Source organism: Psittacula echo (assembly GCF_963264785.1).
Source record: "Psittacula echo genome assembly, chromosome: 9".
Taxonomy (NCBI): domain Eukaryota; kingdom Metazoa; phylum Chordata; class Aves; order Psittaciformes; family Psittacidae; genus Psittacula; species Psittacula echo.
In genome coordinates this window covers 13,992,864-14,046,346 of record NC_137745.1, presented here as the reverse complement: position 1 = coordinate 14,046,346, position 53,483 = coordinate 13,992,864, and the positions used below count along the sequence as shown (strand labels likewise).

The following is a 53,483-nucleotide window of genomic DNA, read 5'->3' as shown; positions in this document are numbered from 1 at the left end:
TTAAAAAAATCTATCCAATTAGCAAATCAAACTTTAAAGGATTCCATTTTTAAATACCTAGTAACAGCATCCGAGGGGTGGTTGTACCAATATGAACATCATTGTCTAATAACAGGCTTCTGCTGTTATGTGCTGTGTGTGATGCCCTTGACAGCTTCAGGGATGGGGAGAGCAGGAGGTTGTGAGGGGAGAAGACATGGGGTCACCCCTGTGCCTGTGGGTTGGGGGCATGAGCTTTGCCCTGGGGGCTACTCCTGGGCCTCAATCCAGACAAGGGTCATTGGCTCAAGTGCCTGCAGGAGGCAGTTCTGCCCCGTCCTCACTGTTTTCTCTTTCTATCACCAATCTTGCAATGTTTATCTCAGAAAAGCTTGCAGGAGAACTTTGGCTTGCTTTGGGTTTCAGGCTAATTTAATTTAAGTGCAAACACTTGTGTTTGCAGTGCAGAGTTTGAGGAGAGGAAGCAAACAGACCCTACAAAGTTCAGAAATGTGCAAGCAAATAGAAAGACACCAACATTCATATTTAAACACAAATCAAACAGCCCTCCTCTCCTCCCCTGTGATTTTTTACATAGTTCTCATGCTTTTGGGGGCCTTACCCAGGTGTTTTGCATGAGTGGTATGGGCAGCCCTCAACACTGCTGTGTCCAATTGTCCAATGCAGCAATGGCTGCAGCTTGGTGCTCTCTGTTAGAGTGCCAGCTAGGTTTGTAGGTTATCACAGCAAAATCCAAATGGGAGAAACAGCTCAAGGAGATGGGAAACTTTTAAGACTTACAGTGCCATGCATCAGCTTAAATGGGGATTGTGAGGGGTGGGAGGAAAGAGAAAACAACTGGGAAAGGACATTTAGCAGCTGACAAGTTTCAATCAAGTGAGCTGAAAATTAACTTGTAAAGGAAGTGTTTTCTAATGCTATTTCTAAAATGAACAAACCGACCCTGTTCCTGCTAATCTGAGAGGGAGAGAGGAGCTTTCCGGATTTTGTTGTGGGGGAGAGACACAGGCAGCAGCTGCTGTCCTGGCACAGAGTGATGCTCCTCAGTGCCACCCTGCACAGAGCGATGTGCTCCTCCATCAGCCCCAGCACTGCTCTGCAGCAAAGGGAGTGCAGGCACTAACAGCCTCCTTACTAAGCCATGCTGAAACACTTGGGGTTTTAGTGGCTAATTCTGGACTGGCTCTTTACCTTATGCATGCCCATACAAGCATGTCCCAGAAGAGAAAAAAACACGACTCAAATTGTTCCTAACAAAACTTTGTTCAGTTGTGAAAATCCACAAGGATGTTACTTCTTTTTTTTGGCAAACCTTCACTTCAGAGCTTTGAGAGCACAAAGGAGGTGAGAGCAGGTTTCCCTAGACAGCACTGCAGGATGCACCTGCAAAGTTGCTCGTTCCCATATGTACTGTGTACTTGCAGATAGATATATATGCATTTTCTATAGCCAGGCTTAGCAGAGCAGGCCACGGGGGCACATTAATCAAGCAGCCTCCCTGCCTGGCAGTGACAGATTGCTTTCAGCAGATGCATCTAATGCAGTTTTAGCCTGGCTTCACTTGGGTTAAACAAGTCCCTGACCTGCGTAAGGCTGATAAATGACTGGATGAGCTGATCCTGCAGCCCATCAGGCTGGGTGGCCTGTGCAGCACTGGGCAACAAGCTTCAGTGCTGGGGTTCCTTGGAAATAGCTGCAGGACCTGAGGAACCATCACTATGGTCATGCAGAGCTCACACTGTCCGCATGCAGGAGCTTCACTGTAGTCTCTGCAACCACAAGCAGGGCTTGGCTTTGTCTTGTGTGAAGAACTAAGCCTGGGTGAGAGCTGAGCCCTTTCAGCTTGAAGCTGGGCAACAAATCAGCAGGGAGGCCTGAACTGCTGCACATCAGCATAGAAATGGGTGTGATTTGGTGCATACACAGAAGGTAAATTGTAGAGAAGGACAACAGCAGAGAGCACATAAAGAGCTGGAGATGGCTTCCATAAGGCAGGCAGTTAGAGCTGGCTGATGAGGAGGGAGGTGCATGGGTGCTGCAGGCTCAAAGGCTGGGATGAGCAGAATCAGCATCCAGGCTGAATCCCTGTGGGAGTATCAAAATGCAGCTGGCAGCCACTCTGCAGGTATGATCGTGTCCTCTGTGGAGGGCTGGACCTGAGGCTGTTGGAGGGTACCTTGCTGTTTGAGAAGGCCACACAACACCATCAGGGCGAAGAGGGAAGGAAGGAGGGTGTTTTATTTCTGAGCCACCAACAGGGAGGGAGCAGACAGTTTGCATGAGCTTTACAAGCAATCCAAATAGCCTAAATAATCATCAGGCTGGATTCCTTTTGGACTGAGCAGTTGCTAGTGGTTGTTCAGAAACAAATACAAACCCCTCTTCACTCTCATTGAGTCATTCTTGAAGCACAAGATAAAGTTTATCCTCTCTGCATCTGCTGCCAGGGCAAAGGCAAGGGGCATTCACCACGGGAGTGCTTGAGTGCTCTGGATTCTGCTAAATGCTCAAGCCTGCCTGCGTTCCCATGCTTGGAAATGCTGTGGCCACGCGTGTCTTACCTGGGCATGGGGGGGCCAGGAGGGATAGTGGGAGCAGCCAGAGGGGGGCCATCAGCCCTTCCTGTACCCACTTGCTGGGCTGCAATCCCTGTGCTAAACTGTTACCCAGACAAGGCAGGACGAGCATCCCTGGATGAAGGCACACGTGGGAACAAGGGAGTGACGCCAGAAGCCGGTGCCGCCTCCCTCTGTGACAGCTTTGGGGTGGGAGTCCTGCCATTCCTGGCGTGTTTTTAATAGAACTTCAACTATATTTAGATAAAAAAATAAATACATTCTTGGCCTGGACACATGTTTCAATGCCTGATGAATGAGCAGGACCTCTTCCACAGGAAACTATAAAATTCCTAGGGTGATGGCTGGCCTCTGCCAGGGCAAAGGGAAGCAGAGCTCTGTCCTCCTGCTCTGCCTGCCAGCCTGTGCTCCAGTGTCTGCACTAGCAGAGCACCCTGGTCATTGCTTTATTAATAACTGCACTACTAAGTTTATTATTAATGCTGCATGGGAACAAGGAAAGAAACTTGATGATGTTCAAATCCTTATCCTGTGTTTTAAAGAAAGCGAAGCTTTGTGAGGCACTGCTGTGTGAAAGCAGAGGCACCGTGACCTGGCTTGACTGTCAGAGATGCTCTCTGGGGACAGCACATGAGCATGGCCATTTTCATAGAATCATAGAGTGGTTTGGGTTGGAAGGGAAGTTTTCTGCCATCTCCTTCTCTCATGTTCCCCAGCACCATAACTAGGGATGCTTGGAGGCCTTGCCTAGCTCTTTAATTTTTCTTTATGGACTTGCTGCCTATGGAGTCATCCAGCATCCTCCTGAGCACCTTCACCCTGTGTGCCTCTGCAGCTGCCTGTGGTTACAGATGCCACAAAGGCAGGCTGCAGCTTAAGCACAACTGTGGGTTTGCTTAAATTGGCTGTTACTTTAGTTGCTGCAGCATGTGTCTGGTTAACTTGTTAGTGGATGCCCTGTCTGTGACTGAAAGAGCAAACTCTGCAGGTGAGCCTAAATTTTCCCACTGCGCCCCTCCAAAGCCCCTGAGTCTTTAAGGGTTTATAAAACAAGTTCAGTCCTTTGACAAAACAGCCCCCAAGTGCAATTTCATGCGATAAACATGATAAATTGTTCACAGTGGCTGTGCTTTCAGTTCGTGCTCTCCTGTTCTTGGAGTCAGGGAAGTGCAGCATCGCCGAAGACAGGAGGAGAATGGATTCCTGCTGGGTTTGGTTGGGCTCCCTGTGCTGGCCCACTCCCTGCAGTCCTCTTCCACAGCTCTGTCCTCCTCCAGGGTCCTGAGCTCACTGTGATAACCCAAACACCTCCTCCAGACCAGGAGGGATGCACAGAAGCCACCTCTAGGGCCACCAGTGCCTGCTCCATTCTCAGGAGCTGCAGGCTGCAGTGTGGGACCGAGGGGAGGGAAGGAGCTTCCCCCCTTCCTCAACTCAGTTTAGCCTCCACCATGTGTTTTTGCTTCTAGCACCTATAAAATACTGTTTCCTCCATCTGCTAGAGCAGGTTCATCCCTTTACATCGAGAAGACGAAGGCATACTGAAGAACCTCTTCCAAAACCAGTATCTGCCCAGGGAAAAAAGAAATTCTCACAGCATTGATCTGTCCATCTATGTTAGCACTGAGATTCTTCACAGACTGACCTCCTGACACAGCCTGCCTTTGTGGAGAAAACTGCTCTGAATCAGACTGCTTTTTCCTCTCATCTTTCCAGGTCCTGGCGGGTTTATTTCCAGCGTTTGAGGCTGTGCGGGGCTGTCCTGCTCTCAACATGGTAATTTCATATCTGTGTTTTGCGCTTGCTAATCACCAGTCAAACTCCCATTTTAGGGCATATTTTCACTGAATTGCTGCCTTATTTGGCCTTTTCCTCTCTGTGATTCCGGTGACATCACCCACCAAGCAGTCAATTCAAATCACTATCACCCTGCGAGTCCCTGTGCTGCAGAGAAAGGAGCCACGTGTCCGGGGGGGTTGTAGGGGCCACAGGGCCAGTGTTCCTTCCTGTCAGGGACCTGGGGACAGCGGGGCCATGAGCCTGAAATGCAGCCTGAGCAGTGCTGGGATCTGTGTTTGAAGGGAGCTTTAAACCTTCCTCTGCAGCACAGACACCGGGATGCACTGGGGCTTTATTTCAAGTGTGCCTCATTCTGCCCAGCAAAAAACTACCCCCAGCCACCCGCTGAGTCCTCTCTTACACATATCTCCATCATGCACGGTATGTTACAGAGCACACAGGGAGACGTGGGTACCACCTAAGTGCCCAGGTGCCCGCAGCAGTGCCTGGTGATGGTGAGGCAGTTCCCACTTTGCTGGCTGCAGCGAGCCGGGATTTTTCCATGTCAGTAGTTTTCCTCTCCCTACCCGCCCTGTAGCTCTGGCCGATCTGGCAGTGATATTTACTGGTGATGAGACCAAGTAAATTGGTGGCAGCTCTGCAGTAAATTAGACGTGCTATTTCCTCTGCTACAAGCCAGACATCTTTTGCCCTTAGAATAACAATAAACCAGCTTCACAGCTTATGTGAAGGTTTCGTTCTAAGCCCTGCTCCCCCCAAACTCCACTATTCACTGAACAACCCAACAAAGATCACACACTGGAGTTTTCTTTCTCTATCCGTCTCACAAAGCATCAGAGCCCGTGATCACTCAGCAGCTGGTTCTTGCCTGGCAGCTCTGGCCGGAAGAAGAGCACCAGTCCTGATGAATGTGAGATGACAAGACCAGTGTCTTCACTGTCAGTTATTTACCCCAGGGTAAGAGGCATTTTCCTGCTGGGACAGGCTAAGGAACTGCTTCCCAAAGTACTTCCATCATACATTTGCAGACACTGGGGCTGCCCTCCATGCCAGTGCTCCAAGCTCTATGGCCTGGCAGACCTGACACCATGCCAGGGTGGTTGTGCGCCCAGCACACAGGGGATGGCGTGGGAGAATGCCATGGTTTAAGTTAGCTTTATTTCCCTGGGATACCTTGGGACAACCAGCTTTATTTCCCTAATCTGGAACTTTCTTATTGCCATGTCAGAAATTCACAGCCCAGCTCTATAAATCTCCCGTTGGCTGAAGCAGTGCTATAAAAAAGTCCTGTGCCAAGAGCTAATTAGAAATAAAAAGGAGATTAATTTTAAAAAACCTGAGATGAAGTGGGATATTTCTGGGTTAGGGATATTTCCTGATTGCATAAACCCAAACAAAACAAAACTTGCATATTAATGACTCCTAAGAGATAAACCAATTTATTTTGCTACATTTAAGAATTAATCTGAGTCATTTTATTACAAGAAGGGGTTTTGCCAGCTCGTGCTGCCAATGTTTCTGACAATAAAATGTCTGAGGCCTGTTTAGTGTGGGATGTTCATCGCCACTGGCTGGGACTGGGCAGGCAGGACCATGGTCATTCAGTGACAATCCTTCATGGATGCTCCCTCACCACTGCCTTGGGTAACCCTGTATTTAGTGCCATGTACCTTGTGGGTGATGAAACAGCTCAGGAAGGCATCCCAGGAGGAAAGGGAGCAGGATAACCTTGGTGTAGTTTTCAGGTGGGGATGCAAGAGCTGATGGAGGTCCCAGTGGGGGGATGCTCCTCCTGGTGCCCCTCCAAGTCCCTGTCAACAGAGCACAAACAGGACTCCTCAGGGACACAACAAAGAATATAAAGCACATTTTCCAGTGTAAGCTGCTCTGTTATAATGAGGACCTAGAGAGTGGAAAAGCATTAAGAAACCTCCATATTTGAGGCAATATTCATGAAGCAGCAGCTAGAATTGTGGTAATCCCTTTGGTAACCCCATGGATGTTGGCGCCCTTTTGACTTGTTGCATCTATTTTTAACATGGAACAGCTCAGATGATGAAGACATCAGCTAGCCATGCTCACTCTGCTTTATGACAAACATGGGAAGGAAAAAAGCCCTTAAAGCTAATTCAAGGGTCAGATACTCAGTTTCTACCCATGCAGTAAGCAGGCACATGCAGGGCAGAGTAGCACCAGTGTCATATCAGCTACTGCAAACTGCTCATGCCATGGTTTCCCTGCCAGGGATCAGAGCAGGGTACTGAACACGGGGCTCTGCTTAGGAAACAAATAAACAGAGCCCCATGGCTGTGCAGTTCAAGACCTTGTAGCACAATCTGAGTGGGAGGTTTGCAGTTCCTGGGGACCGCTGGTGATTTGATGCTGGCAGGTCTATTTGGCTGGGAGGGCAGAAGCATCCTCTGCAGAGACCCCAAGGATTTCTTCACCATGCCTGCAAAATCAGAGGAAAGCATCAGCAAGACCATTTATATGGTATAAAGAAAACACTAATTAGACACATTCTGTAACCCACTGAAATGCAGCATTATTGGGCCTTTGGTTTTTTCCCTTTCTTTTCCTGCGTTACTCCGTTCCCCCATATAGGTGACATGTTTATGTGCCTGAGCTGCAGCTGGGAGCTTGTAGTCTAATCACCGTCAAAGCACAGCCTAGCAGAGAAGAGATTTTATCTTTTGCTCTCTGCTATTTTTGCTCCTTCAGGGCTGCCCTTGCAATAGAAAAGTAATTAGTAATTGGGCAGCAGCTCAGAAGAGGTTTTGTGCTCCTCTGCGCAGCTCCTCACTTTCCCAGCCAAGCAAGTGTTTCTAACTCTTTATTTTGTATAGTTCTTGGGTTCGAAATGACTGCGAATTAGTTACAAGGCTCACTATCATAAAAGAGTATGTTTTTAAGGACAAGAAAATACATTAATTGGTTCAGGCACTAAGAACATATGAAATAAATTGAAATTCATTTTGGGATTAAGGAGGAAAATCTAGGCAGGTTCCAAGACAAATTTGAGCAAATATGATAGCTGCAGTTCATTGAAGTGTTTCAATTGTGTATTTTTTCTCAAACGTTTGTAATGTGTTTTCCTGGAATTGGGATCTTTCACAGAGAGCTGTGATTTGGGCTCACACATCTCACTTTATATTTGATACTTCAAAAGTAACTGGAATTTTGTATCCAGCTGCAGTTAAAAGCTGTGCCAGGATACGTCGATTACTGTCAGTGTTGTATTTTCACAGGGGTTTTCTGCTCCTTCTCTCCCTTTCCAGTCCTCCACTGGCTCTTTCCCAGCTGAACAACCCGGTGGCAGTGCTGATGGGATGCAGCCTGTGGCTCCTGGGAGAGGGGATGCTGCGGGGCTGGGGCACACTGTGTGCTGCTTCTGCCAGGCTGGGGCAGCTCTTGGGGTGCACAAGTGTTTGAACTGCTCAGACCACCACGTCTTTGATCCTGCAACCATGGCTCCAGTTTCTTTGCTTCTGTTTGTTTTGAATTCATAGGAAAATAATAGCACCCAGATGTCCTGAGCGTAGAGAGCAGCACTCACCCTGCAGCGGGTGCCAGGAGCATTGCTGTAGCTGTTTCATTGGCCCTCTATTCCCACCTCATCTCCTACCCCAGAGCTGGATAATTTCAATGATGTTTCACTGCACCTTTCAGACGTGGCTTGTGCACTGGCTGTTACCTGGGAAAGATTTATGAGATGTATGAAATAATAATAAAGATTTCTATTTTATTCTAAGCCACTTGCAGGAAAAGAGCTCCGCTCTGCATTAGAACAAATAGAACAAAGGAAACACTGGGATCGCGGGCATCCTCAGAGGGACACTGTGTAACAGCACTCTCGCAGAGATAGTGCACAATGAAGAACCTGGCTCTGGAGCAGGCCTTGGCAGGCTGAAAATTCTGGTTCATGCAGCAAATCATAGAAAAAAAAAATAATAATCATCACTATTACTGGCATTTTCTATGCAGACATTAAAAACAGTGGCAAAAAATGAGAAAGCTGAAATCCAGCTGGAAGCTGCCCGAAGCCCTGGAACTTCTGTTAATGTCGGTGCAGTCACAGGCTTGTTACTTATGGAGAGTGTAAGAGCAGCAACTGCACACTGTTCTGATTGAACCAGACTTGGAGTGTAAGTTGCATGAAATAGTGACATCTGAGGAAACGTGGTGCAACCTGTACCCCACTGATGGTAGCCATGAACTCAGCAGCAATGAGTGGGGCACCACAGCCTCCAAAAGCTCCACTGTGGCCAAACACAGCCCCCTGCATGATGTCCTTTCCCACCGCTGTCCCCACCACTCTTTCTGGGCTTTTTGTGGTAACCACTCAATGCACCTCTCTTCATCCTAGTTCTTACCATGCCGATACTGGCTGCCTGTCATCCATGAGGGGATGGCTGGCCTCCGCATGTATACTTAGAATTATCTTTGCATGCAAATACAGATGTGAGCTATGAGGCAAGGGCAAGGCTTAAATTAATCAGTGTTTCAGTAGCACAAAAGAAAGCAGAAGCATTGCTGCATTGGCTTGCAGGAAAAGGCGTTGATGTGCAAACATCAAGCACAACCCTGAGCTTCCAGTGAAAGGCAGGAGGAGATGAGAGGACACTGATTAGATCTTCCAGCATCACCTGCAACAGGGAGAAACAGTGTGAAAGCAGACCAGTCCCTTCTGTCTTCTTATTCCCCTGTGAGGTCCACAGGTGACCTGGCACCACTGTTGTTAAAGCCCACCTGCAGAGTTTGGGGCAGTGGGGACACCAAAGGTGCTGGTGGTGCTGGAAGTTTCTGGGATTCGGGCAGAAGCCCCCAGAAAAGCTATTTGCAGCTGTTTGGTGTGTATTTTTGCTAGCAGCAGCCAAAACAGGCAGCAGACTGAGTGCTATGAGGGGCTGGTATTCTTGCACAGATGCTGCATGCTCCGCTTTCTGCCGGCTGGGAACGGGCTGCGTGAGCAAGCTGCAGGCTCCGTAGGGGCTGTGGTTAGTGTTTAATACCAAGAGGCTGGTTGCCTGAGGCCATAGACAGCCCTTTGAAAATGTATTTTGTCAGAGGCCCAAAGCGATGCAATGGCTTCCTGTTACAACCAAATGCATCTGGTTTGGGTTTTCGGATTTATCCCTTGATCCCTGCCATCAGGGGCTGGTGCTTTGCCAACCCATTGTTTCTCAGTTGGAAACAGATGGTATGGGCTAAAAATCTGACTGCGGTCAAAACCAGCCCAAAGTATTCCATGTCAGCCTGCCGGCCAGATGCAGTTTTACAGATCAGCCCCTGTGCCACATGAGGGCTCTGTCCCCTGCGTGGTGGCGGGTCCGTGGGCCTGGGGATACAGCACACAGCAGACATGCTCAGGACCCATCCGCAGCCCTGGTCTGAGCTCGCGTTCCTGGGGCGGGCAGGCATACCCCATGTTTGAAATCCATAAACCCATCCATGTCCATGCTAGAATTGATTTGCCAGACCTTGATTCGCCTCTGCCTAGAGTTTTTCTGCAAACTAAGTGAAATCAAGAATGAAAGGTGATCCGAGAAGTTAACTCTGATGGAAAGCTTATTCCTTCTTGGAAAAGTATAAATAGATTCTCACTTTCATGGCAGCCTTTCTAAGTCAAATTTTTGGTAACTAAGAACCATAAAGAACAGCCGTGTCAGGGAAGACACATTTATCTTCACACAACATTGGTTGTATGACTATCAAAATTGGTCAAAACTTAGCATTAGAGTTTTGCAGGAGGTACTGTTGTTTTAAGATGTGTCCTGATTTAAAAGAAAAACAAACAAACAGCTTTTTTCCCAGGTATTTGTAGGAAAACCCTTGAACAATCCTGGCTTGCTTTAGTGAAAGATCCTGGAGATCCTGGGGCAAATTTTCCGGTGCTGTAAATAGATGCTTTTCCCTGAATCCTCTGATCTTTGCCATGAAGAGCGCTGTCTACAGTCTCCATCTCTCCAGCACTTGTGCTTGCAGCAGCCCTGACTCTTCCTCCAGGCTGTTATTCAGCCTCCAAAACCTGATGCCAAAATTCTTCTCTCCAGGCAGAGTGGGCCAGGTTTTCCCTGCTGCTACTCAACCGGCTGCAGTGAGTTTCCATGGGGGAGTGTGACCTGATGAGTTTAATCACAGGGTACTTTCATGCTCTTCTGAAGCATAGATGGAAGTCACATGAGGGACTATGGACTGGGACATGACAACCAGAAATCCAAACGCCATGCCCAGCTGAAGTGTCTCAAGCCAGACCAAGAAAAGAAGAATAATATAAAAGGAAAGAAAGGTTTCCTCTTGAAGATCTAAGAGCAGGCTGCAGCCTCAGATAGATCAGTTACTTGAAACTGCCCACAGGGTGTGAAAGAGAAAAGGACAGGATTTCTAGAAAAAGTAAAGACAAAACAAAATTGGGCCAAGGATGCCATCAGCTGCGCCCTGCTCCTTGACACTGGCCTTATTTTCATAGGTGCCAAAGGGTGTTCCTCTTGAAGAGCAGCTTTACTTCCTACCCTAAGTCAATGTCTGTGTCACGGTATTATGGGCTGGGTGTTTCAGACACCAACCAGCAGTGTAGGGCAGTGTCTGTATGGGAACGCTGCAGACAGCTGAGTGCTAACTCAATCCCAGCCAGCCCCAGCACATTGGAGAACAGGAGAGAGTGGTATGGTGCGAGCTGGTGCCGTTTGCATGTCCCTGGCTGACGTGTGGGTCCACGTGGCATTTATTGTGGTTAGTGGAAAGTATGTACCATATGTTGAACTTTTATGGTTTAAATATCGTGCCTGTCATGTAAATTCTTGTGTATCCTAAACAAAGCAGAAGATGCAGTTTCTTTGCTGGTTGCTTTCAACTGTAAACACTGGGATTTGATTTGTCTAACTTTTGTCCTTTTTGGGAAAAAAAAGTCTTAAAGGATAGGACATTTGTAACTTTTTCAGTCTGTTTGTACTAAAAAAATATCACAGGGCTCTTCTTTTGGCTGGTGTGCCTCAGTGAGCACATCTCTGGCATGTTAAGGAGGGCAATGTGAGTGCCGGGCAGCACAGCTGGAGCTAGGGCAGCTTCCAGAACCACCAGGAACTCCTTGAGGTGGCCTCTCCTCAGGGGTTTATTTCCTGTGGTGTGGGTTATTCCCTCTTTATTGTGGTGCTTTTGGGATTTGATGAGTTTTATCAAGTGCTGGCTTTTCCCCAGGTCAATTCGTGCCACAGCAGCAAGATAGCAAGGAGTGATGGAGAAGTCTTGGTGTCCCTTTCCTTTAACCTAACATGATGTATTGAAACAAAGCCTCACCCCAGAGCTGTGCACATGGCAGCGACCCAGGGCAGTGGTTTGGTCAGGTAGCACCCAGGGTAGGGCTCTGCCACAGCCCCAGGCACAAGCTTATCTGCTCTTGGAGCTGGAGGACACCCATGTGGCAGTGGTTTTAGATGAGCTGCAATGGAAGCTCTCAGAAAGAGATATGGTCTCATAAAGGCATCTGGGCTTTTCTTCCTTGCTTGCTTCCAGTCTTCTCCTTTGTACAGTTTATGGCCAAGCACTGCTTTTAAAGAGGTGTCGTAGAGATCTAACATCTGGTGACGGAAGGTGGCGTTCTGGATGCTGATATGTCACGGTAACACCTCCACATCCTTTGGGCAGTGCTAATATTTGGACAGTGTTAAAATACAGCCGGCGTTTCTTAGTTTAGATTAATGCCCTGGCTGCGCCCCAGCCCTTGCCAACCTGCGAGACACTTCCTGGATTTCCTCCCAGTCCTCCAACAGCACAGGGCTTAGGGCTTGACATTGGCACTTGGTATTTAAACAAAACACACATTAATATCTGTGGAAGTAATGCCTGAGTAATAGCTCAGGAACAGACACGATTAAGGGCTGTGGAGAAAAACAATTACACTGATCAGCCAAAATATTAGGAAAGCAACTCTGCAAATACCGTTTTTTCCTCTCTCAAAAATAGAGAAGGAGCCTGAGGTGGGTGGGAGCTGTGCTCTGAATATTCATGGGGTATTACGGGCCCTCTGGCAGCGTTCGTTTGCACAGAGGATAAGGAGGGCCACCAACTGTTAACCTTTGCAATTTAGTCTTTCGTTTCCCCCATTAGTACACTAGGGAAGAAGCTCAGAGTGGCAGTCATGGCGTATTAGCCCTCATAATGGCCGTGTGAAACCAGGCTGAACTCCCCTGTTTGCCTGGGTCCGAGCCTGGGGCAGGGAAGAGGATTTTCTCATAGCCCAAGAGCACTGGCAACTCCATAGGGGCAGGGGGAAGCACGAACCTGGGCTGTGGGACTGTTGGACACTGGCAGGCAGTGTTCCCATGGGATGAATTCTCTGACCTTTCCTCCTGAGAGAGTCGGAGGTGACCACAACAGCTCTGCTTGCTGACCAGCCTTGAGGGTCCTGCTTGTGTCATGTTTGTTTTGAGTTTATCATCTAGTCATGGTTAAAATCTGTCATTTAAAAATCAGATGCAAAGAGCTGCTGACTGACCCCGCAGGCACTCAGGGGGATGTGCATGCTTTTGCCTTTACTCTGTCACAGGCAGGCAAATAAACTTTGGTAAAAAACTTGGAGCTGTTTTGGATCAGGTAGACTACTCAGGAAGGCTTATTTTTCTCACCAGGCTCTTGTATTCCAGCACACCCAGGCTCTCCTGCAAGTCTCCCCACTTTCGGGCAAGTCTTTCTTTGTCCATTATTTGCAGGTTCTTCTTTGGGTCCGGTGACCAGTGAGTGCCATGTGCTATGTGATAGATGCCAGCACTATATAGGATGGTGCTACCGAAAGCAAGCAATTCCTCCCCAAAGCAAAACTTCGAGATGCAACGTCATTTTGCTTCAAAGACAGAAAACTGAGTCACCAAGTAGTGCAGATCTGGATTTACTCATGATGTGTAAAGTGGGAATGTGGGAAGGTATTAATTTTCTGGAAGATCTAAAATATAACCAGGTATGTAGAAAGAGAACAGTCTCTTGTAGCTCACTATGAACCTACTCCGACATGCAATGGGGATGACTGAAGGCTGTCACTGATTTGCATACCCAAATGCATGTTCCCCCCTCTCTGATACTCCTGGTCTCCTTGGCAGGCACTGGCAGCAGCCAGGAAGGAGTCAGGAAGTGCCTACGCTGCCCCATAGCCACCCGCTGCAAGGCTGCAGGTCCTGTCCCCTTCCTGAGCTGCCTCCACCCTCACCCGTGCTCACTGCTGGCATTCACCCGAGAGGTGCGGTTTGGCACCACGGGGCATGGAAACACCCATGGAAAAAGCAGCCCGGGAACAGCACGGCTCTGTCTGTCCCATGGCCCAGCTCTCACAACACCCATCTGTTTGCCGGCCTCTGCGTTGGGAGGAAGCACTGGTGAATTAAAGGCTGAGGAACAAAATGTTTCATTTTGGTTTGTGGCATGCGCACGTGTTCAAGGGCAGCAGGAAGCATGTCGAGGGCTTGGTTTGGCTTCCTCCCTGCCAAGAAAAGGAAGATGTAACTCCAGCATCCTGCCCATTTAAGGCCACGCAGACACCTTGCATGGTTTGAGACAAATTGGCTCTTGCAAAGTTCCTGACCACAGCCCAGCTCTGTGAGGAAAACACAACCCAAAAATGCAGTCCCCGTGCTACCCACTGCTGGGATGCTGCCCATCGCTGGGCTGGGAGATATGTGGAGGAAGAGCGTTCCAATGTTGCTGGGGGTCACACAGCCAGGATGGGGCCGTGCACAGTCCTTTTCATGCACTGATACACTGGAGAGCAGCCCGGACGTGATGGCTGGGTCTGCATTATGGGAAACCACCTCACCTCCTGTGCAGGGGAGCAAAGGCTCCATGCCCTTGAGATGCTGTGGAGGTGATGTCCCTGGGTGTGGGGCAGCCATGTGGCATGTGCCTGGCTAAGACTGAACAAACCCTGCTTGTCATCACTGGGTTTGCAAGCCTGGTTGATAGGAATGCAATGCTTGCTGGAGCAATTATCATTTTTCCACCCTAACCTGCCCCTTCTTGTTTTTCCTTGAGTTTCTCATCACATGGTTTAAAACTTCTTTTATGAGCATGAGAGCCATGGTAGTGTACCTGTACAGGGATGAGCACAACAGACTCGGCAATAAACTTGGATAAGTACGCGTTAGTCATCGAGAAGCCCAGGAACACAAAGGAACTTCATTAAAGCACAGCTCTAGTGCAGACGCAAGGAAACCACTGTACTCACACTGTTTACAAACTGGCGGATGGTGTTTGCAGAGGGATCCCCTTGAATCAACCACTCCTTTTTCTTGTCTGTTGTCCATCCCTCCTCTCCCCTAGCACAGCAGCACTACTGAAGCTGCTTGGCATGACTCCACTCTTTTCCAGCCACAGGAAGGTCCATCCCAACATTAGACACAGTCAATCTATCAAGAGTAGTTAATTAAAGGCAACATGTTATTAATTTGGAGATTCCCAGATTATGTGATTGTTCAGTCCCTGTAAAGTTAACAGAAAGGAAGAATTGCTGCAACAAGTTTTCCTTGGATGTGAAAGATTACCTTTATTTTCTGAGTAAATTCAAAGCTGTAAAACCAGAAGGCTGGTGCCTTCCAATTGAATGGCTTTCGAGTCCCATTTCACTGAAAGGGTTGTTTTTCAAGCCTTGTCAATCTAAGGAAATTTATTTAGGCAGTCTCAAGGGAATGTCTTGGCCAAGTATTAATAGGTCTCTTTTATAAAAGGGACCTTTATTCATTGGTCTTTAAGTTGGCCTGTGTCTCATTCGGCTTTTAAAGTTCATGTGCAGAGAAAATGTCTCTCTTTGACAGTTTCCATGCTTCAGCGCTGTCGCGGGACTCTGAAGGAATTTGCTAAGCTCATAATGAAACATCTGGGTCAACAATAATACAGCTGTGCACAGCGCCTTCTCACCCCAGCAGTGAGGTGCTGTAGCCCTTGCCACCACAGGCATCTCAACTAATGGGGCTTAGTGTAGCCTGGAAGTGGGCACTATGCTGGGTGATTCACAGATGCAAACCGTGCTTTCTTACCCCAGACCTGATGTATCTTGCCAGCTAAGGTGCATCAGGACAGAAACTGCTCATGGAAAACCCCTTTTCCCCCTCTGGATGGTAGATAAAGCTAAAGAATGAGCAGTTGGAACTCCAGAGGACCGAGCATGCCTGTTGCATTTGGGACCCGCAGACCTGGACTCCCCATGCGGATGTTTTGCCCTGTGCCACCTCACAGCCACCTTCCCACAGCTTTCACCAGCACAGGCTACTTGTTTTGAACCTAGCAGCGAGGGATGGGCAGGGGGTACCCAGGTGATTCAATGGGACAATTTCTAGCAAAGGCTGTAGAAAAGCAATGGGAAAATTATCCTTGTCAAGCAAGTGGACCAATGAAACATGTCAGCATGGCCACAGCTCAGCCTCACATCAGCAACCACAGTCGGCTGTGCTGTACTTCCTTGCTCAGTGGGGTTCCCTGTCTGCAAGACACTTTGAGCTGACACACAGAAGTTGCTTAAACAAGTACAAGTGGTTATCTGAACACTATTCAGCATGATTTGCTCAGAAGGCACTTTGCACCCTTGTTCCCTTCAGTTTTCCTTTATTAGCGATACAACACAGTATGTGGATATGCAAAGTCATAGATCAGGTATTCCAGCAGATGTGCAAGGCAGGATGGGATAAGTACCATCTGATGAGCACTGTGCCATGGGGCTGCTGGAGATCCTTGCCTGCATCAACTCTTGAAATAGGGCAACACCACATAAAAACCTCATTGTGGAGACGTTTACTTATTTGGTAATTTGGCTGAAGAAGTCTAGTTAAAATGTAAATAAAAGCTCAAATGAGATTTATGTAGGCATAATTAACCTCACTTTTTATAGAATAACACAACCATATGAACTTTATTTAGCTTGGTCCTAAAGCAGCAGCTGTTGCAAGCCTGTGGAAGAGCGTTTCCACTGAAACACAGCAGCACTTCATGAGAACTTGTTTTTTCACCTCTTAGTTTTTCTCTCTGAGGCTTTTAAGCAAGTTTTATTGTAGTGTTTATATAGCCACCTCAGTCTGCCTGTGGTTTATGTTTTTCTCACCTGAAACCACTGAATTTTGAGTTTTATCAACAGGCATCTGAAATTACATTCTTTTAAGAATAGACTGAACCAGTAAAAGTGTTTAAAAGTTTCTGTTTAAGTCAGTTGTCTTCCACCCAAGTATCAGATTCTTACTGAATTATACTCAAGATCAACAACTTTTCTATAGCTGTTACTATCAAGGTAAATAACAATCACAGTGATTCCAACAAGTCAGCACCAAGTCTGTTCATTGGAGAAGTATCCAAGCAAACAAGTTTCTTTCTTGAAGTACATTGTGAAGGAGAACATTGCTTAGCTTTTCTTGCCTGGAATGATCTAAAACACAGCCCAGTCACTGTCACTCTAAACTTCCAACTGTTGGGCCAGAGCACAGCAGCCTCTTCCAAGTGGAGAGGAAGAGTTGTGCAGCTCAGAACTGCACTCACACCCAAAGCTGTGCACTGCAGGAAGAGATTAGAAAAGCATATTTCTTCCTCTCTTTTAAGGGTTTTCCTACCTTTTCTGCACAGTCTTAGAAGCCTGGGGTATACAGAGTTGGCCCCAGGCCCGCACGCTGTCTGTGCCCCGAAGCACCCAGTTCTCACCCTGTCACCACTCACTCCTGACAACAGAGCTTCCCTTTCACCAGTTTAGGGCTCGTAACTAAATCACAACACCCAGGTGCTTTCCATAACCCCTTGAGGGGAACTTGTTAAATGCCTTTCTTTTGGCCCTGCCTAGGGAAGCCTATATAAAGCAGTGGTAGGAACAAGCCTTGCTGCAATATACTGACTGGTTCCTTAGTGCTGGTGGTTTGGGTGACATCAAGCCTTGAAGGTAAGATGCTGTCCTCCTGTCTCAGGAATAGCTAATTTTCTCTTACCCATCTAAGCTGAAAAATTTTATTTCAAGTTTTATTGTCTTAGTCCAGATACTGCAAATACAAACCAGGATCCAGCATTTGCTTAAGCAAAGGGCTCCCTTCCTTTGAGCCCTTGCTGAGGTGGATAAAGGTATCACTCCATTGACTGCTCACTTCTTGTCTTTCTCCCCACCTTAGCAGTGAAGGCTCCAGGACGGTGCACAGGGACCCCCCTGAATGGGGTCCAGGTCGTCCTCTGGTGCTAGGGAATGCATAGTCCAGCAAGGAAGGTAGATGCTGTGGGAAACCTGTGAGAGCTAAGGTGACCTGAAGGAGATGCCATACTTTAACAGCCACTGCCTTTACACTGCTGAAATCCTCCCAAATCACAAACAGACAGTCCCTTCTTCTTCCTCAAATATTTCTTAGAAAAAAAGAACCGCAAATGGGACAGCACTGCAAATATTTGCAGATTCAGATCAGTTCAGCTTTGAAAAGCTTCAGCTTGCAAATCTTCAGCTGAAATGAGGTTTCCACCCAGTCAGTGGTTGTTTTCTCTCTGCTGGTGGGTTCTACCCTTCCTTCCACCCACCCTGTGCTTCTGGCTGGGTCTGCAGTTGCAGGGAGCAAGAGAAGGACCCCCTGTGCTCAGCACAGCCTCTTGTACCCCAGATAGGTCCTGAGGCTCATCCCTTGGCTGCCAGCATGTGTCAGACTGTGAGTTCTGGGCCAGGGCTCTGACACAGCCACTGCTCCCTGCCAGAGCTGCTACACACCAATACTCATTTCTCCTGCACTAAAGAGTTTGTTTTCAAAGCGCTTCCCCTCTCAGACCACTGCAAGGAAATATTGGGAGTAATCGCACTCACTAAGCCTGTTAAATGATCAACCTCAAATAAGAAACAGCACTGGGCAATGAGTTAATTTTATCCCAACGGGAACAAGCATCCACATGTTTTGAAAAGTCAATCAGGAAGATTCCCCAGGAACCTGGCAGCCAGCTCCTTGACAGTAAAAGCACACCTGTGCAGGCAGGGCTGCCTCCTAGGCTGTGACTTCATGCTGACTGCATCCCTCCGTACACCCCTGGCCCCTGTGCTGCTGTTACAATCTCTTTCTTTGGCTCTGTCACAGCCTTTTTTACCAACAGTGTCTCAGCCACAGGGATAGCAGCATGCTCTGCCCTGTGATATGCAGCAGCATCCCAGACCTTGCTCCCTAACCTCACTGCAGCTCCCAAGCTGCTGCCCTGAGACTGGGAAGGGAAGCAAAGCAAGACTTGGGAGACTTTCATATCCAGGAACAGTTTAAGTTTCAGGAGCATGTTCATGTATTGTCAGTCTTATTTAGGAGAACAATTATACAGAACATTTGAGTTTAAATTGGAGCTAAATGTTCATGTAGGAAGCACAAGGTCTTTGCAGTCACCATCTTCAGCCATTGACAGGAGGAAATAAATATGTTTGCTCTTTGCAGATTCACAGGTTAAAATACTGGTATCAGTTACCAAAATACGTGACTCTAATTTGACCATTGGACAATTTATCCTTATGCTTTCATGAAAGTATTCGATGGATATTAAAAACCCCCCATGTGAGATGCTCAGCTCAACAACAGTTCAGCTTTTATGAACTGCTGTGACTGGCACACGCCAGTGCTTCGTAGCATCTTTTGTGCCATGCAGCAGCATTTGAAGTGAGCAGCATCCATGTCTGGACACAGCTGTGGCACAAAATGCTTTTCAGTCACACAACACAGTCCTTGCCTTTAGTCTATCCTATTGTACATAGTAACCCTGTGAAACTGCTCTGGTTTTATTAATTTTCAGGACAGACCCCCATATGCTCACTGACGGCTCTGTATTAGCCAGGCCAGCAAGCCTCTGTAAATGTAACTATCTTGAATACCAGACCTCATGACCTACAGAAAGCAGCTGCAGCAGCTTCCTTCGCTCTAGATGATAACCTATAGCAAAACACAGTGTAATGTCTTCACTTGGCACGAATATCTTCTCATGGTTATACTGAGTTTCAATTTTAATTTAAGAATCACATACATGCTGGGGATGGACTCTTCATCAGGGACTGCAGTGACAGGACAAGGGGTAACGGGTTCAAACTTAAACAGGGGAAGTTTAGATTGGATCTAAGGAAGAAATTCTTTACCGTAAGGGTGGTGAGGCACTGGAATGGGTTGCCCAGGGAGGTTGTGAATGCTCCATCCCTGGCGGTGTTCAAGGCCAGGTTGGACGAGGCCTTGGGTGACATGGTTTAGTGTGGGGTGTCCCTGCCCATGGCAGGGAGGTTGGAACTGGATGATCTTAAGGTCCTTTCCAACCCTAACTATTCTATGATTCTATGATTTTGAGCTATTAGATGCATTAATTTCAAGCTTTCACTTGTAACACTTGAGAGGTCCAGGATTTTGTTAAGCTGTGTAATTGCAGTGATTTTTCTAGCAGACAATGTTTTACAAGCTGCAGAAATACCTGAAAAGTTTGAGTAGATGCCAGCAGTCCAAAAAGCCTGAAGCAAGCATGTGTACGCTGAAACAGGGACTTCAGACAATATTTACAGTTTATAGATCACAAAATCAAAACCCAAAGCTTTGGGTTTTGATGCCCCTAATGGCATCTTCTTTCCAAGTAGCCAAATAAAGGTATTAGTGATCAAGGATTGTGTTCATGGAGATAGACTGTGCAAGAACTTGATGCTACTGTGTGCAGACTACAGTCACAGCGCAGCAAGATAAACCTAACCAAGGTAATATAATTGAGATCAATACTTGTACGTAAGGGGGACTTGACCTCTCTCATTCAGAGACCATCCCACTGCAGGCAGGGTGGTGGAATGACCCAGCCCTGCCCTCACAACCCCAGACCGATGCCTCCTGCCCTGCTGCTGCACTCGGCTGCCAGCGCTCCCCACAGACTCCCATTCTCTCCCCATGCCTCTGCTCTGACTTTTACCCAAGCTCCCACCACGCACATTCTTCTTCAGCAGAGAAAACAAGAGCCACCTCTTCTCCACCTCCTCCCTTTGAGCCTCTATTGTAACTCTGGCTGCAGCAGAAGGGGCTCATTCTATCACAAGCCCTGCAAGGACTATGCAGCCAGCCGAGGCAAAACCAACAACGACCACCCAGGGAGAAGACGGCAGCATGCTGCGATGGCAGCAGTTTAGGTAATAGTCTCTCACATTGACAAACTTGATGTTTTGTTGATTTTATTTTTTCCATTTAATTTCCTTGCAGACACCTGTGCAATGGCCACGAACCTACCTTGTAGGTGATCACCTTAAGAGGTAACCAGCTGTGTTGTAAATGGACACTGACTTTCATCAGGGAATGCTGTTCAGATGTTAATGCCTGGCCTTTCATTGGTGATTCACGCTATTCCTATCACTGCTCACACTGAGTGTATGCACTTTTGGCTGCTTTAACGTCACAGGGTTTAGAAAGTGTCTTTAAAAAGACATTTACAAAGATGTAAAAACTTTTCCTTTGGAAAGAAAAAAAATGAAGAAGAAGCAATAAAGCTACTAAGCACTGGGCTTTATTTTTCATTCCCACTTTACTTACAACCAAGGAGCCTGTACCCAAGGCTGATCCAAGGGAGCTTTATTATTCCTAGCTTTGCTGTATACATCCTCTCTTGACTTGAAGCATCCAACCCTGACACTCAGCACATCCATCCACTAACCCGAGATGGACAAAGGACCCCAAGAGCATAGGCATCGTGACACACTGCAACACATATCTGTCACCCCACAGCTACTGCTGTGGCTGCCACCTCAGGATGTTTCTATTCCATTTCATTTACTCCCTTTAAATACCTCAGCATTTCCAGGAATATCAACCACGCAGCAGCATAGGGCTGAGCGAGGCTTAAGCAGCACTGTGCCCTACATGCAGATATGTCTTTATACCCCCAACACACATGGCAGAGAGGCACAACCTGGCCCACAGCTCAAATGCTCCAACCCTGCAGCAAGGACAGTTCCCTCCAACTCTCATTTGCAAGTTATTTTATCATAAGCAAGCAAACATCCACAGCATGGAGCATGCTTTAAAGGGAAACCAGCATCTTCTGCAGCAGAAAGAAAACCCAGGGACTGCGAGCTCCTTGCACATTCACCTCTGCAAAAAATATTCCAGTTCTCCGGCAAATAATGTGCATTTAATACAGGAAAAAAGACTGAGCACGCAGACATCTGCCAGCCTGGGCTAGCTGATATTTTCAGTGACTACCAGAAGCATTGCTTGATGTAGGGAACAAAGACTAATGGCAGAGACTCAGTGCCAGATCCTGGGATAGTGTCACCCCTATCAGATCCAGGAGGTCACAGGGACCTTCCCTAGGGATGGGAGAGCTGCAGGACAAGGAGCAGGGCAGAGCCCAGGGCAAAGGTGTTGCCAGGCCCAAGGGGAAGGTACAGTTCCCGGGTGTTTGGAGGGGGTCCACTGACATTACAGGAAAATCCTGGCACTGCAGCATTTCGGGCGCAACCCCCAGACAGCTTAGGCTGAAAAGCTGCTTTCTATAAAATTCCTGGTCAAACCCAGCCAAAATAAAGGCCTGCACTTTAAATGCTTAACAATGTTCAGCACTGCAGTAGAACACAATGCTGCTCTGTGGAAACACACTTGCCTGCAGTAGCAGGCAGCTGGGGGCAGGCAAGAGGCTAGGGAGCCTGGTTTTGCATTCCCATTTCAGGACTAAAGCTCGCAAGCAATGAGCAGTCAGTGTTCTGGGGCAAAGCTGCACCCTTCCCATCTCTCCAGGGTTAAACCAGTCTCCCTGTGTGCCAACTTGTTATTTATGCGTTATTGTACACTAAGGAGGAGAAAGCTACAGCTACATGTTGCTGCAATTTTATATCATTTGCTTTCAGAAAGTAATCACCCGGGTTAATCAAATTCTTCAAACCCATGGCTTTAGTACAGCTGTCAGCAGCCTGTTAAACTTCCAGTATGGATTTCCAAAAATATGAATAGCCCTTGGTTTTGACCACGGCCATAGGTTTAGTATGCCAAAAGTCCCTCTTGACATGTGTTATTTCCAAAAGCCTATTGCAAGATTATAGTTATAAGAAGCTTGGAAAGACTTTATAAAAAGAACAGCACAACACAGATCCTCCTTTCAGTCACTCCTAGCCAGATACACCATGTACCTCTCATTCACAGGCATGAGTTTCTTTTGCTTCCTCCCAAAGGAAATAATCTCCTGCAAGCTGTATTGGATGCAAAGGGGCACTTAGTTGCTTGCAAGTGAATAGCCAGGCTCTTAATTGTATTTTAACCTTCCCCTTCTCATGTACTTGTCAAATAACCCCAGTTCTGGGACCTCAGGGACCCCACTTTGCCCCAGGCTGCTCCCTGCTCAGAGGTGTTTGCTTTTGCTGCAGGTCGTGCACAGGAGGCTGGTGTTGTCCAGAGTGAAGGGTTTGCCACTCAGCAGCGTCTCGCACTCCAGGCAAGCAAAGTGCTTCTTGTGCCAGGCCATGCCTTCTGCCTGCTGGTAGTCTTCCGAGAAGATGATCTACAGGACAGACAGACAACTGCTTATTTCCACTGTCTCACCAAGCTGGAGCAGGGCAGGAACAGAGAGAGCCCACCCCATGCATCCCAACAAATAGTCAGCCATGGAGGCCAGGATTTGGGAAGGGGTAATTAAAAGACATAGGACCTCCTGAGCAACGAGTCATGGGCTGCAATTAAGCACTATAAACCCATCAGGTGTTAAATACAACTAGAGCTGGGTTGTTGCTCTGAGACAGATACAGCATCACCAGCTGAAACTATCATTAATATCATGCTGTTTTGCCCCATTTTCTTTAGATACCTTCAGCTCCCCAGAGCTGCAGCCTGGTGACCAGCACCAGAAGGATGCCGCTCCCAGAGGGCATCTCAGGAGGCACAGGTAGGCAGGCAAGTTATGAAGCCCTGAATTAACCCACACCAAGACCCCAACAGGGTCAGGGAGCAGCCAGACCCTACCTCATCGCAGCCAGCGCAGCGCGGCCGGAGGCTCTCGCAGTAGTGGCGCCCGCACCAGGCAGCCCCGCTCTTCCAGAAGTAGATGAGGTCGACGAGGGGCTCGGAGCACCGGCAGCACACGAAGCACGCCGGGTGCCACTGCCGTGAGTAGCCTGCCCTGTCGGCGTACACCACCGGGCAGTCCTCAGGCACTGCCTGCTTGCAGGTCTCGCAGTGCTGCAACAGAGACAGTGGAGTGAGCATGGACCACGTAGCTGGTTAAGAGCACAGTTAGCAAAGCACATCTCTAAGCACACTCTCTAAGTGCATCCTCAATGCTTCCTGCTTCTACATAGCCTGGAGGAGCTGCGGCGCCACTGTTCAACATCCCATAGCACCAAGGAGGACAGTGGAAATAAAACATTTAATTCCAGGACTGCTAAGGTGTGCGACTTTGGTTGATTTCATTTGAGCTCTTGTTCTGTGAAGGGAATCTTGACGGCACCAAAGCCCAGCTTCACAGCTGCATCACCAACCTGAAATGAGGCTGTAGAAACAGTGCAGCGAGGTGGAAGAGCAAGGAAACGCTAAACTGAACAGAAAGCAATGGTTGCAGCTCAAGAAAAGTGCTGGGAAAACATCTCAATTGTGTTGTAGGACTCAGACAACACAAAACATCACAGGGCACCCAGAGCCAACAGAACAGATACCTCTCAGCCTATCACACTTCACATCCTGTGCAAACATTTGGATCAGTGCTATGCATGGACAGAGTATCAAGATGTAAAATGGTTAGAAGTCATTATAAATATATATTGGCTAGTCTTCCCCTGGAATACTGTTTACTTTTGTCCACAGCCACATCCAGGCAGGTAGGAATAGCACTGCCCACCATCAGCTAAGTGTCTGGCTTTTAGGACCCTCCTCCCAAGATAAAACCAAAATCACCAAAATGCCAAGGTTCCCAGAGTTAGAACATCCTCTAGTGCCGAACTGCAGCACGGCAAAGATGTTATTTTGCATAGAGATTAGAGACTTGGTTCTTTTCTCACTATGTTTTAATATATACATCTATGCATAAGACAGATGTCACTTTCAGCACAGTGCTTTCAATTTATAACAGCCCAATTATTAGACTTGGCTAATCTGAAGATTAATTAACATTTATGCACATTGCACACAAGGCCAACTGGGCTTACTCTTTATCTGTGCCTGCAGAGTGATCCTGCGATTAGCTTAGAGCAAGCTTTAGAGCTCTCCTCTCGGAGGCTGACAACTGATGAGCTGTTATTTAAATTCCCATTTAAGTCTGGATAGTCCAGGTCAGGATAACAACTTGGAGTCTGTGCTTTGTCACTCCCTAAACAAAACACTCTTAAGTAGCGGCTGGAGTCTCTTCCAGCAGAGCCCTTGGCTGCAAGGCCAGACTTCTACTAGCAGTCTGCTGGAGGTTTTATAAAACCAAGATGCAGCGTGAAGCAGCTTATGTGTCACATGTGTTGTGGCTTCAGCTGCTGTGCCCAACCAGACTGTTTGCATGGCCTTGTCCTCCCTCCAGCATGCTCCAGGCAGCACAGGGTTGGGAGTTTCCTTGCATTCAGATGATGGATTTGCCCACAAATACTCTGATTTAAGCCAACAAGCTTCTAAAAGGTGGGTAGAAGAGACACAAAACCAAAATTCCACACCAGAAGGTAAATAACACTTCCTGAGCTGAAGGAGAACATCAGGAATGGGGCAGGAAGAGTAGAGGGGGACATTGCGCAGGGCAGCTGTGGTCCACAACCTGAGGAACACCACCCTGATGCCACAACAGACTGAGAAACTCACCCCCCTTTGAGCCTCCCTGATACAACCCCAGTAAAGCAGCAGCAGAAGCAGCCTCTCTGGGGCACAGAGGCAGTGGGGCTTCTCTGTCAAACCAAAGGCAAGTTTCCCACCACATCCACCCTTTGCTAGTTCACGGCCTGACTGCCAGAGACCATTCTTTGCATCTGGGGAGTTTTCTTAAACTCATTTTGCCCTTTACACAGCAGAAGGCTACAGGCCTATCTGCACCCACCAAGTGGCTTTTCTCTGTTTTGTTACTATTATTTGTAGCACGCCTCGCTATTGCCTCCTCCTTGGTTCAGTCTGGATTTTCATTAGCTGCCCCGCAGCCCTTGCAGCGGTTCCACCACGCTGACGGGCATCTCCTATTTTACCAGGAAATCCAGTATGACTAGTGAAGGCAGCAATAGAAGAGAGACAAAATGTTTCCTGGCTTGGCTTTTCTGCAAGTCTGAAAGGGGATACGTCTGCTTACACCACTCCTTCTACTGCAAAGGGCTTCAGACGCATTTCTAAGTACTCCCAAGACCCACACCAATGAAGGAGTAAGCTCAGTGCCGCAGAAGCCGTGCTATTTCTGGTCTGTATGAACAAGAAAACAAGTACATGAAGCTGTCATGCTCAATGTGGAGCACTACGGGTACACCAGCCTCACTGGCAGTGGGGGCAGATGGGCACCAATGGATTCTGCACCCACTGTATGTGACTGAGGCCGTATTTTTCCTTACCCCCCTGATACCTCCCCAAGGCACCAGATTTGGGTGAGTCAGGGCAGCAGAACCCAACCCTGCAGCTGCCTCCGAGGGTGACAGTGCGGAGAAACCACCAGAGCCATCCATCCCAGCCCTGCTTATCTTGCAAGATCTAACAGCGAGAACAAACATGAGCAGCTTTCCAACTCTGAGCTCAAGTTTCTTGCCAACATGGACCATTAGAAAAACAACTTATTTTGCCGTTTCTTTCTATGGCAGTTATCCACAGGGCTTTTCCTAAGCATCATATAACTTCCACCACCCTGCCACTTACACTAAATAAAGTGGCTCTTCAAATTTGAGATGGCATTACAGCTTGGTACTTATTTTACATCTCCATCATCTGAGGAGAGGAGTGAAGGCTTTATCAGCAGAGTAACCAGAGGTGTCGGCCAAGAAAGTGTCCCTTTCTCCTAAGCTTTTCCAAACTCACCCTCTCCACTACTTTGCAATCACAGCTCCCACAGAACCAGTGCCCCAGATGCCACAAGGCTTCCCCAGAGCACTCCCTACATTGGTAGCCTCAGGCTTTTGGGGACAATGGCTGATTCTGATCAACTGCTTCAGATTTTTTTGATTCCAACACAGTTGCTTAAAATACCAGAAGACTTTCCAGTTCTGAGGGGGTTAAAGATGATTTTATGCTCATTGGAGAACACTCAGCTCCTAGGACAGACTTATTGCAGTGATGGGGCCCCTTCTCTGCAGCCGAGATGAGTTCAAAAAGCTGCTTGAGCTCAGATGCCTCTCTCATGGTGATTTACATTGGCCCTGTATGTTTTCCTTTGCACACCAATTTCAACACAGCTGGCCTGAGTGTGCAATAAGAGGTTTAACAACCTTAGCACAGGGACCACACAAACACCCAAGGAAATTCCAGCTTATTTCCTGGTGCAGCTTTGGTGCTTTCTGGGTTCATTCACTTCTAGAGCAAAGGTAATGTTGTTTTTGTTTTGGAGTGTGCTGATGTACATTTCAACCCTGAATACAGTGAGAACATTAAAGCCTCCAGTATCACTGGCTTTATGCACTTCATTTCTCAGTCCCTTCACGTCTATTCTCAGCCTTCATATAGCTCATTTCGCTCACATCTACTTTCAGCCTCACACACATTGCAAAGTGCTATCTATCATGAGATAGATATGGCAGAACTTTCTGTGGCAGAACTTTCCCACCGCAGTTTCATGAAAGCCGGCAGACCTTCTGGAAGTTCAGCACATTTCAGATCTTGGGACACAGTTCATTCCTGTCAGGTCAGCAGCATTAATTCCCGCACAGGAGATCAAATCAAAATGGACACTGTTTTCTTAGAGGGGGAAACAGGAGGCCTGTCTTAGTACAGCAAGAAACCGCAGCACTCCATGGGGCTGCTGTAAACTGAGCAGCACAGTGCATTGGTCAAAGTGGATCTTCTACAACTGCTTTTGAAGTGGTTTGATTTTTCAGCCAGCGCCTTGAGAAAAATGATGCTTTAAAACTAAGGAGAACAATATCACAGCTATGTAATTTTGGAAGGACAAATCTGCAATCTAAGTAAACCCGCATTGCTAAGTTAACCTTTATTAATAAATGTTTAATAGAAACCTTCCTTTCTCGGCTATTTTTTGATTAAAATTCTTTGCCTGATTCAGTATTTTGTTGCAATGGTGAAAAGCCTTTACTGTATCACTGGACTCTGAAAGTCAGATGCATATGAGTAGAAAAGGCCATAGCAGAGGGGATGCATTACCCAATATGGAATGAAAATGAACATGTTACAATCTCAGTGCAGCAATGGCAAGAAAAATCTTGCCTTATAAACCTTTAGACACCATTTTTCTTTTACAGCTTTAAAACCTCTGCTGCAAGTCACCCTCACAAGGGACAGTTTGATATATTTTCACTCACCATATTTTATGATAAGCATTTGTTCAGCAACCACAATGGCCACTCCAGACAGCACTGGGAGAATATAAATCTGAAAGGGTGTTAGGGAATCTCAATCATTTCCCTGTGGAAATGTATTTTTATGCTCAGGGGCATCTGTTCAAAGTTCCCCCAAGCGATTACAGCCCTGGAAGCACTATCTCCATGTTCACAGCTCTGCATTAATTAGAGTGAACCACCTCCTCCTGTCACTTGCAGTCTTTCCACTTGCTCCGGTCTGGATTCCTAGCTGGAAACACTCACTGACTCGCAGTGAGATGCCTTGAGTACCTTATTGACTCACAAGCACCCAGGGCCGTGTCATGCCCAATCTTTCAGAGCTGCCAAGAATCCAAAGTCAAAACCACTGCTTGTGCATCTAGCAGAAGGTTTACTTACCCTGGTGGTTCAGCACAGCTTTTGCTGTGGAGGGAGGGTGATGAAGAGGAGATTATAACCACCTCTCTTCACCCCTGTTAGACAGACAGGCAGGACTGGCAGGAGTACACAGGTCCCACTAGGGTCTTTCATTGTGCTCTACAGAAGCATGCCATGATGCAACTGAGCATTGCAGCACTGCTTCAGTTGCAGCCCTGCAGAATCCCACAGGAGCAGTATTGTGAACAAGGAACAGACATCCCGGGCTGAGGCAATCTTTCCACCCCTCTAGTTGAGACCAAAGCTGTTTCCTGAATGCTCCCCAAGCGCCAAGCAGAGCTGGGACACCCTATCCAGCCCATCCCACCGTCATGGACCGCAGCACTCACATACTGCCCTCCTGCAGGCACGTTCTCCAGGGTCCCATTGGTGGATTCAGGGGGTTTGCTGGCTGCAATGCTCTTGTCCTGCTGCTTCCCCTCCTCCTTCCCCGCGCCACCCTGGCCTGGCAGAGCCACCTCCCCAACGCCCAGCGCCTCAGCTTTGTACTTCTTCACAAAGTCTTCCATCAGCTTCAGCTCGCCCTCGGCGAGGCCGCGGCACTGGGACGGGTCGTGGTCGTACAGCGGGAGCTGTCTCATCAGCTGCCGCCGGCGGTAGTAGGCCCCCTCTGTTCCTGCCACCGGCTGCATCTCCTTCGGGATCAGCTCCATGTACTGCATGGCCTGGGATAGGGAGAACACCATTAGTTACCAAGTCTCCTTTAGCAGGGAAGCGCAAGCACTCATCACATCCATAGTGCTTTGCAAACAGATGCTCTGCTGACATTATGGAGCAGTGGCAGAAAACATGGCCCTTCCTTCCTCCCTTTGTGTTTTTCTAACATTTCAGGAATGAAGGGCTAAACTTACTCAGATGCAAGTAGTAGCCAGGCTACTGTTAATCATTTCATCCTCAGAAAACAGGTTAGGTGGGGTTTGGATTTGTTTGGAGTTTTTCTTCATTTTTTGGTTGTTTTGGGAGTTTTTGGTGGTGTGCTGGTTTTTAAGCCAAACAAACCCCCCAGAACTCCCCAGGAAAGCACTGAAGACTTGCTTCACTAGTTTTACACCCAGATCCCAACACACCGTTCCTCACATGCCACTATCCTGAGCTGCTGAAAAGACCAGAAATCTATAAACATCAAGACCAGGCAGCTTCCTACTGCCTTGTGCCAGGACAGGGACAGCTCCAAGGAGCAGGTCAGAGCCTGCATCAAGACACCCCATAGCCCTCATGGGTTGCATGCAGCACAGTTTACAGTAAAAGCTTCCCTTTTATCAATTAAAACCAGAATCCTAATTCAGGAAAAAAGCAGTCAGCAGCTGAGACTGTATGTAACACTGAGAGCCGCCAGTGCTGCACAGCTATTGATTCTGCAGGAAAGCGAAGGTGTTTGGTCATTGATGCCCTGCAACATCAAAAGTAAATGCCAAGAAGCTATCAAAAATAAAGCCTCCTACTCAACTGGCTACTAGCCACTGTCTTACAAGCGGATTAAACCGTAATCTTGCAAGAGGTCTGTCCCATGCTGAATTAGCACTTGCAGGACAGCGGGGTCTGTACAGTTAACTTCTGCTGGCCTGGTACTGAGGGGAAGGGAGGTTCCCACTCAAGGCATTTTTCCTATTGTAGTGTGAAGAGCTACGGGGCAGCCAGTTGGCACTCTGCCATTTCGCTTTAAAGACCAGCATCCATCTGCATTAGATTTGTTTCTGACTTGGTCAGCATTTGAAATCTGAATTTTACAAAACGCAGAGAAGCGATTAACTGTTTACTGCGCATGGACCAGGTCAGCTGGGTCTTTTAAATACAGAAACATCTGCACAGCACCAAACAGCTCATCACATCTGCAAGAACTTCAAAGTCAGCTTCCACCTCAGCTACTTTCAGCCGCATAGAAACAGTGCAGGGCAAGATTTCTGCCTGAAGATTCACAGCAGCAATAGATGAATTATTTAATAGAGGCAGGGCTTCTTCCCTATTTCTTAGCGTGCACGTTAACATCGCTGCACAATATGTTACACATCAACACTCAGTATATCATGCCCCTGTGCAATGGCAGGATTGATATCCAGGAGTTTTTCCAGGGGAAGAAGAAGCACATGAGAGAAGGTGCTGCTTGGGAATAGCTGGTTAGAGAGCTACGGGATGCTGTAGAAGTTATCTGGTGCACAGATGGCTTTCACAGAAGTGAGAAATCCTAATAGGAACTACAGAAGCAAGAGAAAACAATTCCCGACAGCTCCTCCCAGGCCTCACACAAGCACTGCCCTAAAAAATGAGGGTATTGCTGGTATTATCCAACAACTAGAAAGAAAAACAACCAAAGCCTCAATGCTGTACAACACAACTTCAGGACAGCAAATGCTGCACAGTCTGCACTGGCTTGGTGCAGCTGCAGCAACAGCACTAGCAGAGTAGTAGCACAGTAGGATCTTAATGAAAGAAATTCTTAATCCACTACAAACGTGCCAAGACTAATGAACACTTCTACCAGCGCTATGAGAAAGCACCATGCCAGCACATGCATGTGAAGCACCTTGTTCCACTCTAGCACCAGACTGCCAATTGCCAGTACAAAACATCTGTGCCGAAAGCAAGAGAGAAAAGCGAAGTCTTAAGCCTTTCTTAAAAATACATCTGGAGCGCTCAGTAGCAAAGTCCAATATCTGCCCAGAAACATGGTGGGATTTCACTCACTGATCAACAGAATGCTTAAGGTTATAATTGCCGATGTCATAAAACATCCACAGAATACCTCAGCGAAAGCAGGATGAGGAAAAGTTGTTTCTTCTGCTGCTACCACGTATTACCACGGTGAAATGCTTTACTCTGTTCCCTTAGTGCAGATAACAGTGAAAATCCAAAACATTCTTCCTCAAAATTAACTACTGCACATCAGATATTTTATGATCTGTTCTTTTCACTTTCCTCAAGGACCTTGAATATCTACTTCATAGCTTCTCCAGGCATGGCTTAATGAAAACACACTCTGAACTTCCTCCTATTATTGGACCATCCACTTCAAGACAACGCTATTAAAAACAACCCCAAGTTTCCAGCGTGCCTTCAGAGGGAAGCCACTGGAGCGAGTCAGTTATGCACTAAAAGCTTTTTGGCCCAAATCCCTTTCAAGCTATCCGGAGAATAGCTGACATCCCGCATTGCTCCTGAAAGCTTGTCAAATTGATCTTCAGACCAAAACTCATCAAGGCTATCTACAAAGCTCCTGGATGTTGTTTACTTGCACTAAGATATCTCCTAGCCCATTCAGGCAATATGAAGAGTTCAAAAGCTTTCATGAAGCACGTACCTTCTAAGCTGCCCCTTTAACAGCATTCATGGCAGGAGGGGGGGGGGGAGTTTGTCCCAGTGGGTGGGGGTGCTGCCAGGCTCCCCAGTGCCCCCATTGCACAGGGATCACCCCAAACATGCACCCACAAGGGGTTATGGTTGATGTTCAGGCTCACAGAAGAAGAAAGTGGTCCAGGAACTGCAGAGTTTGGGCATCCTTCACAGCAAGGAAGTGACCCTGCCCCAAGGAGCCGGCAGCACAGCTCTGCAGCCAGCTCAGAGCTGTGAAACCCGGTTTTCTGATAAATCCCAGGCCGGGCAGCAGGCTTAACGATCAGGCTGGATGGGAAGAGTGCCATCATTGTTCTCCCTATCCTTCATGAGCTCCTTGATTCCTCCCGGGACTTGCGGAAGGCAAACACTGGTTAAACAAACATTCCTGCTAGGCAAGCTCCTACCGAAGGGAAGGAGGCTGAGAGCAGCAGCACTACAATTAAACAGCCAGGCAGTCAGCTGCATGGGGGTCTCAGTCTCTCATTGAAGCCCAGTGGTCTGCTCCAATTAGCATCACAGGTCCCAACTGCATTCTCAATACAGTCTTCATGCCACCCGCAGTCAGCCTTTCCAAGGGGGTGAGGGCAACTGAGTTAAGAAGAAACAAGTCTGCCTCTTGGGTCTGAAGCTGCAATTTCACATTTGTTTCAATTCTTTAAAAAAATCTGGTTGCAATTTCCAGCAGCTTTAAACTATTTAATCTGAAGAGCAAAAGCTGTCCACTAATGACAGTGTAATATATAATGGTTTTAGTACCACAATACAGTTAAAAGTCAGTTAAATGCTTTCCCTCAGGAAGTGCTCTGCTGGCTAACACTGCCATACACCAAAACACACTTCCATTCCTTCCCACACAGCAATATTACTTGCCTGGATGGAAGCTGGGGCTGGGGTGCTTGTTTTCAGATCCCATCCTCGGCACAGGGCCACACTCCCCATCTCCCTTTCTTATCCTGAGTTCTCTTTACAAAACCTGAACCAAATGTTTTCTTTTATTTGGACCAGACTATGTTTATCTGTAAGGAAAAAGATCCCAGCTCAGTGCTGGATCTGGGAGAGGTTCCTCAGGAAGCAGCAATGGGCAGAGTTCATGCCCACGCTGGCAGGAGCTGTGTGCAGGATGCTCTCAGCCACAGAGCTCAGCTTCACTTTCCTTCAAGCTATCACACCTTGGCACCATGAGTTTCCATGTTCCTGCTCCACAGGGAAGGAAGCTCCATGAGTCTGCTGGGAATACGGACAGGCTGCTGTTGGAGAATCCCTAGGCACAGAGGCTCCATGCCCAGTGCTCTGCTCAGTCAGCCTGGGCTGCTGCAGGAGGATGTTTCCTACTAAAGTGATGCTCTTCTGGGAGCAGGACACAGAGAACCCCAAGGAACAACCACCTAACTGCCCACCACCACAAGTTCAACCTCCCCTCCGACTCCTCTGCTTGCCCAGCAAATCCAAGCTGAAATTAAAGAGAACAGCATTACAAAGCAGTTAAGCCATGAGTCAAGTCCTGTCGGCATGCTGTTTCAGCTCTTTCAGTGTTCCTACAGACAGTTGTCCAGGCCTGGGGTGATACAGCATTCAACAGGAAACAAGGCTGCATTCTGTGGGGGGTTTAGGGCCATTCTGTGATTTACAGCAGCACAAGTCAGCAGTAGTTGCACTCCTGGCTAATAAGCTTGAGATGCCAGGTCTATTTTAAGTCCAAGATTTTAATAACTACCTCATCAAGCAAAGAAAAAATAATTATCTTCTATTTTAAAGACAATCATTATTTTGCTATCATCATTAAAGCCCATTTCTATAACAGAATAATTTACAAACACAGCCCTGGATGTAGATGCAGCATTACTTTTTTCCACACTGATTTATTTTCTCTGCTTCTGAGGCAGACTGAAGCATGATCTCTTGAAGTGTTTGCTGAAAAGGCCTCCAGGTAAGTGGAAGTGTCCCAGCTACCTCCACCTCTGGAGTAAACTTCTTGTCCTTGTGCACATCCCACAGCTTGCACAGCTTTCTGCCTCCTTGGTGCCCAGGGAAAGCACCAAACCCCAGCCCTGACACCCCGAGGTGGCCTGGCAGAATTGCTCCCACATCCAGCCCATGGCTCTGGAGCAGGCACACGCCTGCTTGGGCTGTGCAGGTATTGTACAACCGGCAGGACAGAAGAGATGGGATCTCTCCTTAGCAATGTTTTTACTGGACATGAGCTTTATAAAAGCAGTGAGCATTCTAGTTGTAAAACCCATTAAGACTTCTCCTAGAAATGTAAGCAAAGCTATAAAACCCAAAAAGCAACCCATTCCCCTCTCCCACCTACCGCAGTTATTTACATGGTTTTCCAAAATACAAAATGTTACGTGATTTTAGCTCTCTGAGGCAAGTTGTATGTTTTACTGTTTTTCCCCCGATAACTTTATTCCAGAGCTGGGTTATGACCTCCATTAAACAACAACTACCCACCAAACGCACCATGAATTATCTTACCAGCTTCTGGGTGAGCCCTGGTGGAGCCCACTCATACGTGATGGTGTCAAAGGTGGGGTCTTTCCGAGAGACGATGGGGTTGGTGATGATCATGCGGTTCCTTTTGTAGATGCGAATGCCATCACCTCCTTTCACCCGGGCAGTGAGCGTGGCATACTTGGAGTCTGAGAGCAAGCGCCCAATCTTCCGATCGTCCTCCAGATCCGAGCTCAGGCTGTGATCCTCCTGGCTGCACTTGCACGACTTGCAGATCTTTCTGTGGGTGACAAGCAAGATCAAGCTTTTGATGAGAGCTGGGCCATAAGAAGCACACGATCACACGATGGCTCAGCCTCTTCTGAAGGTTAAACACAGAGCAGGGTTATGGCATAAGACCTGTGGCATGTGGGCTCCAAGAGGTCCATGTCCTCCTTGTGTTGGGGGCCCCAGAGCTGGACACAGTACTCCAGGTACAAAGGTCACACTGCCGGTGATGCAGCCCAGAAAGCCAATCATATCCTGGGCTGCAAGTACACGTTTTCAGCTCATGTCCAGCTTTTCTTAACAGAGGGATTGGCAGTGGCAGAGCAGAAAGCCACAAACCCCATCCCCAAGCAAAAGCAGCTGCAGCAGTGCTGATATAATGCTGCCTCTAGCCCACCACAGGAAGCTGCTACTCCCTGTGAATTTTGAAAGCCCTTTCAAGCATCACTGTATCTCCCACCCTCACCAGTCTCCAACAGCTAAGCACCAGCACTACCTTTCACAAAGCTTTATATACCATTACAAAAGTGACTGCTAAAAGGAATTGATAACTTGTCTATCATTTTAATTATCACACCTTTATGATTTATAGCTAAGTCTGTAAGGCCACTCTCTGCTGGCCAGCCTGGCTTGCTGCCAAGACCTGTGACCAATCTAGCAGAGATAGTCAGCTCCCAGGGAGGGGGCAATGGTAACAGATGTGGAAAAGAACCCCAAACCCCAGGCATGAGAGCCCCAACTCAGTTTAAGCAGGACCAGTGAGGGAAAGGGGATGGAGAGCAGGGAGCATGAGCATCTCCCCAACTTAGCAGCTGTCCTAGCCAGAGACTGTGTCTCCTACACCTCCCAACACACCTCAGGTGCTCTGCAGTTCTTTGCATGCAGTCACTGGAGTCTGAACATCAACGGGACCAAAGGGACAATGTCAGGACAGAGGCCATCAGGACCAGGACATTACCTCCAAGAATGTGGCTCAAAGCCTGTGCACATCCCTCTGCAGCGTAAACAAGGCACACCTCTTCCTGACTGCGGCTGGCTCACCGACATCTGGAAAAGAACAGGACACTGGAGTTGGAAATGCTTTATCTTCAAAGATTATCTGAGACTAGAATACTAATTCTGTGTTTTGTCCTTCAAATGATTTCTTCAGCCATGCCTTATGTCCTGTGAAACCTCAAACCTCCCAGAGGCCACTTGAGCGCTGTCCATGCAGACCTGCTCAAGTTATTTAGAGATGCTTGGGATGAAGATTTTCACCTTAAAAGAGAAAATGGCACATCCGGAGCAGTGTAGGGGGGACAATGCATCAAACACAGTGAACATGCACACACCGCAGATAGCCACCTTAATCTCATGCACAGAGGCCTCAGGTCTCATTAAAATGCTATTTTTATTTACCTTATATTTTGCAAATGATTCTGTGCAAGTGAAATTTCCTCCAGTGGGACATGAAGTGCACTGCCATAACCTGATGCTGAGCTTGCTTTACCGCAGCTTGGACCTCCTCGGTCTTTCTACAGAGGCCCATCAGAACAGTTAAGGCTGCAGAAGTTTCTAATGCTGGAGAGGCTGTTGCCTGCCTATGCAGTATTAATCTAGTCCATATGCGCTTCTGTGTTATGACAGCATATGATCTTGTAATGAAAGACTATGTAAGCCTCCTCCAGCACCAGCTCCTCATCTTCCTCACCCAGCTCCAGCTCCTCTCCCCACTCAGCAACCCACAGCCCTTGTCCATGCACACTGCCTCCCTCCCCAGCAAGGGCAGAGGCTTCCACAGCTTTAGATGGGGATGGGTAGAGGCAGTCTTTGCCAAACCCCATATTCCGAGGGAGGGATCAATAGCAGTAAAAAGAACAGAGGGTATTCTTACAGTATGCACTGGGGGAATGTGCTCAGCTCCTTCACTCTGCAGTGCTGTGGGTGGCTAAATCCCCCTTTGAGGAGGCTCTGCAGGGATCCTGCACGGGTGGCTAGGCACTGCAGGCAGTGGTGTAGCTGGTGACCAGCCCTAAGCTCTGCCCAGCAGCACTGGGCTTCACAGCTCCGGGATGCAAAGCTGTTGATGACACTGGCAGCTGCTCCTTCCTCCTGCTCCCACCCAGACCCACTCATCCCACTTCCAGCACCAGCTCCTGGGCTCCTCAAAGCTCCTGCAATGATCTGGAGCACCCCAAGGTCTCCTCTGACGTTCAAACTCATACTCCAGTTTTCAAGAGAAAAAAAATAAAGAAAAAATTTTATGGCACTTGGTTAGGAAAGGCATTCAATTTACTTGGAAAACCCAGTGTTGCTAATAAGGACAAAGCTTTTATGAACAGATGGTTCTGGAAAGAGCTGGGTGCTGGTTTGCCAGTTTTAAGGAAAACAAGCCTTTACATAGTCGTTTTTGCACAGAACTATCAAGCCTCCACACAAGGCTGCTTGCCCTTGAGAAGCACAGCCCAAAGGATATGAAACGGCCCATTTCAGCTCACTTAGCCCCCGGGACTGCTATTTCATTTGTGCCTCCGATTTCACCTGTAGTTTTCACCTCTTCTCACCTGCAGTTTTTCTAGATGTTTTGAAGCCAGTGAAAAGACCTCTCACTCTGGGAATTCGTAAAAACACATCTTAAAAACAGCCTTAACATGCACACACACTCCCCACCCTGCCCCAGAGAAACAGGCCATTTGATTCTTCAGCTACGTGCCAGCTCTCCAGAAGAGAGATGTTTAAGATCCCCACAGACCACACAATCTTGCCAGTTCTGGAATCATGTGCTCAGTGCCCACTAACTGATGGGGATTTTTAACAGACTCTGATCTTAATGAGTTAGAAGCTGAGCATAGGCAAGTGACTGTGAATGGCTGTTTATTTAAGATACAAACATCTGGATTAAATAAGCTCATTTGGAAAAGCTTCATTACATACAAGAGGAAAAGCAAAGAGAAAAGCCTTATCAGTAGCGAGCATCAGTACATGAAACCCCCATAACCAGCCTGATACTTCACAGTCTAATTAAGTGCCTGCGCAGGAGCTCACAGCCATTTGGGGTGACTACCAGCCTGTGACCTCCACATTGATCTGTATACCCAGTGTTTCACACTGTTCCTTCAGTGTTAACAAGCCCCTGTCTCAGTAGTTCATTCTACTTGTCCAACCATGACTTCTGGTTCATGTCCTAGGTCCAAGTGTAATTGAGGGTAACTGATGTTTACTCAGTCTAACCCATGGAACTATCTACTGAATCAGTGCTCCCAGAACACCCTCATGCCAGCTTTCCAGAGCAGGCTGGCACTACCCATCACCCCAATTAGCTGGAGGATCTCTGCCTCCAAGCTGTTGGATCTGTTTTAGACATCTACCCAACTCCAAACACTGCCATGCAATGGCTTGGTCATGACCGTCCATTGCCAAGGGCAGAGTGAGCATCCCAAAGCCTGCCAGCTGGCAGAGCTGTGATCAGACGGGTGGTGCCCCGCATCACTGTGGGCTGAACAACAACAGACCCATAGACAAGTCCAACAAGTGATTCCCAGCCAAAGGGTGGCACAGCCCCTCCAGATGGGGAAAGGGCACGTAACCACTGGCTGCTGCTCTGCCTTGCCCCACAAGCTCAGGGCCCTCTGGGCAGCATCTCCTCATGGCTGCCCAAATCACAGCCACATCTCTATTTGGAGGACAGCATTATCCTCCCTCAGAAGTGGAGGGAGGTTTGAGCCATTCATTTCCATCTCTGTGCAGGGGCCAAACACAACAGGCGCCGCTGCCTGTTTTTCGGGCTGCCTGGTCAGCAGGACTTCCTGCCCAGATATGGAGCTTCTCCTCACAGCTCCACTCCGGCTCCTTGAATATGCATAAAAGGAGATTTCTTTAAGAAACAGACAGAAGACACTGCAAAAAAAAAAACCCAAACCCAGTAAGATAATGGGAAACAAATGCTCCCTTGACTATCTTAGACTCCACCTATGCCCAAGCCCATTTGGGAACAGCAGTGTTAAACAAGGCGATATTGGAGTTTAAGAATTTGAAGACATTTGTAATGCCTGTAAAAACAGGCCTGTGTCAACAAACCACTTGGAAGAAAAGCAAATTCTGCTCACCATGACTAGATATACAACGCATTTTGAGAGTTCTGATTTGGCTTTGTGTCTTATAGCATTCTTGCTATTAAAAGCGAGTAAGCAAACCAGTGCAGAGGAAATTCTTCGGTAGTGAAATGATAGGAAATTGAGGCCATTCTACCCACAAAAACATCTCTGAACAATCTCAGGAATACACAGTAATAGCATGGTTCACTATTACACTGGCCAAAGGCAGGGCCATCCTAGACACTGGTAAGTTCACTCAGTGGTTGGAAAATAGAGCCTATTATGACAAGAGACAAGGAAAACATCCAAACATGGGTCCACCTTGGTTTGCAGTTTGAGGACTCATTTGGAAAGGAGCACTGAGCTTCCAAAGCAGGTCTGGCAGGATGGACCCCTGGTTAGAAGTTATGAGCAGGTCAGAATCCCAGCTCCACCAGCCTGCTCCATTTGCAGCTCAGCTGAGACTCCAGAAGGCTCTTTTTGTGTATCATCACGCTCTGACCAGCCCAGCACACCTTGGCTAATGACCCCTGGCCAAAGGATGTACTGAAGCTAGTTTGACAATAGGGTCTGGTATGAAACGACCATCCTCAATGACACACGGAGAAAATGCTGGGGTTCACATCCACATGACTTGAAAATCCTTCCAACAAGTGGAAGCTTCTTCTCACACTCACAACCAGTTCAGTGCCAGAGATTCAATATATCCAACAGGAGACTTCAGTCTAAGCTTAGGTGTTTCCCAGCAAAGGCTCCTCTAGAAACAACCAGGTTAATCCTACAGACAAGGAGACCAAGCTTCTAGACCACAAATAAGCTTAACTCAGACCTGCCTGTGCTCAGACACACCAGCTATCACAGGCACATACAGTGAGCATGTGCCACTGGGGCTGTTTCACTGCCTGCAGCCTGGCCCCACCAGTCAGAGGCACCCACCTTTGCTAAAGAATTTGATACTGCAACTGCACAAGGGAAACAAAGTCATGAGTCTGGCACTTGCTTGTTGGTGATGCTTACTTTTCTTTTGTTATTTGTCTGCTCCTTACATCATCTTCCTTCAGCTATGCACCAGGCACAACATCAAGACAGACTTGGTAAGTTCATTTTGATCTCCAGCAGAAGCATGCTACAATGTCATGAGAACACAGAACAAACCAGTGTCTTGGTTAAGTGACAAACAAGGTGGAAAGAGGAAAGTGGAGCTAGGTCCAGCTGCTAAATCAGTCACTGTAACAAAAGGATGATAACTGAAGTAGGAGATGCTTATCAGATCAGGGATGCTTGGACCATACTCCCTAAGAACACAAACGCCCTGAAAAGCCAAGGTATCTTCTCACAGGATGGTTTTGCCATTAGCAGCACATACACCACATACCACAGCAAAGCGCAGGGCAGCCTCAGACAGAAGAAAGCAGCCCTTTGGCCAGCAGCACTGTCCATCATGCTGCTGTGGATGGACCTGCAGACCTGTCATAAGAGTCACAAACCCACCTGACACTTTAATTTGCAGTTGCATTCTCAGACCAAACCTGAAATAGAGTTCAGAGCTGGGGCAAGTTTGGTCAATGTGGTTTTTAACCAAGGGCTGTTGAAGACTCAAAGAACATACACCCTCCTACAAGAGTTCATTTCACACACAGTGATGGGACGTGAGGAAGACTCCGCTTGCTCCAACTTGTCATGCTCAGTGCCAGCAGAAAGCACAAGTACCACTGGAGCAGATCCATGAGTGGGCTGAAGGGTAACCCTACAAGAGCCTTATTGCTCCCTGGCACTGCAGCATGTGTCACCCGCTGCTCTCCATCCTCTGTAAGGGCTTTGGGGACCAGCCATGCAGCCACCACTCCAGAAGGGCTGGTAGAGAAGGGCCCTCCTGCCTCTGCAGAGGCTTCTGGATCCCAAAAGCACTTATTGCACAGCACCTTATTTGGAGACTAGAAACAGCGATGGAGTCACGTCACTACCTCAAGTATGTTTTCTCCTCCTTTTTAGGGAGGGGAGAGGAAAAGCTGGTTTCCAAAAAGTTACTACAACTTCACAACAGCCCTTCAGAGCAGAGGTCCTCACTTCACCTCTCCCAAGCACTCCTCAGCACCCATGTAAACCTTTCTGTGTAGCCTTTGGAAGGCTGTCATGCAGTCTTGGTGTTAGATAACCTGCCTCAGTAAATCACAGCCAGGGCAGAAGACAGCTTAAGTGAAGCAAAAGGGGCACATGAACACTTTGGGTGGGTTCCTCCAGCTGCAACACGTTTTGGAGATTAATAACTCTAACTTTGAGAAAGTCCCTTGAACAAAGAAAAAGTCATACAAGATTCACATGGGTGGGACCAGTTTGCTCAGCACAATTTTGAGTTTAGGGATCTGGATAGATACCAATTAATTTGTCATCATTACTTGACTATAATAGAGCTAAGCTTACATAATAATAGGGAGCTAACTCGAACTTCCTTAAGGATTTTCAATAACTGGAGGGTGCACGTGTTTCTATCTAACAGAAGAGGTATCACAGCAATAGGAACACTGCAAGCTCTGGAAAACTACACCACCACCAGTTAAAGCTAAGAAGCTTTTTACCTGGGCTGCAGCAGAAAATATTTTGCTATTGGGCTTAGCTGATTCAACACATCCAAAGGTCTGTGTTTTAGTTAAAAGCAGGAATAAAACCAGACTCTGTGCATACAAAAAGCCTCTTTGGTTGCATTTTCCTTCCTGTTGTGGGTCCATCAGGGCAAATTTGCTATAATTGTCTTCTTAGACACAACCATGCATTGCACCCAACTATCTTACGTACATCTGAGCATATATACAATTGCCTCTCTTCTAGGAAGAGAGAGAGGCCAGCAGTCTGTTTGATCAAAGCTGGGGAGTTCCAACACTCTCCTCACGTGTAACACCAGCTACTGGCCAGAAAAAGCTTCTCTGGCATGGCCAGGGACACAGTGGCATGAACCTCCCCACCATAGAGAGCTGTGAAGCTCATCTGCTCCCAGACAGCCCAGGGCTGGTCATCCTATGAAGCCCCATAGAGACCCTGGGCTGACCTGGAGCTGCGTCCAAAGCTTTCTTCAGAGTACCTCATTTGAAAGACTTGTCTCTGCAAAGCCACAGGGCATCAGCAACAGGAACAGAGCCATCACCGAGACCAAGCCTGGGGCATAAGAGGTTGCCCTAAACTTAAGGCACAGCAGGACATTTGTGCTAGCAATGAACACGTCTTATGCTGCTCCCTGCAAATCTTCTACTAACTGGAACTACCATAGTTTTTGTTCTTTACACTACTGGGAATCTTAAATAAGGTATGTTTCTAATAGCTATACACAGTAAAGGAGCATCTAAGTAATATTCAGACTGAACTAACAAGAAACCCATATGAAATAGTCTCAGTCCTATTTTAATTTCCTAATTCAAGCAGAAAACCAGATGCATTAGCATTAAGCTTCTCAGTTACCTGATCAAGTCACCAAGACTGTTTTCCTTTCAGCGGATCCTATGCTGGCAAAAGGTTCACATTAGTCCAACAAATCTGAACTCACAGGTGCTTGCTTAAATGAGGCCCTTTAATCATTTGGCTAGCATTTGCATATACATTCAATGCAAGGGCAGTTATCACTAGCACTCCTTAGGGTATCCATAAACCTGCATCTCAGCAATGCTGACGGCTGAGCTCTGCATTCACAAGGTGCAAGGGACGAACACGTCAAGAGTCAATCCTCAGTTAGGTATAACCTAAACAATGGTCCAAAATTGGACAAACTAAAGTACAAAATCATCAGCTCTGGAGATGATGCCCAGGAAGTGGATTTTTCTTTCCACTTTGTCAGTGTCAGCACTAAGGACACTGATACAAGAGAGCAGAAGAGCCACAACAGCAGAACTGCTGCTCCTGGAACACATCAACTTGTCCAACAGTTTTACATCTTGGGTATTACATTAGTTCTCCACTCCTGCTGATGACCAAACATCCTCCTTGACAATACTTGATGCCCAGTGAGGTTCAGGTGTGCTCAGGAGTCAACTCCCAGTACTAGCACAGAAGAAAACTATCCAAAACATACTTCGGACCAGCAGAAGGGCAGGCAGGAGGGCTTGCCTCGAGGGGGAGACTCTGGGCTCTGCTAGACAAACTTTTGTGGATTTTAGAAGGGACTCCTTGACAGCAGCTGCAAGTGGAATAGATTTGTGTAAGGGCAAACAACTCCTCTTAATACACACACTTGCTACTATAATTTTGACTGTGAAGAGTGAAAACAGTGAAGGATTGTTTTTTTTTTTCTCATTTTCATAGACAGAAAACATCTATTGTAATCATGACCTGAAAGCAATTCATTTCCCTGCCAGATCCTGAGCAAGTAGTTATCCAAATTATTGCATTCACAGAAAAAAAAATCACTTACAAAAGACTGTCTTTCATCTCAAATTCTCCCCACAGGATGTAAGTCACCAGTGAATGAGTTGGTCTCATCCAGAATACTGATATTAAACTTTGCAGAGTGAGAAGTTTGCTGCCTTTTATTTTAGCAACATAAAGACCAGGAAAAGGCACCAGTATCTGAGGAAACTATTCCAATGGAGCTGCCAGATCTCAACCTACAGGATGAGAGATACAACAGAACCAGAGCCTCTGCAAATAACTCGCTCTTCCAAGAGCGCATAGTTGGCAGCATTCCTTTCTCCACTAACAATGTGTGAATTAATGATAAGAGAAGGGCAAACTGGAAAGTAAGATGAATAGATTCTTCCATAGGCAAGATAGTGTTTTAGACGCTTGGTCTTAATTATAAAACCAAGTTAAGCTGCAAGTAGGTGTATGGAATGGGAAGAACTCACCCAAATTTAATTAAACAGCAGCTGTGCTGGATTCCAGAGTGCTCAGGTAAGTCTCTCATTGTAATCCCCAGTTACCTTCACTTTGTCCTTCCCACCTCCAGCACACGGAGAAGATGCTGAACTTCCATCAGGAATGGGGGTCTCTGGGTACACTCACACATTGCACTTCAGGAGCTGCTTCTATCAAGTTTCCGTATAACATGATTGATTTAGTCCTCCTAAATACCTTCTCACCTCTGCTATTCACATTTCACAGCAGCGATTAAGACACAAGAGAGCTAAAGACATGCCAAGGGCACAAAGGCATTTCACAGCAGAGCAAAGGGCAGAAGCATGCCTGGACCACCAATCCCTCTCCTCCACCCCATCTTCCTGCACTGCAGCCTCACTGTATCAGCTCCAGCATTTCTATAGGGTCTGGTCACTATCATAAACCATTCCAAAAATCTCAAAAGGCCCATCCAGCTGTATAAGAATGACAAAAAAGATAGCTTGGGCATGAAGCATTTAACAGGCAAGGTATAGTGAATTAGCAGCTCTGACAGCTACTGAGAAGTTACTCAGCCTCTGGGGTACAGGTCTGTGTTCCCACCCCAAATGTCCAGACCCAGGGCAGGTACTTTAAGCTAGGAGAAATACTGATCAGTTACTATATCCTGATGCTCTGGATTAAGACACATGACTGACAGAAGCCAGCTAGCTGTCCTTCTGCAGACTCCCTGCTGTAGCTGGCATTTGCAGATGCTCTTTAGTAGTCCAAGCAGACTTGGCAGCACGTGTGATGGGAACACAGGGGATACTTTTTCCATCCCCTGAAGCTTTGTAATTTTGACAGAAGTTGCCTTCTTATAGAGAGTGAATAAAATAAAGTGAGGTGGTTCTGAGAGACACATTTCCAGGTCTTCAGAAAAAGCAATTCAATACATTCAAGTTAATTTTGTGGCTGTTGATGTCCTGAACCCTACTGCAGATGCTGAAGGGCTGTGCCACCTCAACTACTGCTAAGGGATAGGCTACCGGCCACAATGCTTCTGGGCAAATTTGCTTCCCTATGTTCCTCTGATAAACAGATTTTTCATCCTATGGCAGGTTGCTTCCCATTGAAGCACTATCTAGAATGATTTTCCAAGGACTATGTAAAATAACAGAACTTAGCCTGTTTTCTTAGTAGGTAAGGCAATAAACCTCCAACATTTAAAGCTTCCAACAGATACATACAACTGTGCTAGAAATTAATAATGATATTTGTACAGCAGTTTGTATAAAACAGTCACCCAGCTGCTTTAATACTTCAGTGTTTCTCTTTAATGCAGCTTTAACATTGCAGGCACAAGCAGAAACTACTTTCCTAGAAGCATGTATTTTTGCTTGTCTGAAAGCTACATCTAACAGCATCTACCATTAAGTACTAGCAGAAAAACATCTTCCATCTTCCTTATTTCCTACTACTCACCCATCCCTTCCATTTCCCTAGTGCTTTTATTTGCACCATTTGACTTAAGTGAGTCAGCCGGCACATGCTCCTGTCCACTAGTGCCTATTTGAATTCACTCAGATCACTCAGTCCCTTCTGCTGAGGAAGAGACAGCTTTCCTTTCCCTTGCCCCTCTGATTGATTCTAAAGGGCTCTGATTCAGGGGAGCCATTCCTGAACAGGTTTGAGATATTGCACCCAGTGAGCTAAGCACTAACAATTTACAATGCCTTATCTGCCAGTAATTAAGTCAAAACTGCCCTTTGTTTCAGTTGTATCAACTGCTTTTAATGCTTTAACTCATGAGCAGGGACACTGAAGGGGAGTTCAAAGCCAGCACACCCAGAAGGGAGTACCCACTGCAGAAGGAAATAACAGCTTTGGAGCAGCTCGGAGACTTTTAGTAACTGAAGAGATGGAGTCAAAGGGTTTAGAGTAGGTGAGACGGTAAAAGTGTGAGGAATCAGGCTGGTAACCAGCATCAGGAAACTCTTCTTCTGCCAAAAACTGCAAATAGCTGCCCCGAAATCTTTCCCTTTCTCTGAGCCCCATCTTTAAATGGGGCATCAAGCTAGGACATCTTGATACCTCTTTTCCTGAATGGCTGAAATACAATATTTCCTTTGAAAACAATAAAAAGTTCTCAACCTAAACAAATACTCCAGACAGAGCTCCCCTACAGGTCAAGAGGGATTTTGTAACTTGTAAATTGTATTTTATGGGGCTGAACTTAGCTCTGAGTCCAAGTCCCAAATAAGCTCTTTAACCCATGTGCTGCTTTATGATTTCATATCTATAAATACTTGTTCAGTGCTAAGCGGGTTTCTTCATTAAGATCAACATCTGTTTCCCCATGACAGCTGCAGCGGCACTTCCTCCCTTGGGTTCCAACACAAGGGCACTGTTCTTGGGCAGGGTTTCAGTCCCACAGCAATCAGAGGGCACACCAGGTGATACAGCCATCTCCACAGCCATCAGCCAGGTAAAATCCAGCACAGGGACCAAACCCTTTGTCCATCAAGAGAAGCATTTACAGGGAAGGCAACACCTTTTCATAATGAACCCGAGCTTCTGCTAGTGGAGGCTATAACCAGAAAACATGAACATGAAAGAAGTCTACAAGGGATGAATAACATTTGGTGGTCTAATTACTAGTTATGAGATCCAACTTTCAACAGCAGAGGTGAAACTGCTTGTACCATTACTGACAGCACTTATAAAAGCAAGCACTAGCACATTTATACAAACAAATCCTAGCGCATTTAAACAACTAAAAAAGAAACACGGCTTTGTGGGCACTCACTGCAGTTTACAGCACTTGTTATCTTTATCACTGTGTGCCTGAATGGCCTAGAAGTGGTTTTGGACAGAATAGAGGTCTCTCAGATGTGTCCTGCAGAAGATGACTTCTGGGCATAGCCCCCATTATTTAGGGCTACCTTTCTCTGTGATGCCAGCCATCTGCCTGAGCACTCACCATTCCAAGGTGAAGTCACAGGTAGAGATTCAGGCAAAGTGCCCTGCACACCTTGATCAAGGGATATAGTTTATGAAAAAAAATGAAGTTGCGTCTCCAGTGTATTCAGGTATTTTAAAAAGCTCTACAGTTTTGGACTCTAAAAGGGCAACTTCCTAATTCTTAATAGTGTTCCCATTCACGTCTGCAGATACATATGCAGAGGAGCCTGCAAGTGTCCAGATACTTTGCTGATGGAGAAGGGAGGCTTCTGCCTTCCCCCCACATCACCCAGACTCCTGCACGCACTGAGACCAATTTATCACACCAGCCGCAATGCCTTTTTCCTGTCCTACAGTCTGCTTCAGATGTCTGCAAAAACCCATTGCTAAAAAACTGCAGAAAGAAAAAGTTCAAGAACCAAAATTTGTATTAACTGAGTAAACTTTACCTTGGCTTTGAGCAGTGGTTTTAGCTTAGTGGGTTATTTTCCTCTCCTGACAAAAATGGACTGAGTTTAGTGAGAACAGTACACAAATCCTGCTGCCTGCACGGTCCAGCTGAACCAGCTCCAGTAACACACAAAATGCCAGCCATCACGCTTTATCTTTGTTTCACGTTTTAACTCTCCATTTAGAATTTAATCTAAACAACCCATTTGCCAAACAGAATGCCGGCCCGCTCATGCTGTTTTAATTTCCTCAGAAAGAATCCCATAATACGCTAGGCAAGACATCAACAATAATTAAACCCAACAGTGATTGAAAATCGAATTTTCAGGGCCTTGCAACAGGCCCTAATGAGTTCCAGACTTGCTTTCCCCGACTTGCTCAAACTGGTTGCACAGCACTGCCAAGCCAAATTAAAATCTGACAGCATTCCACCCCATGCCCAGAAAAAGTGCCCTTCTCATGATTCAGGAAATTAAACAGCCGTCTACTGCAAAGACACCCATTTGTCTTTGGACATGCATTATTTAGACAGTGATCCAGGGTCTGTATTTTTCTATCTTTATTATGTCATTCATATCCTTTTTGAAAGGCAATCTAGCTGGGACTTTTCTGTTTTTAATACTGACATGCCCAGTTTCACTCAGGTGACAGGAGACAGGCAGCTCATCAGAAGGATTATGTGGACAAAGGGCATCATGTGCTCTTGCCCCACACCAGTGCTCTGAGTAGATCTCACAGCAGAACTACACCCTTCCACTGCAGACAGTCTCTACGGCACAGATTTAAGTGAAATTAATAACAACGTCCTGTTCTTTGCGCTTCCACCAAGGGGAGCCAAGGATCCTGCCACATGTTTCACAAAGGCTCTGGTGGTTTCTGCATTCAGAAGTCTCTCGTGGTGAACTGTAAGCCCCTTTTGTACCGCTGTGCAGCCTCACAGCTCCATCCCCTGTGGGTAATGTTCAAGAAGCTCCTGGCAGACAGGTCCAGTGCAGTGGCAGATTTACTAGGGCATAGCTAAGCTCAACAGCACAGATTCGTTCAGCCCTCCTTGCTGCCCATGTCTAGCCCTGCTCCCTCACAAGGTACCCCCACCCTGGGGCTGCTGGCAGGGCTTTACCCTACTCCAACCCTCCAAACCCCATGAGCAGCACTCTAGGCAAGGCAGGAATTGGGCTGCTGTCTGTCTGACAAAACTAGACTGACCAGCACACAGTGGCAGTTGCCCATGAGAAAGGGTCAGTTTTCACTCTTACAGGATCGATCTCCACCCAGAGCCTGGTGATAGCTTCCCCAGGGAGCATCCGAAGATGTCCTCCCCCCCCCCCCCATAAAAATAGGGTGCAACCAGCACCCTATGAACATGCCTAAAAGGTTACCAGTCACAGGGACCCTCTGGCAGAGGACACGTTGCTCGGTCTCTAGGGATGATACACCAGAGGAGATCTCCTCAGCTGGTCCTCACCAAGCAGGGACAGGGGAGATGGGCAGAGCTGGGCACAAGAAGGATGGAGGGAAGGAAGGAGGAAGCCCTCAATCCCACCTCACAGCACCAGATATTTCAGGCAGGACACAGAGCAGGAGCATCATGCTGCAGATGATAGTGCATTGCACAGCCCCAGCCACCCAGATTGCAATGCAGACACAAGCCCTGCTGCCAGACACCAACATTTGCCCGGGACAGCCTGTAAGGAGCATCTCGTTTTCCACAGAACTCGTCAAATAGTTTTTCTTCAGATCCAGCAGTTGCACAGCTCAAACCCAATAGGATAGAGGGAGCTACACCTCAACGGCAGACAGGCTGAGCTTCCCATCCTGACAGTCCGGGAGGGAAGTCCCAGGACAGCAGTGGCAAGAAATGTCTCAATAAGCTCCCAGCACATAGTGCCATCCAGCACCAGGAAGGTCCCAGCAGAGCCACAGAGAACAGTCTCAGGGCATGGCACATGGTACTACGCAGTCAGGGCCATCTGGCATCAGAGATGGGATGACAACAATGTTGAAACTGAGAAGTGCTGACATTAGGTGTCTAGCTCATCTCCTAATTATGCAGTGACAAAGGTACAGCAAGTAAGGTCACAGGAGCAGCTGCTCCCTGACAACCCATTCCACATAGATTTTTATTTAGCAATTAAAATCCCTTCCATTCAGCCATGCCAAGAGGGCCTTTTAGTTATTCTGGTTCTTTTGCTCATCAAAAGACATCGTGGCCAAGACCCAGGAAATCCCAGGGAAAGCAAGCCTCTGACAGCCAGAGCATAAAGAACAAACGCTTTCCAGCGGGTCTAAAGGGAGACCAGCAACTCCCTCCAAGGACACAGGCTCAGAAGAGCGGTGGTCAGAGCCTCACACAAGTTAGTCTAGACGACAGTTGCTTTTCCAGCAAAAACTTTGTTGAAGTTGGTTTCTTGTATAGCAATAGGAACAAACCCAGACGCAGTGTGGCTGAGCAGACCCGGAGATGGGTTTTGCCCACTCCTCGCCTCGGGCGTGCTTTCCCCGCTCCTCCTCGCCCATCGCAGCCGCTGGTAGTGCACAGGAGATGACTGGAGGCGAAGCGATACGGGGGGCGAAGGAAGCGGAGCAGGTTAAACCGGGTAGCCCTGGCGCGCCTTCCCGAGCACGCAGCCACCCCCGGCACCGCGCAGCCTCGGCGAGGAGGAGAGAAGGGGAAGCAGCACCCCAGGGGTCTCCCCGATCTGTCCGCTCCCCGCCCGCGGCGCGGACCCACCTTCTGCACCCCGGGGCTCAGCTCCATCCCGAACCGTGTCCGCCGCTCGCCCTGGGCGCGCCGCCCGAAGGCCGCCTTTCATTGGCGACCGCCGCTGCCCCGAGCCGCCCTCAGCCAATCCGCCGCCGGAGACAAACTTTTCTGCCCAATGGCGTGCGGCGAGGCGGAGCGTGCTGACTAACGCGCGCACGTGTACGCGGCCGAGCCCCTCCGCGTATCCCATCCCATCCCATCCCATCCCATCCCATCCCATCCCATCCCATCCCATCCCATCCCATCCCATCCCATCCCATCCCATCCCATCCCAGCGCAACCCCCCCTAATTCCCCAACGCAGCACCCGGGGCTTAATTAAAAAAAACCCACAAAAACAAAAAAACAGAGCAGAGAGAAAAAGACAAAATAAAAGTGGTTTTAAGAGGTTCCGCCCGAAGCGGCGGGAGGGGGGGAATATGCGGGGGAAATTGGATGTGGCCGGGGGCCTGGGAATCTGGCCACTCTCAAGGCAAGTTGCCGTTCATGGCAGGGCTGGGGCTGTCCCTCTGTCCCACCGTCCCTCTGTCTTGCTGTCCCAGGCTCTGACACCCAGCCCAGGGAAATGGATTTCCCAAATCAGACAGGAAAATTCTGGGAAAATGTTTATCACAGAAGACAGATGAGGAATGTTTTTTCAAAAGAAACTCTCCAAAACCATGTTCCTTATGTTATTTCAATGCGTCAAGCGTTGAACGACAACCTATTATTGCTTTTGTGGGTTTTGCTTTCACATGAAATGACAAAGTCTTCTTTACAGCTTTCAACAGACATTCCTGCCTTGGTCAGGAGGCCCAGCACAAAGCCCCATTGTGCAGGTGAGGGTGAGAGGGCTCTGTGTGCTCCTACTCTCAGCTCTCTTCTTCCCTGGTTTCTCTCTTTCTGCTGTCTCCCGCTGTTCTCCTTCCTCTTCATGCCTGAGTCCAGGAAAAACCCGTGCTGAAAGAGCAGAACTCAGGATCCAGGATCTGTGATCAACACAGAGCTACCAGGAGCAAGAACGCAAACACAGCCCAGGGCTGAACTGTCTGGTTACAACTGTAATTTGAGGGGAAAAAAAGAAATCCTGAATTCTTGTGTCGATTTAACATCTCACATGTCAGTTTGTTTTCCTGAGATTTCTTGCATACGTTCCTGCAGAGAAAGGAAACACATATCCCAGGATCCTTCTGTATTCAGTTTCTGAGGGAACTTCACGATTAATTGTGTGCCTTTCACTCATTGTCACTCATGTGACCCTGGCAGGATTTATTAGTGCTCACATTGCATTTTGTCACCAGCACCTGGATATGCTTTTCGAAAATCACAGAATAGACTGGTTTGGGTTGGAAAAGAGACCATAAAGATCATCTGCTTCCACCCTTCCTGCCACAGGCAGGGACAAAAGAAGGAATACAATTTACAGCAGCCGTGTGGAAAGGAAAATGAGTGAATGGCAGCAAAGGCTGGTACCTCACTGGAGGAGATGGGAACGCAATGCAGGTGCCTGCATTTCCCTTCCTGTGCTCCAGCCATGCTCTGCTTTGCTTCTTACAATGTCCCTCAGTCTGCAGAAGAAGAAAAGGGCTTTCTGCCTCTTTCAGCCACAGGATGGGTTACCTGGGTCCATGCAGAGAGGGGTAAACCTGCCTCATGGGGAAATGGGTCCCTATTCAGTTCTAAATTCTCTAGTCCTGCCTCAAACCCACCTAGGGACAGTAGCAATGCTATTCCACAGCTGGTGAGTGCGGGGCTTTCCTCCACAGCCATGCACAGTGCTGGGTGTTCTCCCGCTCCAGCACAGGACCGAGCGGCTGATGCCTCCCAAGATCCAGCCCATGGAGAAGGGATTCACTCTGTTCAAGAGAAGCAATTGGGATGGAGCTGTGTAGGAGATGCTGGCCTGACAGAACAAGCAGGCCAAAGGCATGAGGGGCTAGCAACCCCCTGGGATTGGGAATGTGCTCTGACACACAGCGAGGATGTCTGTAGCTTTTTTAGAAGTATTTTAACATCTTCAGAAAATCTGGGTTAAAAAGCAATGGCAGAAGAGAAATTCTGGAGCGACAAAGTCCCTCTGGGGAGGGCGTTTGAACCTGACCTTCCAGAAGCATTTTGAGAGCGAGTAGAGGAAACAGCACCAGGGATATTGTTTTTCAAAGCCATGCTGCTTTTCAAACCTTGGCAGCCACAAGAAACATTTGAAATGGCAATGAGGTGACATTAGCTCCCTTTCCCAATGCACACTGCAACCTGGGAAATAGGCAAGGACATACAAAGGGATTTCTGGGAGCCACGAGGGATGGGGTGAGAGGTCAGGACACCACAGAGAGTGCTGGCATTGCCCCGCTGCTGCACGGTCCCGGGGAGAGCTGCTGCAGGTCCCCATCAGCTCCCGTCCTCATTCACAGCTGGAAGACACACTCCAGCCAGCATGGGGGGAAAGTGATCCATCTGTGGGAGGCAAATCTGTGTTGTAGGGAGATGTTACATGTAAAAGTGCTGGGTTTGGGGGATTTTAGTTTCTTGGGTTTAGTTTTAAATAGCAGCTGTAAAGCTGTGCACCAGCAGGCTCCAGGTGCCAGGGTAGTGACCAGGCTCTCCCCACGTAGCAAAGGCTTTTCGTCAGCATGGAAACAATGCTTGATGCAGTGTGTAATTAGAAACATAGAATCATAGAATGGGTTGGAAAGGAACTTAAGGATCGTCCAGTTCCAGGGGTACCTTCCACTAGACCAGGTTGCTCAAAGCCCCATCCAACCCGACCTTAAACACTGCCAGGGATGAGGCAGCCACAGCTCCTCTGGGCAACCTGTGCCAGTGCCTCAGCACCCTCACAGAGAAAAACTTCTTCCTTTTATCTAAGCTAAACCTATTCTCTTTCAGTTTAAAGCCATTCCCTCTTTTTTTATCATTACACACCCTTGTAAAAAGTCACATTAGACTATGATTTCTTAATACTGGAAGGTAATAAAACCATGATCAGAATATGATTTAAAAACACCCTGGATGCTTATATTTGCATTTGGAATTGTTGTAGTTCATGGTAACACAATTAAATCATGACAAGCAATAGCTAAGCTTAGCTGGAGCAAAAAGCTAAATCAAGGGCAGATTATTTCTCATGTTTAGAACCCCCTTGAGAAGCTCCTGATGGTGGGTGCTCTCAGACTTGGGAAACTCAGCCAAGCCGGATGGTGACTATTTTAGTTTATAGATTTCGGAATGACTCAGCCTGTCATCAGGGATAGACAACCATAGAAGTTGTCATTGAGAAGGAGATCTGCTCCGGCATCATGGCAGGTTGCGATGCAGAGCAACATGCAGTCAGGGAGAGGCAAAGGCAAGCTGAAGATGGCCCTGAGGAGGACCTGGCCTCTCACACTGTGCCTCAGGAAGGATGCCAGCACCAGTTATCACTGACAGCCTCTGAATAATGAGTCTGCGCTATACTTAGCTCTTTGCTAGGAAGAGACAAAATCATCCTATGACTAAACACAGCTAAATCTCTGCAGTAGTCATTCCCCATAAATTGTCAACGAATGGACAAAGGGGAAAGATGCTCAATTATGAGAAACAGATTTCAGCTTCCTGTTGATTCACCAGCCACTTTTATCAGGGCAAAACTATCCCCACTGAGGTGTCACCAGACTATTACATCCTGAAGTGCACTCAGCGGTCAGCTAAACTCTGAAGGCAGAAGCCTGTACCTTGAACAAAAAAATAGTTGCTAGCTGATATAATAGCAGCAAAAGACTGGCATTAGTAATAATTTCTGAAACAGGGCTCCTCGCTTCTTCTGACAAGATGCTGAGGGTGAATCCAGACTTTCCTGTCTCTTTGGGGTTGGTCTTTATCGGCCTGCAAGGTCAGGAGTTTATTGAAGTCACTGAGGACAGGGGAAGAAAAGACATATTAGGTCGTCTGTGGAGGGCTGTCTCTTCTTGGGCATCATTCTCTGTGACTTAGAGTGACCTAAGCAATACCCATTTCTTAGGTCAGAATCTGTACTTTCTAAGATGGATTTTGCAAGGTCTAATTCAGTTGAGTTTGCGGCTTTATTCCTCATTTATATTCCTGCCACTCGTATTGTTTCAGCCGTGGCTTTGAATAATGGAGCAAGCGATTTTCCAGCCCTTCTGACTTTGAATCTGGGGGATGCAGGCCAAATCATCCCTGCCCCTTCCCAAACCCCACACACTCTCACCA

At 47.5% G+C, this 53,483-nt stretch overlaps 1 protein-coding gene across 1 annotated transcript; it reads right to left on the bottom strand.

The window, feature by feature from the left end:
- Positions 1 to 22,676: 22,676 nt before the first annotated feature.
- On the bottom strand, positions 22,677 to 49,290 carry LMCD1 (LIM and cysteine rich domains 1; the record flags this gene model as incomplete). Its single annotated transcript, XM_080625345.1, has 6 exons — positions 22,677 to 22,835; positions 23,294 to 23,509; positions 28,527 to 28,862; positions 34,006 to 34,261; positions 35,207 to 35,295; positions 49,264 to 49,290. 6 exons carry the CDS (start codon positions 49,288 to 49,290, stop codon positions 22,677 to 22,679), a joined length of 1,083 nt encoding a protein of 360 aa, XP_080481471.1.
- Between the last annotated feature and the right edge of the window lie 4,193 nt (positions 49,291 to 53,483).